This window comes from Nycticebus coucang, chromosome 12 (assembly GCF_027406575.1).
Source record: "Nycticebus coucang isolate mNycCou1 chromosome 12, mNycCou1.pri, whole genome shotgun sequence".
Classification (NCBI taxonomy): Eukaryota; Metazoa; Chordata; class Mammalia; order Primates; family Lorisidae; genus Nycticebus; species Nycticebus coucang.
Window position 1 is genome coordinate 13535880 of NC_069791.1, and position 68379 is coordinate 13604258.

Genomic DNA, 68379 nt, shown 5'->3' on the forward strand with positions numbered 1-68379 from the left:
CCTACATGTTTTCTGTCTGTCTCTGACACTGTTTTGCTTTCCCTCTGTCTTTCTGGTCTCAGGAAGACAGAAGGGATAGTTGTCCTCAGGTAACGGTAAGAGCAAGAGGAGTCCCAGGCAAGTCTGCCTCTCCAGACCTGCCAGATGAGAATAATAATAATAATCAAGGTAGTAAATGGTGTTAAGCACCATTCTGAGCACTCTACGTGTATCATCTCATTTAAAATCCATGACAACCCTATGAAATAGGAACTATTATCCTCTTAATATAGCAGGAAACAGAGGGAGGCACAGAGGTGGTGTCACTTGGGGGAAGCCACAGGGCTAGCAGTAGTGGGGACAGCATGTAGTGGCAGTCTGATCCCTGATCTCAGTATCTGCCCTGGAGTCCCTCCCTCCTGGATTCTCAGCCTCACTTCTCTGCTCTGCCAGAGCCATCTCTGTGATTCTGGGTGTTAGCTCCCAGACAGTCTGTGTGCTGTGAGTTTTCCCAGGTTGGCCCAGGGCCAGTTGGGACTGCAAAAGGTCTAGAAAAAGGCCTGAGAACCAGAAGTGATTTGAGTTCCCATTTTGGGAGAAAGATGGGGCGATCTGAGCTGCCTCTGCTTCTGTTGCAGGCATCCCCGCCGGTTTCCTCCAGCCCTGCTCTCGGGCCCTGTCTCAGAAGAACCCAGGCCACCTGCAGGGGGAGTCAGAGTGGGAGAAACCGGCTCCTGCTTTTGTCTGAAGGGAATGCCAGGAATGGGTCTGTGCCTTGGAAATTCCTGGAAAGTATCTGGGGCCAGGATTGGGCTCAACAGCACTGCCTGGTGAGCCACAGCTGGCTCCCACAGACTCCAGCATGCGTAGGCACACTTGTGTGTGTGTGTGTGTGTGTCTGTGAGATCAGGTGGTGCTCATGTTTCCTTTGGGAAAGAAACCAGGCACAGGGGATTTGTGAAAAGCCCTGAAAATCCATTGCAGTGGTCTAGGTGTATATTTATTGTCAGAGACCAGGGAAAAGCCTGCTTAAATCCCTATGTATGATATGATCCCACTTAATGGGAAATACATATTTATATAAAGAAATGATGCTTAGACTACGGTAGACTGTAGTGCTATACTAGACACATGAGTGATGTTGTGCCCCACCTACTGATGTTTCAGTCACATATATGGGCATATACAACAGGTTATCAATATAATGGAGTTGAAAAATTCCTGTCACTCAGAGATGTATTGAAATGCATCCCCGTGGTCTGTGGTGATGCTGGTGTAAACAAGCTTTTTGCATTGCCAGTTGTATAGCACAGTGTATAATACTTAATTGTGATAATTATAAACGATTGTCACTGGTTTCTATATTTACTAACTAGATTTTTTTTTTCAGACAGAGTCTTACTATCTCGCCCTTGGTAGAGTGCCATGGCATCACAGCTCACAGCAACCTCCAACTCTTGGGCTTAAGTGAGTCTCTTGCCTCCACCTCCCAAGTAGCTGGGACTATAGGCGCCTGTCACAACGCCTGGCTGTTTTTCGGTTATAGCTATCCCGTCCCTGTTGTTTGGTAGGCCAGGGCTGGGTTCGAACCCGCCAGCTCTGGTGTATGTGGCTGGTGCCCTAGCCAGTGAGCTATAGGCGCCCTAACTAGATATTTTTATTTTAGTGTACCCATGCTTATTAAAAAAAAGAGTTAACTGTAAAACAGCCTTGGGCAGGTCTTTCAGAAGATATTTCTGAAGAAAGCACTATTATCATAGGAGATGACAGCCATGCACCTTAGTGCTCTCAAGACCCTCCAGTGAGATAAGATGTGGAAGTGGGGGACGGTGATATTCACCATTCTGTCCCCACATAGGTCCAGGCTCATGTGTGTGTTTGTGTCTTAGTTTTTAATAAGAAAGTTTAAAAAGTAAAGAAAGGAAAGTTAAAAAGTGGGAAAATTATACATAGAGAACAAAGATAGAAGAATTATTTTGTATAGTGGTCCCATGTGTGTTTCGAGCTAAGTGTTATTATAAAAAAGCCATAAAGTTAATAAAAATAAAAAGCTTAAAATGTAAAAACGTCACAGTGAGCTGAAGTTAATTTACTATTGAAGAGAGAAAAACTTTTAAAATAAATGTAGTGCAGCGTAACAGTGTTTATAAAGTCTGTAGAAGTGCACAATGACGTCCCGGGTCTTCTCATTCACTAGCTAACCACTCACTGACTCGCCCAAGGCAATTCTTGTCCTCTAAGCGCTGTTCATGTCAGTGCCCTCTACAGCTGTGCCATATTTTATCTTTTAAACTGTATCTTTTCTGCGTTTAGGTATGAGATACACAAATGCTTCCCATGTGTGACAGTCACGTGCTGACAGGTGTGTAGCCTAGGAGCGAAGGCAGCCATGCTCTAGGTGTGCAGTGGGCTTGACCGTCTAGGTCTGCGTAAGTTCACTCTGTCATGCTGGTACAAGGATGACGTCTCCTAAGGACTCATTTCTCAGACTGTAGCCCTGCTGTTAAGCGATGTGTGACAGTGTGTGCATATATCCACATCCACACATGTACGTCATTGTAAAGCGCAAACTCCATGAAGGTGTGGATTTGCCCTGGGTAGAGTGCTGTGGCATCATCATAGATCACAGTAACCTTAAACTCTTGGGTTGAGCGATCCTCTTGCCTCAGCCTTCCGAATAGCTGGGATTATAGGTGTGCCCCTCTCTGCCTCACTAGTTTTTCTATTTTTAGTAGAGATGGGGTCTCCCTCTTGCTCAGGCTGGTCTCAAACTCTTGATTTCAAGCAATCCACTCACTTTGACTTCCTAGAGTCCTAGAGTTACAGGTGTGAGTCACCGTGCCTGGCTGAAGAGTTTAATTTTTAAAAATTTTGTTTTATTGGCTTGGTGACTGTAGCTCAATGGTTGGGGCGCCGGCCACATACACCAAGGCTGGTGGGTTCAAACAAGGCCCGGGCCTGCTAAACAACAGTGACGACAACAACAACAAAATAGCTGGGCGTTGTGGTGAGTGCCTGTATTCCCAGTTACTTGGGAGGCTGGGACTACAAGAGAAGCCCAAACGTTTGAGTTTACTGTGTGAGTTGTGATGCCACGGCACTCTACTGATGGCGATATAGTGAAACTCTGTCTCAAAAAAATTTTTTTTAATTTTATTATCTATTATTATTATTATTTTTATTATTATTGTTATTATGTTTTGAGACAGAGTCTCACTCTGTCACCCTGTGTAGAGTGCTATGGAATCATCACAGCTCACAGCAACCTCAGACTCTTGAACTCAAGTGGTCTTCCTGCCTCAGCCTCCCAAGTAGCTGGGACTAAAGGCACCTGCCACAATGCCCAGCTAGTTTTTCTATTTTTTTTTTTTTTTTTTTGGCCGGGGCTAGGTTTGAACCCACCACCTCCGGCATATGGGACTGGCGCCCTACTCCTTGAGCCACAGGCGCCGCCCTAGTTTTTCTATTTTTAGTAGAGATGGGGTTTCACTCTTGCCCAGGCTGGGCTTGAACTCCTGAGCTCAAGCAATCTACCCACCTCAGCCTCCCAGAGTGAGGATTACAGGATGAGTCACCAAGTCCAGCCATATTATATATTACTTAAAAAATTTTAATGAGTTGGTGTTATTTATGTAAAGAAAAGGAAGCACGACAAGGATTAGGATCTTCTTTTTCCTCCAAGACCTTACCTTTAAGAAGCCAGGGAGTGGGTGGGATCTGCCTGTTCTACTCCCTCCACTCCCCTACCCAACATCCTTCTGCCCCAGGTCCCCCCCATCCCCCCGCCCCTCCTCCCACAGGCTTCACCTGGTGCAGCTTCCTGGGCTCTAGTGCCCCCTTAGCAGGCAAAGTCACCTGGGCTGACTCAGAAGCTCAGAGAGGGCTGCAGGCTGCACAGGCACCCCTCTGCCCCGCTGCCATACCAGGCCAGCAAGCAGCTCTGGGGACAAGAGGAATTGGGATGATGTTGCAGCAAGAAGGAGTGAGGTTAGATCCAAGAGCTTCCTGACAGTAGAGGAGGCTGCTGCAGGTCAGCGAGGTCACAGGGCCGGTTTCCTCTACCTCCCTAGAGGGAATTATTTGTTACATCCAAAGCACCCAGCACAGTGCTGGGCACTGAGAAGCACCCAGTCATCTTGATGGATGGACCACAGCACTAAGGAGCTTGTTTGCAGCAGGGAGTGTTGAGGTCCCCTTCCCTGAGTCTCTATGCTAGTGTCAGAGTTTGGTCCAGGCTGTCCACGCTGCGGGACGGAGTGAGTCCCGGCATGCTGGGCTCTGGGCTCATCTTTGCTGTATGCCTTTGGCAGGTTGCTTTTCCTCCTTGGGCAGTTTCCTCTGCTGTTGAACAAGATGATCTGTCATTCTATAATGGGCAGGTGTTATTCCCACGTGGGATGCTTTCATTGTCAAGTTGCTCTAGTTATTTCCGGTCTAATTTCCCAAGGGAAGGCCTGAGGTCTGATGTGGTTCTGTTGCTGCAGCATGTGCAGGGCTGGCCTCAGCAGCCCTAGGTCGGGCCCTGTCGCCTGGACTGTGCCCAGCATGGTGCCAGCTGCGTTCTGTCCTTGTCACTCTCGTGGCTCAGGAAAGGGGGCTGTCTGGAGGAGGGAGCCATGGCTTTTCCCTTTGAGAAGTGGAAGGGCTACAGGGCAGAGCAAAGGGCAGTTGGTTTAGAGATCAAATTAGTTATCAGGAGGATTTCCTCCCTTTCAGGGTAGATTGGGAGAGATTCTCATCCTTCCGTTGCCCTGACTTCACTTTCCATTCCTTCTCTCCTCTGGGCAAGCCTCCTAGACCAAAGCTGTATTTTCTGTCCCCCAATCCTGACATCTAACACTACTCCTGGATCTGGTCTTATTTTCTTGGGTTTGGAACAAACTTTCGAGGTGCCACATCGCCCTGACTACCTGGGATACATTCTCATGTGCAGGTGGAGAACCTTTGACTTTACCTCACAATTCATTAGTGTGTTGTAACTTGCAGTTTTGAAAATACTGTTCTCTCAGATTGAAATACCTTGGGAACAGGGGCAGACTCTCACCCTGAGACCGCATATTCAGGCCAAGGCTCCCCAGCTAGCCATGGGAGGGAGGCTGGGAAAAAAGGCTGAGTGGGAGGGAGCTGGTCCATATGACCCCCGCCCCAGCTCCCCGTCCAGGAGTTCCTGCTGGACTTTTGACCATACATTCCAGGGTGTAGGAACTTTCCCCTAGAAGTTGCCTTTTACCCTCTGGGGCGTGGGGAGGCTGTCCTTAGTAATGTGCCTTATAATATTTGCCACACCAAGAGCCGTTGCTAGCAGCAGGGCGCCCAACTGGTTGAACCTGCTTGGGTCAGAGTGGCAGCAGCCAGGTGCTGAGTCTGGGACAGGCAAGTCTGGACTGTCAACTCTAGTTTTCTGGTCTGAACCAGAACTTTCAGGGGCATGCAGACTCCATCCAGCCCTTTTCCTCTCTCAAACACCAGCAATTTTTTCCTTTCTGGAGTGTCTGTGAAAGCCAGGGAGCCTGAATGATTGTGGGTGGCTCAGCCTGCCTTTGATATTGGAGTGGTTCCATCTCCACTTCCCAGACTGCACCCTTCTTCCTTTATGGCTGGGGAGGCCCTAGACCCTGAAAGATGACTTCCATTTTTCCTGAAGTTGCCAAGGACAGGAATTCTGCCTGCTACTCTTTAGTTTTTTCCCAGCTCAGCAGGCGGGAGGTCCTAGGGGAGGGGACAGTCTCCTGTCCACCTTCCTCAGCCCTGGCCAGTGGTGCTGTGTGTATCTCCTTCCAGCTCTGCATTCACTGATGTCAGCTCAGCAGCTTGAAATCAGTCATGGCGGGAGTATTTACACCATGGGAAATGGCAAGCACTGGAAAACAGAGATTTGTCTGCCTCCCCAAGAGAGACCCTCCCCACCCTGAAGCAGAGTTCTGTGTGTTTGCAGCCTAGTTTCCCCAGCAGAGTGGGGGCAGACATCTTTTCCCTTGGGCTCCCCCTAGCTCCCAGCACTTGGGGAAGCTTCTGGACCTTTTTGTTAAATAAGAAAACATGTACGCATCCCCATTGCAAAAAGGCATTTTAGAGGATATGCAGTGTTCCCGAGAAGACTGCTGGGATGGTTCATGTTTAGAAGATCTGGCTTCTCGTCTTAACTTGGCCTCTTTCTGTTGTTGAGATCCGGGGGAATTGCTTTTATTTCCGTGTGTATAGAGTGAATAAAAATAATGCCCACTCTCAGATTGTGGTGAGGATGAAAGAAGAGGAAGGATCTACAAAGGCCTACAATGGCGATTGACACTCAGAGGATTCCCAAAAGAATTTTTTTTTTTTTTTTTGTTGAGGCAGAGTATGACTTTGTCACCCTGGGTAGAGTGCCGTGATGTCATAGCTCATAGCAACCTCAAGCTCTTGAGCTCAAGTGATCCTCCTTTTGCAGCCTCCCGAGTAGGTAGGACTACAGGTACCTGCCACAATGCCTAGCTAGTTTTTCTATTTTTAGTAGAGACGGAGTTTTGGTCTTGCTCAGGCTAATCTTGAATTCCTGAGCTCAAGTGATCCACCTGCCTAGGCCTCGCAGAGTGCTAGGATTACAGGTGTGAGCCAACATGCCCCTCCCTAAAGGAAGTTTTAAAAGTGCTTTGTCAAACATGATTGTAAATGGGTTATTGTTCCAAAGTTTGGAATCATCCCTCATTCCCATTCTCAACTTGAAACTTGGAGACATACATTTATAATCTGAATTCCCAGGCAACGTTTTGCCAATTCCTCCTCTCCAAGCCCTCTGTGAAGGGCTGCAGAAGCAGCATCCTGGCTCACCTGTGGGGAACCCCTTGCCTGTTGCAATAAGCCCCTTGTCGGGGTGAATGCCACCTTTCTACATTGCCAGTTCAGAGAGGAGAGTGGGGCTACCTGCCTCCAGTACAGCAGGCAGTAGGGTCCTAGGGCAGAGAATGTGGGAGTGAACTCTGCCTGGCCTGGAGGAGAGGAAGGGGAGACCATTTAATCTGCTCCCTCCTCTGTCCTGGCTGACAGGCCAAGGGGGATGTAGCAGCTATATCCATCCTGGTCCTCACTGGCTTTGGGGGGAACGTCAAGCCTCCCTGTTTCAGTGCAGCAAATGGCGGTGTCAGCCTTGGCCTATACTTGCTAGAGGATGCTGTGTAAGCTACGGGATGGCTCAGAGGACAAATATTTTACATTTTAATAGTTATGTTTTATTTGATATAAATTAGATAGAATTAGCACACAAAAGCCACAATTTCAAGAATGTTATTGCTTAGGATCAGGATAAGAAAAAAGTGAACTGATTTAGATTGTTTAAAGAAAAATCATAAATACATGGAATTTCCACATGCATGAAATGACATGTGATGTGACGGTAAAGGTTGAAGGTGAATGGCTCAGGTTTGGGGTAATCAGGATATTCTGGGTTAGAATTTGGCATATATCTCTCAACTGCAAAAGTCAAAGACTGAAGGAAGGCTCCATGGTGCCTGGGTCCGGGGAGGTGGGGGGAGACTGAGCAAAGGCAGGGACCTTTTCTGGTCAGTCCACCTCAAATGACAGTAGCCTTTCATTGGCCTGTGAAAGCCAGGGAGCCTGAATGATTGTGGGGGGCCCAGCCTGGCTTTGACACTGGAGTGGCTCCATCCCCACTTCTCAGCCTGCACCCTGCTCCCTTTATGCCTGGGGAGGCCCTAGGCATGGAAGATGACTTCCATTTTTCTGAAGTTTCCATGAATAGGAAAGCCACCTGCTACTACTCTAAGGCCCCCCACAGCATCTTGTATACACCTCTATGTTGGTGCCTCCAGCACTTTATTTCACTTACTGACTTCACATAGGTGGGTTCCTGCCCCTTCCTCCCTCCCTCACCAGACTGTAAGTTCCTCTAAGACAGGGACTTCTATTAATCTTCATTTAACCTGGGGTTATCATGGTGCCTGGCAAGTGGTAGGTGCTTAAATAAAGTAGAGTGAATGTTGACAGAGGATTTCAGTTTGGGATCTGCTGTGTGACCTGAGGTAAATTGATTCCCCTTCTCCAGGCTTCAGTTGACTAAGGTGTCTATCAATACCGTCACTCCTGGCTCTCTGAGAGGAGCACAGTGTGGTGGTGAAGGGCAGAGAATCTGGAGGCCCACTCCCTGTGCCCAAATCCTGGCTCTGCCACTTAACAGCTGTGTGGATTTGGGCGTATCATTTGTTCTTTCTGTGCCTCCTTTCCATACAGTTTCCCTTAAGATGGTGATAATAATAGTACCTACTTCAGGGGTTTTTTAGGATAACTGCCTTAAAGTTAGCATATAGATGCTTAATACATGCAAAGTTTGAAGAACGTGTCTGTCACGTAAGTTCCATTTATTGTTCGATCTTTGGATAAAATAGCTCACTGACAATATTGATAGTTACTGCAGATAAGACGGAGGCTCTTTAGGATTCAATGAGACATTTGACAAATTTTCTCATGTCCTTCTAAGCAAGATGGGGAAAATGGAGTCTGGGTAAAAGTACAGCTGGGTAGATTCTGGAGCAGAGGGTGGGTTTCTGGAGGTGTGCCCACGGGCCCTGGCCTCACTCTCCTCCAAGTCCACGCGCTGGATCAGAATGAAAAGAGGAATCCTCCACCATCACACCAACATGCCGACTTGCAGTCGGGACAGACCCTCTCAGGTCAACCTGCTCTTGATTTTCTGTGTTCGTGCATGTGTCTTCCATGGAGACTAGAGATTCTACCAGTGTGGGGGGGAGCCTTGTCCACCTCACAGCTCCTATATCACTTAGCTCAGTGGCTCAGGGCTTAGCCAGTGTAGAATCTCCATCTCACACATACACACACACACACACACAAAGTGATAAAACCATATTTCTCAAATGCCTGGCTGCTCCCAGCTAGGGTGGGCAGGTGGCGGATGACTAATGTTTCAGAGAAGAGAACTGAAACACAGGTGTCTACAGAGGTCAAAAGATGACAGGGAATCAACAAGACGAGACTAAATGGGGATTCATTCATTCAACAAATATTTACACAGGCTATGGAGGTGAGCAAAGGAGGCAAAATCCCTGTTCTCACAGAGCTCACACGCAGTGCAGGAAGACTGACAAAAGGAGCAAGCCAAGTGCACAGCGTGTTAGGAAGTGCTAAGTAGAAAGGAATGAAGCAAAGTCAGGATTAGAAGTGGCAGAGGAGGGATGGCCTCAGTGTTGCAGTTTCGATTTAGCGCAGCCAGGGAAGGTGAGTTTTGAATAGAGGACCGAAGGAGATGAGGGAGCAGCCATGTGGGTATCTGGGCAGGAACATTCCAGAAACAGGACACAGCAAATGCAAATCCCTCAGTGGGGAGCATTCCTGGGATGTTTGAGAATAAACTCGTGGATAAACTAGGTTGACTTCTTTTGAGCCCTGTATTTCCCTCTCCTTATCATAATTATAATAAAAGACTTGGCTCAGCGCCCATAGCACAGTGGTTACGGCGCCAGCCACATACATTGAGGCTGGCAGGTTTGAACCCGGCCTGGGCCAGCTAAACAACAATGACAACTGCAACAACAAAATAGCCGGGCATTTGTGGTGGCTGTAGTCCCAGCTACTCTGGAGGCTGAGGCAAGAGAATCACTTAAAACCAAGAGTTTGAGGTTGCTGTGAGCTATGATGCCATGGCACTCTACCCAGGGACACATAATGAGACTAAACAAAAAGACTTGCCAAATTACCTTTTTCATGTCTGCTTCCCCCCAGAGTCTAAGATCTCATAGTGCAGTGACTGGAGAACTACGGCCTCAAGGCCACACATGGCCCTCCAGATCCCCCAGTGTGGCCTCTTGCCCAAATCCAAACTTTACAGAGCAAATTCCTTTATTATAAAGAGACTCAGTCAAAAGGCCACGCTCAAGGATCTAGGGCCGCAGGTTCCCCACTCCTGTGAGGCTCCACATCATAGTAGGTGCCCACCCGTATTTTGTTGAATAAATGTATAAATGTGAGTAAATGACATCTGAGTAAAAAAACATCAACTGCGCAAGCAATAACAGGCTTGAGAGCAGTTAGAGAGAAACAGGCTGGGAGTTGTCACTGTGGCCTTGGAAGAGCCATGAGAAATGGCGCTGGCTGAAGCTTTCTTGGAGACAGGGTCCAGGGTAGGGCTGCATCATGAGGAGTGGTTCAGGAGGGCTAACCTGGAGCAAGGGAAACTGAGGAAAGGCAGAGCCCATGAGAGCCTTTGCTTTGCTGGATTTAATGTTGTACTTTTTTTTTTTTTTTTGAGGCAGAGTCTCGCTGTGTCCAGTGCGTGAAGTCATAGCTCACAGCACACTCAAACTCTTGGGCTCAAACCCTCCCAAATAGCTGGGACTACAGGTGCCTGCCACAATGCCAGGATGTTTTTTTCTTTCTTTCTTTCTTTTTTTTTTAACTAGAAATGGGGCTCTCACTCTTGCTTAGGCTGGTTTTGAACTAGTGAGCTGAGACGATCCACTCGCCTGGGCTTTCCAGAGTGCTAAGATTACAGGCATGAGCCACTATGCCTAGCCTCATATTTTTTACTATATATATATATTTTTTTTTTGAGACAGAACTTCAAGCTGTTGCCCTGCGTAGTGTGCTGTGGCATCACAGCTCACAGCAACGTCCAACTTCTGGGGTCAAGCGATTCTCCTGGCTCCGCCTCCCAAGTAGCTGGGACTACAAGCGCCTGCCACAACGCCCGGCTATTTTTCGGTTGCAGCCGTCATTGTTGTTACATGGGCCCGGGCTGGATTCGAACCTGCTAACTCAGGTGTATGTGGCTGGCGCCTTAGCTGCTTGAGCCATAGGTGCTGAGCCATTTTTTACTATTTTTAAAAGGGGAAACATCTATTACAGCAGCATTCACAAGTTTGGGCATTTAAGAGATCTCTGGGTATAACTGCCATGAATAAAAATTCATCTCTTTAAACAATCCTTTTTTTTGAGACAAGGTGTCACTCTAAAACCCTGGGTTGAGTGCTGTGGCATCAAGCTCACAGCAACTTCAAACTCTTTGGCTCAAGAGATCCTCTTGGTTCAGCCTTCTGAGTAGCTAAGGCTATGGGCACCCTCCATCATACCTGGCTTATTATTTTCTATTTTTAGTAGAGATGGGGTCTCGCTTTTGCTCCGGCTGGTTTTGAACTCCTGAGCTCAAGAGATTCACCTGTCTCAGCCTCCCAGAGTGCTAGGATTACCAGCATGAGCCATCAGACCTGGCCACACATACTTATTGATACCTAGTGTACACTGGATGGAGGAGACAGACCACATGGGGTTATAATCGAGTGTTTGGTGGTGCTGTCTTAGAAAGCTCGAAGGGTGGGCGTGTGTGGGAGGGAGGAGGTCACTTTGGGCTGCTCCATGGGGCAGTGGTCTGAGCTGGGTGGGGGTGGTGGCCAGGCCTGAATAGCTGTGTGGGTGGCCTTGGACAAGTCCCTTGGATCATGGAGTGACAGAATAAGCATATTTGGAGGTCTTCTGGTGCAATCTTTTGGGTTACCCAAGAGTACACAGTCTCCATGCCCCACCTCACACCCTTTGGGGCCTCAGAGACCTCAAATGTACAACCAAGACATTGGACCAGGTGACCCTGAAGTTTGCTTGGGACTCTCATATTCTATAATATTACAAATATGGGGAAATCCTATGGAGGTGGATTTGGCCCCATCCCAGTGTGTCCTCCACCCTTAATACTGAGAGGGAGGGTTGGTAGAGTTCCGTCCATGGAGACCCTTCTGAAGCACATTCGTGGGTCCAGAAGGAAAACCTCCCACACGAAACCTTGCCTCTGCAAAGTGGTCCCCAGGGGTGAGAGTTGAGAGGTGTCTGTAGTGGGATTTGCCTCGTTTCCCAGTTCCTCATTCTAGACTCTGGGGCTGCTCCACGCTGCCCCGCATCTCCTTGGAACACCTAACTCCCCTCCTCAACCTTTTCTCTCCTCTCTTCCTCACCTGGTCCCTCACTCCTTGAACTCTTTTGTTCTCCCCGCTGAAGGCTCTGCCTCTTCTTCCTCTTGAGGTCACCTGTCGTTCAGTTTCATTCATGGGTGCTGCCCGATGAGGCCAGGGGAAGGAGGAAGGGCATGTAGTCCTCTGGAGGTCACACTGGCTGTTGGCTGGCCTTAGGGTGGAGTGTCTGCAGGATGCTAACACTGACTTCCTCATAGCACGTCTCTGGAGTTTCTTTATGTCGAGCCCCTGTTCGGCCTTGTTTTGAGTTGCATTGTCAAAGGCCCCAGTGTCCTTACATCTTAATGCACTAAGTTCTAGAAAAGGGGTGGGGGGCAGGGAGGAATAGTGCCTCTGTAAAGAAGAAATTTTAGATATTCCTAAAAATTAGGGCTGTCCAACTCTGTTGGCTGGCATGGAGGAGGCTAAGTGGAGGCTGTGGGATGTCTTTCTACCAGGAATCCTGCCTGGGGTGGGAGGTTGTACAAAAACACTGGTCGGATCCTGGGGTGCTCCTCCACTTGCTAGGCTTTTGGGTCAGGGGCAGAGCCTGTCCCGTGGAGAATCCCAGAATGGGAGAATCTCCCACTTCTGTTCTGAGACCCCCCAGGAGTGTTTTTCTTACAACATATTTTATTTCTGTATTTAATCAGGGTCCTGATTTGTAACCTGACAGATGCAGAGCTTGATGGCAGGTGAGTGGGCCTGGCCTGTGAACAGTGGAAGAAGCAGGGCGCAGGCTGGGCTGGAAGCTCTCTGCTCCACGCGTCCTGGAGGGAGATCGCTGGTTTCAGTGGGGTGGTGCCTCGTGGCTGATTGCTGGGTTGGGCAAGAGGAGGGACTTGATACCCTGTTTTTCTGTTTCATTTCCAAATCCTGGAGTGTCTTTTAGGCAACGATGGCAGTAACACTCCCATTTTCCTCCAGGCTTTGGAGTGCTGCAATACGCCTTCCTATCTAACTCTGAGATAGGTTCTCCCCCAAGAAGCTTCATTCGCCTCTGCCTGGCATCCCAGGGTCCTCTGATGCCTCATGTGAATCTGCTCCAGCTTCCTTTTCTCTCGAATGTCCTTCCCTATCACCTTCTCCAGGAAGCCTTCCTTGAAAGGCCCTCACTGACTTGGCTCAGGCCATTGCTCCCTGTCCCCAGCACTGCTTCCTCCGTCTGCTTCCTTGTCTTCAGAACATGTCCCTCTCTCCACCAGCCCGGTTGCTCCCAGGGCAGGGTCTGGGTCTCCTTCCTTGGGCTCTGCACGTGCCAGATGCCTGTTCCCCAAGTGTGTCAGAGTAAGTCAGCTGGAGCCAAGTGACAAACACAGTCAGGTCAAGAGCATCTTGCTCTCCAAGACCCAGCCCAGGTATGGGAGGGGATAAAATCTCGTGCCGGGGCCCCAGGGCAGGAACTCACACACCTGGATACTTCGTCTGTCTGCCTGTGTGGCTGGCTGCCTCTGCCATGTCTCTCTCCCCATGCCGGGCCCACAGGGGCTTCAGTGCTCGCTCAGCCTGTTCTGCTCGCTCAGGGGGCCGCAGCAGGGGCAGCTTCAGCAGCAGGAGCCTCAGTTCCCTTGGGGGGTGCCCAAGAGGCTCTCGTGGGAGGGCCTGGGGGTCAGGGGAAAGGATAGGGGTGCGGTTTGGGGAGGGGAGTGGCAGGCCTGGATTTTCCCTGTGCCCTCCGGGGGGCATCCAAGAAGTGACCATCAACCCGAATCTGCTGACCCCACTGAAGATTGAGATTGACCCCCAGTTCCAGGTGGTGCGGACGCAGGAGACCCAAGAGATCAGAGTTCTCAACAACCAGTTTGCCTCCTTCATTGACAAGGTGAGGGTCAACTCAGCCTGGCCCCTGTCTCCGTGGCTTCCTCAGAGGAGATGCTCTTGATGGGCTTGGGAATGGGGAAGTCTGGCCTTCTTTTCTAGTCACTTCTGCAGCAAAGAAATCCCTCCTGTGGTCCAACTGGAGCCTCCCTGGCTATGCTGAGGTCCTGTTGTTCCATGGTTGGGCTCAGGGGCAGAGAACAGCTGGCTAGCAGTGGGTGGACCCTTCCCTGTTAGTCTGTGCAGTCATTTTGATGACCCTTGCCTCATGGAAAGGCATGAGGTTCCCCCTGCCCAGGTCAGGTCAGGAGGTGGGGGTCAGCTGGGGTTCACTCAAGAGTCGCTGAGGTTTTGCTTTCCAGGGGCTGTGACTAGGAAGTTCCAGAGGAGCCTTGGGGACCCTCTGTTTATGCCACAGGTCCGGTTCCTGGAGCAGCAGAACAAGATCCTGGAGACAAAATGGCACCTGCTACAGCAGCAGGGAGTGAGTGGCAGCCCCCAGGACCTGCAGCCTGCCTTTGAGGCCTACATGGCCCAGCTCAGGAAGCAGCTGGAGCAGCTCCAGGGGGAACGAAGGGCCTTGGATGCTGAACTGAAGACTTTCCAGGACCAGGAGGATGAGTATAAGGCCAAGTAGGCAAACCCAGGGAATGGGCTGAGTCTGGGAGGCCACAGACCATGTCTACCAGCCAGGGGTCCACACTCTGAGCACCCACATTAGCCTCCACCCTGCCCTCTGCATCCCCATTCCCCTGCCCACCTGCTACAGGTAAAGCAGGTGCTTCCTTCCTCCTCCCCCAGGCTGGAGGACCCTGGAGAAAGGGCAGAGAGACCTGTCTTGTGGGTGGTGGCTCATTTCCTACAGGCCCCAGCCACAAGGGTACAGGTCTCTGGCCAGGGCCAGGAAGGGCTTATTGAAACAATGTCTCAGTGGTTTTTTTTTCTGGAGAAGTTCCTGTTCAGCAGGCTGTGGGCTAAAGTGACTCAGATGTTCTATGGTCTCAGGGGTAGAAGGGACCATCTGCAGGCCCAAGGCATGATTCACAGCTGGTTGCGGTTCTGGGTTCCTCACCTAGGTTACTTCGGTGTCTTGGGTTGGGGAAACTGAGCTAGGAGTAGCTGTGTAGCTATGGCAGGGCATGTCACCTCTCTCAGGCTTACTTTCCACATGTCATCTATCCTCTGACCTTCTAGGGATATGGGAGGATCAGATGTGAGGCAGATGAAGGAAGGCCCTGGAAGGAGCCCAGGACTGGGGCCAGGAGACCTGGGCTTTAGGTCTGCTGTGGCAGGCTAACTGTCTGTGGGAGCTTGGCTAAGTCTTGTAATCTCCCTGATAAAATCCACACTGCCCACCCCATTGGTGGTTGTGAGTAAAGGCTGAGAAAAGGTATTTGAGTGTGCCTCGTATGCCATGGAGTCTTGTGGCTATTGTCATCACAGGGATATGGGCAGAAAGAGTGGCACAGGGACACAGCTAGGATGTGGCAAAAACTTCTTGGCAGGAAAGGAGAGAAGGGGACTGGTCCTTTGTCCCGTGTGGGAGCATCTAAAGGCTAGGAGGGTCCTTTCCAGTGGCTGTGCGTGGAGGCCGGGCCCAGGCTCTGACCCCGGCACCTCAGACTGCATCCTTGTCTACTAATTTGGCAGGTATGAGGAGGAGGCCCGCAAGCACGCCATGGTGGACAATGACTTTGTGGTCCTCAAGAAGGTAAGGATGGGGGTCATGTGCCCCCCTGAGTGTCGAGTGCCCCCTGTGCATGGAGCCTCTTCCTGGGCCAGGAGGGTGGGGGGCATGATTGAGAGCATACTACCACTCTAGGCAGTGGTCCCCAGGGAAATGGGACATCTACCCAGACACAGTGCCCCATGATGAGACCTGCCTGCTTGATGTGCTCTTGTGTCACTGTAGGACAGGGTGGGGAGGGAGCGGAAGAAGTAGAACTGGTTGGGTTTAATCTCGAAGGCGGTGTGGGTCAGTGTCAGGGGAAGGAGAGAGCAGGCCAGGGTGGGGCTGGAGGAGAGGGAAGGGGGTCTCCGGAGACAGTGATGGGTAGTGTGTGAACAGGACTCCGGAGCCAAGTAGGGCCCACAGAAAGGAAGTTGGAGACACATGGTTTCTGTCTCCCTGTCCCTAGGATGTGGATGGGGTTTTCCTGAGCAAGATGGAGTTGGAAGGCAAGCTGGCGGCTCTCGGGGAGTACACCTGCTTCTTGAAGCATCTGTATGAAGAAGTGAGGATCTGCCCAGGCCAGGCGGGAGCAAAGGGGTGGGGGCAGGGTGGTCATGATCCCTGTGGCCAGGCGGGACATGTGCAGGATGGCTTCCGCCTGTTAGGCTGACTCAGACTCAGGTTATTCAGTCATTCAACAATCAGTTACTCTGATGAACTTACTGTGCTAGCGACGGGTACATCTGTGCAGAACCAGACAGAAAGCACACAGCTTGCTTCTCATTGGGGGACAGGCAAGAAATGGCCTCAGCAAACAAGGAAATTATGGAGTGTGCTAGAAGGTGAGAACTGCTATGGACGAAAGGAAAAAGAGAACAGGGAGAGGAGGTGTGGAAATGGGCAGGTGGCAATTTCCAACAGAGTGGTCAGGGCAGGCCTTATTAGGAGATTAGATTTGAGAAAAGAATTGAAGGAAGTGAGGAGACTCAGCAGGCAGATGCGTTTCTGGGATCCCGGGCAGTGGCTGCACCCACAGCCAGGGGTGCACAGTCTTAGAGGAGACCCAGGGGCCAGCGCGGATGCAGCCACAGAGTGAGAGGGAGAGCAGTGGGATGGGAGCCCTGAGGAGTGATGCGGCCCAAGGATTTGGGGCCTCGCAGGCTGTTTCCTTTGATGTCTAAGCTGTAAAGTCATTAGAGACTACTCCGATGGCGCTCATTTTCAGACGAGGAGATTAAGTCCACAGAGGCTCAATGCCACCTGGCATGAATGAGGGCGGCCATCTGATGAAATGGGGGCAGAAATGTAGAATTCCTGCCAGCCTGGAATTCTACAAGTGGGAGGGAGCCGGGGGGCCGGTGAATACTGAGTTGGTCTTCCCTGCAGGAGCTGGGCCAGCTCCAGACCCAGGTCAGCGACACGTCTGTGGTGCTATCCATGGATAACAACCGCTGCCTGGACTTCAGTGACATCATCGCTGAGGTCCGAGCCCGGTACGAGCAGATTGCCCAGACCAGCAAGGCTGAGGCGGAGGCGCTGTATCAGACCAAGGTGCTGGGGCTGGTGGGCGGCACCATGCTGGGAGGGGCTGGGTCCCCATGCCCACGTCCCACAGAGATCCCATTGGGACAGTTTTAATAACCTCCCTGAAGGTCTGAGCAGGGTAGGAAGGACCACTTTCCCTCTCCAGGAGGGAAGCAATAGAGGGAAACTGAGAGGCAAGCTTGAACTTCTGCAATCATATCCCACCATGTCCTGGTTGCAAGCATTCAAACCACATTCCAAATGAGGACGCAAGGAGGCATCTCCACACTCCGGGGAGGTGGTGTTTCCCAGGGTCTTGGGGCCAAAGGTGGCAGTCCTCTTGACTAATGGTGTCACCTCTGTTCTCCCCTCAGTACCAGGAGCTTCAGGTGTCTGCACAGCTTCATGGGGACAACATGAAGGAAACCAAAATCCAGATCTCCCAGATGCACCAGGAGATTCAGAGACTGCAGAGTCAGATTGGGAGCCTCAAGAAGGAGGTAGGTTCCCAGGTCCTCCCAAGCCCTCCTCCTGTTGCTTTGTACCTTCAACTCTCCCTGGTTCCCAGCTTCTCTCTCCGGTCAGGGCTCCAGTGACCTTGATAACTGGCTGGAGCTTTGGATAATTTGGGGTGGAATGTCCAGCCCCATCTGAGATGAATTCAGCCTTCCTCCTGTGAATTCCAGCCTGCCTGGGGCTTTCCTGGGACAGTCTTTAAACTTAGTTCAGCTGATTCTGAAGCACTTGGTCTCCAGAGCCCAGGGACACCACTTAGGAGCATCTGCTGGGGACCCAGGCCTGAGAATCCTAGCTCCTCACACACGGAATGTGCTCTTCCTGTGGGAACCCTCCTCCTTCTCCTGCACAGACATGATGAACTGGGCTCTCCTATGCAGGCCCCAGGGGCTGCATGCCACCTGCTGAGGTTTGGGGTTAAGGTCCCAGCCCTATCACACAGCACCTTTCTGAGCCTCAGTTCTTCATCTTTGGAGCAGAGATAATGTTCTCATCCACGGGTGCTTATGTGGGAATTGAGTAATGAGCGCCTTTGGGGACTTCCTCCTTTCTGGATCAACTGTAGGGCTGATTAGACAGGGGATGCCACCCTTCCCCAAGGAGTTTCCTACTGGACTGGAGACCTAAGTAAGGAGGTGATATTTTCAAACCAAAAGCTGAGACATGTGGTTTGATACATTCCGACAATAGATAAAATATTTGAAGTGAGACTGTTCTTAAGAAAAAGGGCAGGAGGAGCTTTAAGGATCCTGCGAGACACTCCGCAAAGTGTAGAGGGTTGTGGGGGGAGGAAATAGGGAATGATTTCCCAGGAGGTGGCAAAGGAGGAGAGTTAGTGTCCCTAGAGCTGCCGTAACAAATTGCTGCAAAGTGGGAGGCTTGAAACAGCGGAAATTTATTCTCTTCTGGTCCTGGAGACTTGAAGTCTGAAATCAAGGTGCGGGCAGAGTCATGCTCCTCTGAAGGTGCTGGGGGGAATCCTGGCTTCTGGTGGCCCAGGAGGTCCTTGGCCTTCCTTGTCTCATTGCTGCATCTCTCTGATCTCTGTCTCCATCTCACACGGTTTCTTGTCTCTGCGTCCTCTGCTGATAGGGACACCAGTTACTGGATTTAGGGCTCACCCTACAGGATGATAGTATCATGAGATCTTTAACTAATTACATCTGTAGAGAGCCGACTTCCAGATAAGGTCACATTCTGAGGTTCTGGGTGGACATGAAGGTTGTAGTGACATCATTTAACCCACTATAGGAGGCGAGGAAGCAGTATCTTCTCTTAGAATGAGAGGACACAGGGAGGGGGCTTGAGGCCATGGATAATTTTGGGCTTATGAGATTGAGCCACCCAGCCATCAGGGGTGCTTTGGGAGGCTGTCTTGGGCTTACAGCCACTTTCCCCCCATTTCCGCCCCCCTCCCAGAATGCCAACCTGCAGGCCGCCATCACTGATGCTGAGCAACGCGGGGAGCTGGCCCTTCAGGATGCTAAGGCCAAGCTGGATGGGCTGGACGCTGCTCTGAGAATGGCCAAGCAGGACTTGGCACGGCTGCTGCGGGACTACCAGGAGCTGATGAGCATGAAGCTTTCCCTGGACGTGGAGATCGCCACTTACCGCAGGCTGCTGGAGGGCGAGGAGTGCAGGTGGGGGCGGGTCAGAGGGAGCTGGGAATAGGGACTGGGCATGGGGGGTGGGGGGATAAAATGCCAATACAGCCGTCTCCCTGTCAGCAGTTCTGAGAGATTTCCTGACGATATGAGGTGCTAAGAGCAGGGATTTTAAGTTGTGGGACGGACTGTGGATTTTATTGGTAAGGGTAGGTGACCTGCTCTGTGAGGCTTCAAAGCACACAGGATGTATTCTTGGCAGCCTTTCTTAGCCTATCCTACTCTTGTTCTTTCTCCCCTAGGATGTCTGGGGAGTGCACCAGCCAGGTCACTATCTGTGAGTATCAGGGGACTCTGGAGGGGGAGCCCCATCGGGTGCTGCGGACCCTGCTGTGACCCTGGCCTGTGTCTTGGCAGCTGTGGCGGGAGGCAGCACCGTCGTGTCTGGAGGAGTTGGTGGAAGCCTGGGGGTCCCTAATGGACTCCCAGGTGAGAAAGGCAGCTTTGGGTCCTGCTGCTCCAGCATGGTGACCGGCGGCTCTAATGTCAACCTGGGCTCCAAGCAGGGCCCTGCTTGGGGATCCTGCTCTGTGTCTGGCTCCAGCGCTAGCTTCAGCTCCAGCTGCCACACCATCCTGAAGAAAACAGTGGAGTCAAGTCTAAAGACATCTGTCATGTACTGAGTGACCTAGCAGCCATCTCCTTCCTGATTCCATTCAGCATCCAGCTCTGCATGGCCAACTCTGCATCCACTGCCCACAGTCCAGGGAAGCCCACTCAAGGATTCCACAAATATCAATAAAGCCCCACTCAGGGATTCTGCAAATGTCAATGAAGGCCTCTGCCTGCTCAGTGTACTCAGGGCCCGCTCTGCCCAATCCAGACCTGCTTTGCGTACTCAGGGCCTGCTCTACCCACTCAGGGCCCGCTCTGCATACTCAGGGCCCGCTCTGCCCACTCAGGGCCCGCTCTACCCACTCAGAGCCTGCTCTGCTCACTCCGGACCTGCTCTGCGTTCTCAGGGCCTGCTCTGCTCACTCCGGACCTTCTCTGCGTTCTCAGGGCCTGCTCTGCTCACTCCGGACCTGCTCTGCGTTCTCAGGGCCTGCTCTACCCACTCAGGGCCCGCTATGCATACTCAGGGCCCGCTCTGCCCACTCAGGGCCCGCTCTGCATACTCAGGGCCCGCTCTGCCCACTCTAGACCTGCTCTGCGTACTCAGGGCCTGCTCTGCCCACTCTAGACCTGCTCTGTGTACTCAGGGCCTGCTCTGCCCACTCAGGGCCTGCTCTGCGTACTCAGGGCCTGCTCTACCCACTCAGGGCCCGCTATGCATACTCAGGGCCCGCTCTGCCCACTCAGGGCCCGCTCTGTGTACTCAGGGCCTGCTCTGCGTACTCAGAGCCTGCTCTACCCACTCAGGGCCCGCTATGCATACTCAGGGCCCGCTCTGCCCACTCAGGGCCCGCTCTACCCACTCAGGGCCCGCTCTGCTCACTCCGGACCTGCTCTGTGTACTCAGGGCCCGCTCTGCCCACTCCAGACCTGCTCTGCGTACTCAGGGCCTGCTCTACCCACTCAGGGCCCGCTATGCATACTCAGGGCCCGCTCTGCCCACTCAGGGCCTGCTCTGCGTACTCAGGGCCTGCTCTACCCACTCAGGGCCCGCTATGCATACTCAGGGCCTGCTCTGCCCACTCAGGGCCTGCTCTGCGTACTCAGGGCCTGCTCTACCCACTCAGGGCCCGCTATGCATACTCAGGGCCCGCTCTGCCCACTCAGGGCCCGCTCTGTGTACTCAGGGCCTGCTCTGCGTACTCAGAGCCTGCTCTACCCACTCAGGGCCCGCTATGCATACTCAGGGCCCGCTCTGCCCACTCAGGGCCCGCTCTACCCACTCAGGGCCCGCTCTGCTCACTCCGGACCTGCTCTGTGTACTCAGGGCCCGCTCTGCCCACTCCAGACCTGCTCTGCGTACTCAGGGCCTGCTCTACCCACTCAGGGCCCGCTATGCATACTCAGGGCCCGCTCTGCCCACTCAGGGCCCGCTCTGCGTACTCAGGGCCTGCTCTGCGTACTCAGGGCCTGCTCTGCCCACTCAGGGCCTGCTGACTCCGGACCTGCTCTGCATACTCAGGGCCTGCTCTGCGTACTCAGGGCCTGCTCTGCCCACTCAGGGCCTGCTCTGCCCACTCCGGACCTGCTCTGCGTACTCAGGGCCTGCTCTGCCCACTCCGGACCTGCTCTGCATACTCAGGGCCTGCTCTGCGTATTCAGGGCCTGCTCTGCCCACTCAGGGCCTGCTCTGCCCACTCCGGACCTGCTCTGCGTACTCAGGGCCTGCTCTGCCCACTCCGGACCTGCTCTGCATACTCAGGGCCTGCTCTGCCCACTCAGGGCCTGCTCTGCGTACTCAGGGCCTGCTCTGCCTACTCCGGACCTGCTCTGCGTACTCAGGGTCTGCTCTGCCTACTCAGGGCCTGCTCTGCGCACTTATCTCATTTGTTCACTGACGCCCACCCTAAGTCCAGGTGCCACTGCCTAGCCCTCTAGCCAGCCTCATTTACTCTCTCTCCAGAAACTTCTAGTCGGATTTGGCAGACTATATCCTCCTTCCCAACACTGTCATGTAGGGGTCAGGGAGGAGGCCTGGGCCCTATGACCAGAGCCTGGAGGCTGGAACTGAGAACCCTTCCCATCTTCCTGCCCCTCTCTGGGCCTATTTCTTCAGCTGTCCTGTGAAGCGAAGCAGCACCCAGCTGGCACCCTGGGGCGGGTCTTTCCTCTTCTCTCCAGCCCCTATTCCCTCCCTCTTCCCATACATTTTATTCCGTGTGAACCATACTTGAGGCACTGTTGAGACTGGGGCTGCTCTGGTGAGTCTGGGTACAGCATCTCTCCCACCCTACTTCTGGTGTCTCCAGCGTACTCCCCACCTGTGAGGGCTGGATTTTCCTTCTTAGAGCCCATGGTGAGGCTGAAGGGTAGAGATGAAGATTGCCTACAGCAGCATGCAGCCTCTCTGCCACTGCTTCTAGCAATTCAGCTCTGCCCCTGGCTTGCACACTTCACCCAGAAAAGCAAAAGCTGTGCCGCTCCTCAGAAGGCAATATGTGGAGTACCTGTGGTTGTCCAAGCGTGTCCTGTGGGCGTCTCACTCCACATCCCAGTCATCTCATTGAGGGGTTCTTTTGAACCCTCCAGTGTGTTCCTTGGGATGCCCTCTATCTCCCACAACTACGCTGATGTCTTGGCCGCTCTTATAGCTTGTTTCCTTGTCAGTTGCCTGTTATAAGAGGTTCTAGTCCCAACCTGGGCAGCTGCCTTCATCCCAACTCTGCACCACATTTTTCTCTCCCTGGAAACCTTCCCTCTTCCTCATGTTGAAACCTCTTGGACCTTCCCCATCCTTGGTGTAGTCTGGCTCTCCCTCTTGCTTCCCAGGCTCTGTTTCTGGCTGCTTTGCTTTCCATTAGCCTGAGACCTCTGGGCAGATCTTTCTCCTGCACCCAGGAGGGGAATGCACAGCTCAGCTTGTGCCTGGGGCTCTGATGGGGGCTTGGGGCTGAAATTCTCTCCTACCCCTCAGCACTCATCCCATCCTCAGGACAGTCTGAACACAAGGCTGGAAACTTCTTCCTCCCTTTCAGGAAGCCAGGAGTGTGGGAGTCAAGGCAGGTGCCAGGAAGTGTTGGGCAGGTCATCATTCCCACTCACCCCACCAGACGTGTGGGCTCTTGTGGTTGTTCCCTCCCCTCTCCCTTTCCAGACCCAGGTGGGGACGTGGCTCAGCTATGAGCTCTGTGGCTGGCGTGGCAGGTTACGCTATTCCTTTCCCTGCTTAGGGTCAGGGCAGCCCTTTTCTTAGATCCAGGGTCTCCCCATCAAAATTATGCAAGAAGAAGGCTCTTCAGCCTTGTGTGAAGGAAATACTAGCGGCTTGAGAGGCTTGAGTCCCACCTCTGTCATTTTCCAGTGGTGTAACTTTGACCAAGTGACTGAATCTCTCTGGGCTTTGGTTTCCTTCTCTGTAAAAAGAGGTTAATAAAAATACTTACCTCATAGGACTGTGTGATGATCGTGTCATTCAGGATCCAGAAGGAAACTAAATTCACCCAAGGTAGCCAATTACATGGACTTTATTTTTATTTCGTTTTATTTTTTTGAGACATAGTCTCACTATGTTACCCTTGGTAGAGTGCTGTAGTGTCACAGCTCACAGCAGCCTCATTCTCTGGGGCTTAAGCAATTCTTTTGCCTCAGCCTCTTGAGTAGCTGGGACTACAGGCACCCGCCACAAGGCCTGGCTATTTTTTTTTTTTTTTGTAGTTGTCATTGTTGTTTAGCAGGCCCAGGCTGGATTTGAACCTGCCAGCCCCAGTGTATGTGACTGGTGCCCTAACCACTGGGTGCCAAGCCTACATGAACTTTAAAAGATAGCATAGTTTCCACCCAGAAAATAGCCTTTCTTCAGTGCTCAGTGCTCAGGAACTCAGCCCCTTCCATGGAGGCCGTGGGGCAGTGCGCAGGCCTAAATCAGGGTGGGGGTGTTGAGGCCTCGAAGGCTTCACAAGCGCTTCCTAACTGCCCCACTGTGAGCAGCACCACTCATGCAGTAACGCAGTTTCCCATGCAGGTTGGAAAGCATGTAATGTTGAAGACACTGGCTTTGGAAATGTCCCTGATGGCTGTGGCCTTTACTGTGTTCTGAACGATGGACTTCTCTGTGGCTTTGTCCTCGGGCAGTCTCAGGTGCAGTTTGTGCAGTGAATGGGCTGCCTATGGTTTTGGCCCTTTTTTGGCACCACCATCGTTCCTTCCTTTCTTTGTCATCCTGGAAGTGAAAGCATAAGAGAATTAAATTGATTTTTTTTTTCTTTTTTGCAGTTTTTGGCCAGGGCTGGGTTTGAACCCGCCATCTCCCGCATATGGGTCTGGCGCCCTACTCCTTTGAGCCACAGGTGCTGCCCCTAAATTGATTTAATATTAAGGAGTTTGAGGAACATGGCTTCCTAGTAAAAAGAGCATTTTGTACCTGTAATCCTTGCACTCTGGGAGGCCAGAGGTGGGAAGATCACTTGAGGTCAGGAGTTCAGACCCCCTGAGCAAGAGTGAGATAAGACCCAGTTTCTACCAAAACAAACAAACAAACAAACAAAAAAGCAAAACAACTTAACCTGGCCTCATGGTGGGCACCTGTGGTCCCAGCTACTCAGGAGGCTGAGGCAGGAGGATCACTTGAGCCCAGGAATTGGAGGTTGCTGTGAGCTAAAGTATATTGCACTCTACCTGGGGCCACAGAGCCAGACCCTGTCTCAAAACAAAAAAACAACAGCCACCAAAAAACCCCTTGTATTTTGAATTAAAGGCCCCTAGAGACTAACACACTAAGAGAGATTTTCCCTCTTTATACACAAGACCAGACAGACCCACCAGGGAGAGCAATTGTCTCCTCAAACCTCTCCTACTTTCTGCCCGATACTCTTGATCCTTAATTCTCCCCATATACACGCTGAAGTTCCCTTATCTGCCTGAAGTCCAGACCTACCAAAGAAGAAAACAATTACTTCTAGTTCCTTCCCTGAGTTTTCATTAACTGAACCCATATCACAGAAAGGAAGGCTAAAGTCTGTCAATAAACTTGGACAGACTTTTGTTACAAATCATTGTCTGCTCTTCAGTCCCAACAGACTTTGTCCCAGACCACTGTATGTTCTTTAAATCCATTGAATTCTCCTAAAAATCATTTACTATTTCTCTAAAATAATTTACCCTTCCCCATTTCCTGTTCCCTTAAGAAGTGGGATATATAAGCCTTTGTGCCCTTTCGGGATATTGGCAATCACTCTGGTTCTCCTGTGCACATGGTAGTAATAAATTTACGTGCTTTCTCTCCTTTTAATCTGCCTTTTTGTGTGTTGAATTTTTAGTAAACCTTCTGAGGGAAAAGGGGAAGCTTCCCCTTCCTCCCTAAAAATGAAAGGATTAGGTACAAAGGTGTGGGTGAGATGAGGAGACTAGGGCTGGAGAGGCCAGAGACAGGGCACCGGAGCTAGGGTACCCAGCCCTCTTTGTTTATCCAGGATCTGGGGGACTTTGGTGCTGAAACCACCAGGCAATCCTGGGAAAACCAGGATGAGCTGATCACCTTGGGAACAGAGAAGTGGGGTGGCCAGATAATAGAATTGCTGGCACTGTAAAGGAGTCACCTGGAAGAAGCTGTTATCACTGCTGGGGAGGGGCAAGTTGTAGCCGCTGCCTAGAGAGTGGCCGGAGTGGTCTGGAGTAGTGGCACAGATGTCCCACCTCCTCCCTCCTCTCTGACCTCCTGTGGTGTCTCCCTTGGGTCAACCCAACTGGAAGGCAGAGAGCAAGGGAGCAGGGTGAGGGTCAGAGGAGGAGGGGAAGGGAGTGGGGAGGCCACTTCCATGGAGACTTATCATGCAGTGGCACAGAAAGTGCTTAGACTACTGCCAGCCATGGGCACATGCTCACTCCCAGCTGACGGCCATAATGATCATCATTAGCTTAGAAAGCCTGGCCCTCCCTGGGAAATCTGGCACCTGTGTCTTTCCTTTGCCCAGACCCAGCCGGGTCTGTGTTTGGTGCTCAGTTGATGTTATCAGAGGTCTTGCCCCCTCTGCCAGCAGCAGCCGCCATCCATCCCCTCGGCCCTTCAGTCCTCCAGCAGGGATCACTCTGGCCGGGTGGGGCACTGGGATAAAGAGCTGCAGGAGCAGCTCTCCCTCTGTGGGCGACTGGGGGAGAATGCGGCTCTTCCTGGGGCTGTGGAAAGAAGGCCTTGTATGAGAGTAGAGTGGAGATGAGGGGGGAGGAGGCAGAGTGGCCTTCCACTCTCCGTCTGTGCCAGCATGGCGCCACCCCACCAGGGTGGGAGGGAGGCTGTCTTCAAGCAGCAACTGTGAACTCCATGAGATTGGGTCCTGGGCTACCCGTGCCCGGTCACCAGCACCCAGCACAAAGCCTGGCACAGACAGCGTGCTCAGTGGATGTGAGAGAGGCTGGTGTGAACGAATGGCAGTCTCTGGGGTGGGGTGGAATTTGTGTCTGTTGACTGACGCCCACTCCCACCACCCCTCTGTGCTGTGACTCAGAAGGCTGACATCACTCCCTTGCCCCCAGTCGCATCCCCGAGGCTGGCCCACTCAACTTTCTTCTCTTGTGCTGCCTGGGGAGAGATAGGGAGGCTGAGAAAGTGATCACAGCCTGGGGAAAGGAGACAGAGGTCAGTGGGAAGTGATGGCTCAGTCCAGCCATCACACGCCATTGCTTTTCTATAGCACTTCCATGGCAGTGCTGAAATGATGCTCAGAAGGGTTCCGAGTTCTCAGTGGGGATACGTCTTTTCAGTCCAACTCCTCCCAATTTTTGTGTCTTAACTCCAAGCACAGCGGAAAATCACCTCTTGGGTTTTGAGGGTTGAGTTCTGTGAGTACTCTCATCCCCATTCCCGTGGGAGCTGGGCTCAACTTCTTCAAGCAGTTGGAGCCATTTACAGTCTTCTGGGGGCCCAGGGAAAGATCTGGCAGCCTCCTCTAGCTCTGCAGTGGGAGCTCTCCTGCTCCTCCCCCAGCTATGGCAGTGCCATGCCCTCTCTGTGAGGGTCCCAGGGAGACCAGCCGGCTGGGTGTGCAGAGTGCAGGAAATATGGTCCTTGCTCCTTCCCTTGGGCGAGTCTCTGTCCTCTCTGGCCCCTTTTCTTGCTGAGAGATAAAGAGGAAGGTCAGAGGAGGGTCAGTTTCTAAAGTGACCTCCACAATGCCCCCAGCCATCTGATGTCTCCATGTCTTCGCATGGGGATGTGTTTGGTCCCAGCAGCCTGAGGTTTGTAGGAAGTGGGGGGGACTATGTGAAGTGATTAGAGGAGCCCCTCCCCCTCTAAATCAAACATCTGGCTCCTGGTGGACAGGGAGATGGGAATGATGGGCTGCCGCTTAGCTTCTTTGGGCTTTTGTCGAACACCTGCTTCTTGGATCTGGGCCTATCTCCAGCCAGGATGGGTGTGTCCTCCACCCACCTCCGGCCCCCTCCAAAGTGGCTGGGACCTTGCAGGAGGCTTCGCCATGAGGCAGAGGGTCAGGGGTCTCAGGTGATGGTTGAAACCCCCAGGCCTCTCTTCAGCCTCCAGAAGAGCGTGCTTTCCCCCAGGCTCCAGGGCTCTTCACCAGAAGCCCAGGTCTGTTGTACCTCCTCCTCAAGTGCCTGGGTCCTAAGGTTGGCAGCGACCCCCCTCTGTCCTTAAATCCACTTTGCCTTACATAGGGACTGTCTGCTAGCGTGGGACAAACTAATTCTACTCTACCCTGTTGCCTGCGACCCCCACTCGGGGCCTGTGAGGAGCAGTGAGGCCGTGGGCTGGAGAGTGGGATGGGAGCAGGCCTGGGCACTCTCTCCAACAGCCCATTGCCCAACGCTCCTTCCCTTCCCACTTGCACAGCCTGGGGCCCTGGGCCTGGGCTTACAACAGGGACCTGGGACAAACCCCACAGAACAGAGCCCCATTGACAGGGCCACCAGGGCTGTGTGGGAAGAGACCAAGTCAGCCCCTGGGTGGTGGGGGTGAACGTGGGAGCCTGTATTATCCTGTTCCAAGAGAGCCCGAGGGGGGAGAAGGCGGCATCTCAGAGGTAGGCTCAGCCCCAGCTCTGGAGCACAGGTGATAACGGGGAGTGGCTCCTCCTCCTGCTGGGGGAGAGGGCGCTCCCCAGCCCATAGGGCCCCTCCTCTCTTCCTGGGGCGATGGGGCAGGAGTGTCTGTGGGACCTCGAGCCAGGCCAGTTGCAAAAAGATAAAAAGCCCATCGGTGGCTCAGCAGCTCACTGTGTACCCTCCAGCTCTCAGCCTGCTCTCCGGCCCTCTGTCAGCCATGATGTCCTCCAGGTCTCGGCAAACATACTCCTCCAAAGGGGGCTTCAGCTCCAACTCTGCCAGTGGAGGGGGTGGGTCCCGGGCCCACACCAGCTTCAGCTCGGTGACAGTGTCCCGTAGCAGTGGTGGTGGTGGTGGCACCCGCTATGGCCCCAGCAGTGGTGGCTTTGGCAGCCGGAGCCTCTATAACTTGGGGGGCAACAAGAGCATCTCAGTAAGTGTGGCTGGAGGGGCCTCCTCTGGGAGGGCTCCTGGAAGCTTTGGCCTTGGCAGCAGGGCATTTTCGGGCCTGGGGGCCAGCAGGCAGACATTTGGGCCTGTCTGTCCTCCTGGTGGGATCCAGGAGGTCACCATCAACCAGAGCCTGCTGACCCCCCTCAATGTGGAGATTGACCCAGAGATCCAGCGAGTGCGCACTCAGGAGCGGGAGCAGATCAAGACCCTCAACAATAAGTTTGCTGCCTTCATTGACAAGGTAGGCTGAGGGGGCCTTGGAGTAGAAGCCAGGCTGTTCTAGCCCATGTTCTCTGGGGCAGCGCCTTGATGGAGAGACTTGGAGCTCTCCCGGCCTGGGCCTGGGGTCTGGGAGGTGGGTGGTGGCAATGGTCTCTTGGGTCTTTACTGTGACCATGCAGGTGACTCTCTAGCCTACTCATGAGGCCTGTTGGCCAACCACCCTGACTGTGTTGAAGCCTTTCCTACGGCCATCATTAATATGACTCATAGCAGCCTTAGCTCACAATTGAAAAATGGACTGTCCTAATTGTTCCCCTTAGCAGGGTGGCCTCATTGCCTTCTGCCAATTTGCAGGAGTGGAAACTGGGGTTCAAGAGTCAAACGAGTTGTCCAAGGCTGAGGGCATGGGGACCAGTCCGTCCCATTCTTTTAGGTTTGGGGGAGGCCTAAGGGCATGAAGTGATCAGAACACAGTTGGGAGAGACCTAGGGGAAGTCTCTCTGTTACTTCCCCTTTTCCTTCTCCCTGTTTGAGCCAAGAATTGCTGTTTGGGATAGGTAATGAGGAGAGTAGTCACCAGGTCAGCAAGCCTGGGGGTGTGGGTTTTGACCTTCTGTGGGTCAGAGTGTCCTGCCTCTGGGTAGATGAGGGCAGTGCTCATGCTGCTCCCTGGCATTTCCTGGTCCGTTTTGCTGGTCTTGTCCATCTTGGCCCTGAGCCAAGGCATATGGGAAATCTCTGGTGGACGACCTGACATTGGTTCAGTGATTTGTGCTTTTCTAAAGGACATTCACATTCTCTTTCTCATGTGGTCTCCTAAGGAGTCAGGGTAGATGATATTGTGCCCATTTTTGAGGTGAGAAAACTGAGGTCTAGAGAAGTCAAGTGACTTGCCCAGGATCATGCAGGTAGTTGGAGGCAGAGGTGGGACTGGGCCCAGGTCCCCAGACCTTCATGGTCCTTGACACCAATAGGTATTGCTGCTTGTGGCTGGTGCACCTCTGTGTGCTGCTCCCAGGCTGTGTGGCCCCAGGGGCTGTGGAGGTGAGACCTGGAGAGGCTGGATGGCAGAGGGAGAAGCCAGCTGCCTCGCCTACCTCCTCACCCTCTCCCCTAGTGACTTTTGGTTTTTCTGTGGGACTGTCCCAGAGGTCAAACAAACTGCAACTTTTCTCAGGTTCCCAGAGTCACGGCCTGAGAGCTGGAGATCTGAGAGGTTGTCTTGGAATCCTGGAGGGGGCAAACACCCCCCAAGGGGCCTCTTACACCTCACTGTGAGCTTCCTTTTGAGTCTACAGAGTAGGAGCTAGGCATCAGTATTTTTAAATAACTTTTTTTTGGAAAAAAATGCCAAATTTACGGAAAAGTCATGAGAATAGTATGGTATACTTCTGTATACTCTTTCACCTGGAAAGGTTTTTTGACATTTTAAGCATTTTGCCACATTTGCGGTTTTCTTTCTCTGAGGGAGTGTATGTGCACCTGCATTTCAAGTTGATAGTGATGCAGAATTAGGGTTCAGAAACACTGGTCCAGCCCAGTTTACTCAGGACAGGTGAGAAGGGAGCCCCAGAGAAAAGTGATTTGACCAAGGTCACCATTTAGTAAAGGACTGTGCTGGGACTTTTATGTTTATTAACTCTAGAGAGTCCTTCCTATTAGATTGGACTGTCATTTCCAGCAAAGATCATTCCCTTTAGGGCTGCCTGCCCTCAGCAAGATGTGGGCGCTGCTGCACAACCCTGTGACACCCTGGAGTGGCCGGTCTGTCTTGGTCCCTCATGTGGCCGGGAGAGACGTCAGCCCACCTTTTTTTCTCTGGCTCAGGTGCGGTTCCTGGAGCAGCAGAACAAGGTTCTGGAGACCAAATGGGCGCTGCTGCAGGAGCAAGGCCAGAACTCGGGAGTCACTAGGAACAACCAGGAGCCCCTCTTTGAGGCCTACCTGGGCAACCTGCGGAGGCAGCTGGACAGTATCCAGAGTGAGCGGGGGAGGCTGGATGTGGAGCTGAGGAACATTCAGGATCTCGTTGAGGACTATAAGAACAAGTGAGGAGAGCGGGACAGGCTGGGGCTGTGTGGGGATGGGGAGGGGCAGTGTGGGGCGTCTCCCTGGAGAAGGCCACCCTAGACAGAGCTAGTGCCCTCGGGAGCTCAAGACCTGGTGCCAGCTGGAGAATTGCCACTTTTGTTTATGTATGGTTTGTCATTTTAAAGTCTTGATTATAAAGTAGAGAGCTTTAATAATGATCAACCAGATAAAGCTGGTCTTGCTTTATCTCTACCCTCCTCACTTCCCTTCTTCCCTGTGGTCTTGAAGCAAATCCTGACCACCCTGTCACTTCATTCACAAATATTTCACTAGCTGCACATGTACTCACGTAGTTCATGCATCTAAATCGACTCAATCAAATGTAAACAATGCCATACTCATACCTAAAATTTTAAAACAAAAGTTCCTCAATGTCATCAAATATTCAGCCAGTTTGGGCGGTGCCTGTGGCTCAAGGAGTAGGGCACCGGTCCCATATGCCAGAGGTGGTGGGTTCAAACCCAGCCCTGGCCAAAAACCAAAAAAAAAAAAAAAAAAAAAAAAATATTCAGCCAGTTTCAAATTTCCAATTGTTCCATAAATGTCATGAATTAAAAAAATACCGTTTGTTTAACTCCAAATCAGGTTCACATATTATGATTGGTTGATACATATATTTTCAACTCGAAGGCACAATTTTTTTTTATAACTTTCCTCATACTTGCCTGACACACTTTAGAAATGGATAATTTCTTTTTTTTTTTTTGAGACAGAGTCTCAAGCTGTTGCCCTGGGTAGAGTGCTGTGGTGTCACAGCTTACAGTGACCTCAAAATCTTGGGCTTAAGCAATTCTCTTGCCTCAGCCTCCCAAGTAGCTGGGACTACAGGCACCTACCACAATGCCCAGCTATTTTTTGGTTGTAGTTGTCATCGTTGTTTGGCAGACCCAGGCTGGATTCGAACCTGCCAGCTCTGGTGTATGTGGCTGGTGCCCTAGCTGTTGAGCTACAGGTGCGGAGCTGAAATGGGTAATTTCTAAACTTTAAAATCTCAGTAAAAGTGATTGGGGAGGAGTGGTCGCCTTAAGTGACAGCCTGCTATTGAAAGTGGATACAAAGGTTAGCCGTGTGGCCCATCTTCACTGGCTCCCCAAGTCTCTTAAGGGCTCAGATCCAAAGGCATGGTGGCTCTTGATTGCCACATTGCTGCACATAGTCCACGCTCTTTCCTCAAAAGCAGGGGAGGAGAGAGAATGTGTCAACAAAGGCAGTACCCCAAGTTTCCTCACAGGTCAGCTTCCCTAAAGGTGCTCTTAGCTGGTGGAAGACCCATCAGGGATTCCTTAATCCAAGTGTGTCCAAAACCTGAAAGGCAGAACTGGGCTGGGCCCAGCCTAAGTCTTCTGTGTATCACAGGTACGAGGATGAAATCAACAAGCGCACTGCTGCAGAGAACGAGTTCGTGGTGCTCAAGAAGGTGAGCAGGGTGGTAGGGAATGGGGGAGGAGTCCCTTGGCTGCCAAGGTGCTGGGCCAACTCGGAGAGCGGTGAGACCCCCTGGGGGTCAACTATCAGTCTCACTCCCCACCTCACCCTCAGGATGTGGATGGTGCATACATGTCCCGAATGGATCATCAAGGCAACTTGGACAACTTGCTCCAGGAGATTGAATTCCTACAGCAACTCTATCAGATGGTGAGTTGCCCAATGGACTGGGAAACTTGTCAGCATTTACATACAACATGGAGGATTCCCCATGGAGACTGGTCTGAATTCACCAGTGCAGCCTACTTGGTAGAAGATGGAACCCTGACCCATCTTCTTTTGATGCTTTTGATGAGCAGGGCCTTGGCCAAGTCTCTTACATAATCTTCTCAACAACTTCACAGTGCAGGTACTATCAAGGATACTGGGCCTCGGAGCAACTTGCCAGGGTCACATGACTAGTAAGAGGCATTGCCAGAATTCAAACTTGGTTCTGTTACATTGTCCTCTTCCTGCTGGTATATAATGGAGAAGGAAGTCCCTCTTTTCTGCCCAGAAAAGAGGGACTGAGATCCTAGGTTGGAGCAAGAGGTGGGGTGTGAGTAGTGGGCAGATCAAAGCATCCAGGAGGGGGTCCCAGGAGACAAAGGGGCTTTGAAGACTAAGGTGAGAAGGTTGAACTTAACACAAACTGACCACAGAATCACAGACTATCAGGATCAGCAGTGCCTCAGGTCAATCTATCCAGTGTGAGAATCCCTTCTATGATATCCCTGGCAGATGTCCAAGTAGCCTCCACTTGAATACTTCTCATGCCAGGAGCTTGCTACCCCTCAGGGCCGGCATTGCCCTTGTTGAACAACTTTGTTAGAAAACTGACTTGAACTGGCCCTGACTTTGCCTCCTGGCCGCACATATCTAACTGTCTTCCATGTGACATAGGTCTTGCATATGACAGCCCTTTAGAGGTCATGATGATTAGGGGATGAAAATCTGTGTCACACCAGAAAGTTCAGGAAACAGAGTTCTTAGTGAAGTATTCACAAAACAGAGGGGTGGAGAAGGAGGCTCCAGATGTGGGCTTCCATTCATGCAACCGAATGGTGCATTCTAGTTTATTACTTTCAGAAGCCACCTTGCAATGCTGGCTTCTTAGAAAACCCCTGGAGTTTTTCAAGAGAAATGTGCATCCATTCTCCTCCAACTTGCTGTGTTTGGGTAGTTGAATTTTTGAAGCTGAATGCAAGATTATTACATTTCTTTCCTGTGAAATGCTACTGTGGTTTCATACCATCATTGTAAGCCATGTAGACATTTTGAAAACTTGATTCTCCTAACCAGTGAACTAGGGAGGCCCAACTTTAGGTTCTCTGCAGACGTGATAACCTTGTAGCTCAGATATTTGGTAACATTTCAGTGTAAATCACTGATACACATGTCAGGACCAAAAACAGTTCTGTGGGTCTTCAGTGGCAATTTTCCACTGGGATATCCCTCCATTAATCAACAATTTGTGGTTATAGTGTCTTAGCTATTTTAAAATCTTCTTACCCATACCATCATCTGGACCACATTTTTCTGTCTCATTTTAAAAACACGCTATGAAAGGCTTGGTCAAACAACATCCAGGGCAGGCCTTTAGCCGTTTGGTAACATTATCACAGAAGAAAATGACATCCTTTGGTTTGACTTTTCCTTGATGGCTTCATGCCTCCCGCACACAGTTTATAATTCATTCTGTATGTTTGTAGAAGGTTGACATCAAGTTTGATTCGGAGAATTCTAAGTCTCTCTCCTTTCAAAATCAGGAGACTTTCTGAGTTTGGGGTTCTGGAACTTCTCCTCTCAAGGACCACTAGTTGCTCCCCTGCAGCCTCTGAGGGTTGCTCCTTTGGTCTGCACCCCTGAGATCTCCAGCAAGGCTGAGGCCTCTCCTGGCCTCAGCGTCTGTCTTGGACTCCCATTTTCTTCCAAGCATTTTTCCTGCCCTTTCCAGGTGACAACTCTTCCCCTGGATGGCCTCTCCTGGGTCTTCTGTAGGGACTAGCCCAAGGCCACCTGCCTGTTCTTGCTCAGGGGTCATCTGACAGCCTCTGTCCTCTGGCTTGAGGGCATCTCACCTGCATTGTCCTCCTTCAACATCTCTTCATGGTCTATTTAGGTGGCGCCTGCCGGGAAGTGTGCTGGGCCACTGTGTTGAGTTTTTAGATGCTTCCTCTGTTCCTTCTTTAGTGGGATCACTGAGGGTCGTTGACAGTCGAGAGCTTCTTGTCCCTTCTTGGGTTCTGTTCTCTCTCCTCCTCTTCTCTGAATATTTAGGAATGAGTTTTTGTACAATTGGGGCGCCTGGCGGCAATACCCAGCACTCCTTCTCTTTGCTATGCCCTGTTCATTGAACACATATTTACCAAGTCCCTTTTATGAAACAATAAAGACAGAGTCTCTGTTCTTGGAGAGCTGGGTTATCAAGTGATGAGAGCCATTTTGGGGACAAGCACAATCTGCAGTGGGAAGGCTGTGGCTGACCCTCCTGGGAGGGCTGGGGGAGCCTTCAGAGGAGGTGACATTTGAGTTGGATCTTGAGGGAAGGGCAGGATTTCCAAAGGAGCAGCAGGAAGGGCCCACCAGCCAGGGATCCCCAGCTGTGTAGCGCCCCAGAGGCATGACAGAGCACAGTGCGTTTGGGGACCAGTTAGTTTTTGGTGGGCCGGACACCGACTATGTGGGAGAGTTAGGTGAACAGGTGGAAAGGGAGGGACAGGGTGTTCCACCTGGATGATGCCTTTTCCCAATCTGCACAAAAGCATCCTGTGGGCCTGCCTGTCCCACAGGGTGTTCTGAGGACTAAAGGGGCTGAGTGACTGTGCTGTCACGGAGCTGGCACCACTGCTAGCACAGGCCTTTAATTTCTAAGAAGCCTACAAACCCACAAAATAAAGGAAGCCTGTAAAAATGGGAGTCTGGGGAGCCCCATTTCACAGGGAGACTGAGGCCTTTCCTTGCAGTTGTGACTTTGCTCTAGGCACAGGCCTCCTGATACCTCCATGGCGTCCTCACCTTCTATCCCCTGCTACCTCCTGGGGTCTAGGGCAGGGGCACAGTGGCAGAGGTCTCTGTTTCTTCAGGAGCTGAGCCAAGTGCAGACCCACGTGTCTGACACCAATGTGGTCCTCTCCATGGACAACAACCGCAGTCTGGACCTGGACAGCATCATTGCTGAGGTCAAGGCTCAATATGAGCTGATTGCTCAGAGGAGCCGGGCTGAGGCTGAAGCCTGGTACCAAACCCAGGTAAGAAGAATATTGGCTCAGAGGTGGGGCTGGAATTGGACACTGACCTTCCTCCATTGCGAGAGACCTAGATTGTGGGGACCCTTGGAGCCCCGGGCAGTGGATACACTCAGCCTACCTAGGGGCTTCCAGCTGTGAGGTGGGCTCTGGGCCAGTGGTTACCCATGTGGCTGGGGTTGTCTGAAAGCTCATTGCCACTTCTTTGGCCTCCAGTATGAGGAGCTGCAGGTGACAGCTGGGAAGCATGGGGACAACTTGCGAGACACCAAGAATGAGATTGCTGAGCTCACGCGTACCATTCAGAGGCTGCAGGGTGAGGTGGATGCAGCCAAGAAGCAGGTGGGCTTCTTCCTGGGGTCCTGGGGGTCAGGCCTGGGTGTTGGCAGATCCAGAGGGCCTTCTCATTGTCATCCTGGGGGGCAAGACTTGCTTTTCTCCTGGTGGATAGGATGGATTCACTCAAATACTAGACAATCAAGATCAACAGGCTCAAAAAAAAAAAAAAAAGATCAACAGGCTCTTTTGACAGGGGAGGGAAGCACTTGTTCAAGGTCATATAGCATGTAAATAATGCAGCAGATGGGATGGCCTCCTTCGAGGACAGCATTCCTTCTCCAGGAAGATGGGGGTTCAAAGGTCCAGGTCATAGATGCTAACTCCATTTAGGGTATGCCTAAAAAGTGTGGATTCTTCTCCAGATTAGAATGAAGAATTTGGTCAATAGTGAGGTTGTATTACTTATTTTTTCTCTTCTGAATTATTGGGCTGAGCTGCAGCAGGAGGCATTGAGGTTAGACTTCAGTAAGAACTTTCCTAGTGGTGCTGTATCATCTGGCTTTTATAATAGCGTCTCTGCTCTCAGATGAAGGGGCCAGGGGTGTAGGGATGGTGATGCTTGGGTGGAAGGCAGAGAGATGCCTCTGGAGGGTATCTCTAACACTTCCTACCTCCTGGGCAGTGTCAGCAGCTGCAGACGGCCATTGCAGAAGCAGAGCAGCGTGGGGAGCTGGCGCTCAAGGATGCTAAGAAGAAGCTTGGGGATCTGGATGTGGCTTTGCACCAGGCCAAGGAGGACCTGGCCCGGTTGCTGCGTGACTACCAGGACCTTATGAATGTCAAGCTGTCCCTGGATGTGGAGATCGCCACCTACCGCAAGCTGCTGGAGAGCGAGGAGAGCAGGTGGTGGTCCCTCCTGCCCCAGTGAGGGGTCTTCCCAGGCTTACCCTGTGGGAGAGTCCGAGTGATCTGCTCTGGGGCATGGTAGGGGAGTGAGGGGAACCAGGAAGTGGCTTCCTAACTCATCCCACCGGAGAATCTCCCACTCTGTCTGCTGCCTCTGCCACTCCTGGCCTTGGTTGGCACCACCCTCATTAATCTTAAAGAATAAAGCTTCCTCTTCCACTCTCAGATTTCACCACCAGAGGAAGCTTTGGACAAAAAAAGTCCATCATCTCTGTCCTTGGGGAAGGCGCAAAAAAGAGCAAGTGGGCAGATGCTGGGCAGCTCTGTTGGGTCCTGGGCCTGCTGCAGCTGCTGACAGGGTGGGGCAGGGAAGACAGGGGTGGCACGGCCCCAGCAGCTCCACCTCCTCTGTAGGCTTTAGGACCTGGGCACAGCCAAATGCACTGATGTCACCTGTCTCTGGGTCTTGTCATCTGGGCCCAGCAGAGTGGCCCAATGTAAAGTCAGAGGGTGGGAGAGGGTTCACTTGGGCTCCTGGGACATTGACCCTCTCCCGGCCTTTCTGTTTCCCGCAGGATGTCTGGAGAGTGTCCCAGTGCAGTCAGCATCTGTGAGTACTTGCTGCCTAGTCCCTGCTCACCCCTGGCCTGGCTCCAGGACTCTGCTGTGTTGGTGCAGCCTGTCCTTGGCCCAAAGCATGCTCCCTTCATTTGAGCCCCTGGAGATAGGTTCAGAGGGCTCCAGACATGATCATTCTCTGCAGGCCTTTACCTATTTCCCAAGGCTCTGCTGCCAGATTTTGTTGGGACCTTTCACTAATTTCAGGGTGACTCCAGTGCCTCCTGGCATGGCTGTCCAGACTAATGCAGACCCTTTTTGCCTTGCAGCCGTGACAGGCAACTCCACCACTGTGTGCGGAGGCGGTACGGCTGGCTTCAGGGGTGGCGTCTCCTTGGGCGGGAGTGGAGGGGCCAGCAAGGGTGGATTCAGCACAAGCCTAGGCTACAGCAATGTCAAGGGAGGGCCGGTCTCTGGAGGCACCTCCATCCTGCGGAAGACCACCACTGTCAAGACGTCCAGCCGGAGATACTAGCTGGGGGCCCTTGCAATCCTCTCCCTGCCTCTCTCACCCACCTCTGCTCCCCTCCTCACCTACCTTCCTAGGGGGCCATAAATCCAGCATATTCCATACCAGGCTATTTGCATATCATTTGCATTGTGATATTTTAGGGGCTAAAATTGACTCAGGTTTTCTCCTTGGTTCAAGTCACCAGCTTGAGTGATGTGCTTGGGTGATTTGGGGGTGACCTTTTGACTCTTGAGAGGAGGCTGGATTTCCCAGGGCATTATGGCTTCTCTCACTTCTCTGCCTGTCTGCTCTGAGTTCTGGGCAGGTTGGGGAGGAGGGAGAGGAGTTAGGAGTGGTCCCCAAAGACCCTTCAACTTCTCTAGTTCCCCCAGCAGACCTAACCCCTCCCTGAATCTACCCACATCCCCCTCCCCTGCCTGTGCCTGCGATGTGTCTCAATAAACAACTACAGCCAGCAGTCTGTGGCAGCATGCTGTCCTGCCTGGGAACTGAAATTGTGTCAGTTGATTAATGCCCCAAAGGTTGGGGCGGCAACAACCACACAGTCTGTCCTAGTCACCACACCAGCTTACGAATGTTAGCTCACTACCATCCCCACTCTAGGGCTGGTGCAGAGTTCCCAGGAAGAGATGGAGGCTCAGAGGCAATATGGAAGCTACCCAAGGTGGGGCCTAGCTCCCAGTGACTGCCTATTACCCAGCCTGCCCTGTGGGGCAGGCAGGATGACTTGTTGAGTGGGAAGAGCTCAGGCTCCAGAGCTAGGCAGACTTTTAAATCCCAGTTCTGCTGCTTACTAGCTGTGTGACCTTGGTTAAGTTATTTAAGCTCTCTGAGGCCCAGTTTCCTCCTCCCTAAAAGCAGGGTTGTGATAAGAACATTTGTAAAGCATCTGGCGTATGGGGGCCTCACAAGAATTGGCCCCTGTGCTTCCCTTCCTCTGCGTCTGGATTCCCAGCTCATCCTCTTGGTATCAGGTGATTTTTCTCTCAGGCCCCACACTCATCATTAATAAAAATCCACATTTAATTGGATATTGCGGTTTACAGATACACTACTTGGCCTATGACCTTCACAGCAGGGGGTTCAAAGAGGGGAAGAACTTGCCTAAAAGCCACAATAAGCTAATGGCAGAGTTAAAAATAATAGTTTTATTGGAATTATATTCAGGGCTTAAAAATGGAACAATAGAGACTGTTTTAATCGTCATACAATAAAACCGAGAGATTAAATCACAGTCTTGGAGGAGCCACTAACAATAACATGTTGCTCAGAAATACTTGTTGAAGGATGGGACTACCCTGACCCAGGGGTTTCCACACTCAGCTCCTGGAGCCTGAAGACCCCAGGGGCTGCTTTCAGGGGTCAGCAGGTGCAAAGGCTCATGGCCTCCTCCTCAGCCATGATCATAAAGACACATATACCTTTAAACTAGAACTTTCTTCCTGTTTGGTTTGATGTCTCCTTGTCTATTTTATACATGGGACTGTGCAAGTGATTTTGTTTGCAAGATGGTTTTGCTGTCAGAACGTACTGGGAAGCCCTTGCTTGCGCATGCCCAGGCCAGGACCCCAGGAGAGCCTTCTCTCTGGCCTGGGAAAGAGGAAACCCTAGGTACAGACCCCATGCCTGGTTTCCAGGAGGTCCGCTACTCCCATTGCCTTCCCTGGCCTCTTCCTGAAATTCTCACGTCCCTTTTCTGCAGAATCTCTGATGCTCATGCTGGTTCTGGCTCTCCAAGAGTGACTCAGGCCCTGTGGGGCAGTCAAGGTTGGATCACCCAATTTGGTGAGGGCACCAACCTGGCCGGGGAGGGCAGGAGTGCTTTCCCACACCATGCAGTAGGTTTGGGGCTGGTGAGTGATAGAAGCCCTCAGGATCCTATAATCCCAGGGCTGAATGCAAGGGCTTATCTCCCTCACCCAGAAAGCCCTAAGCCAACAGCCCAGCTCCACACCCCTGTTAGCTGCTCATCCCTCTGTGACAAGTTTGGGAACAGGTGCCAAATAAAGAAGGGTCACAGAGAGCAACAACAAAAGCTATGTGTATGGGGGTTGTGGAGTGGGGGTGGGGAACCAGCTTTTAGCTGTTGCTGCAAATAGAGGCATCTTGTCTCATCGTGTACCTCTGGCCCAGGTAGGAAGGGGACATCTTATCCCATTTTCAGGGAAAGAAGCACCTCTCTCTCCTTCTCTCACACTAGGGCAGTGGTTCTCAACCTTCCTAATGCCGCAATGTATTTTCATTGTTACAACAGGGTCGCGACCCACACGTTGAGAACCGCTGCGCTAGGGTGTAAAAGCAGTCTCCATGAGAAGTTCTTCCTTATGTCTATCTTCAGTTTCTCACGGTGCAGTTTGAGAATTTTTGTGAGCTTCTGGCAGTTATGATTTAATAATAAAGACGCAGATATACTTTTAAAATAGAACTTTCTTCCTGTTTGGTTTGGGTTTTTAATTACAAATCATGGGATTTGTAATTAAATTAATTTGGATTTAGTTAATTGGAGGACATGAAATTGGCCCCTAAGGACAGTGTCATACCTTGTTGGGTATTTTAAGGATAGGGCCACACAAATCAAGCAGCCAGTCATATGACAGTGGTAAGGGCAGAGAGGAGCTAGCCATGTCTCAGAGCATGAAGCACATAGCACACTGGCTGAGACCCCATTCTGTTCTGGGGGACTGTAAGCTACTGTATAAGTTGCTCTTTTTTTTTTTTCCTGCAGATTCTGTGTGGGACACAGTCACTCACATAAAACATTGTAGTAGATGTTAAGGTCACATGCTTTGAAGTCAGACAGCGAGGACTGGCTTCCCACATCTGCCACTTCCTAGCTGTGTGATCTCAGGCAAGTTATATAACCTCTCTGGGCCTCAGGTCTGCAGCTCCAAAGTGGGCATAGCGATACTTCTTTGGCAGTTTTATTAGGAATGGAACTGTCATTCAGAAAATCACCTAGTGCTCAGCACAGAATGGCAGCTCCTAGAGACAGTCCCTTCTACCTTCCCTCATCTTACTTTTTGTCTCAGGGATGGCATCTGCTTCAAGTCACTGTCATGAGCCGCACCTGAATCATGATTGATTGTGTGTCATTTATTTTTTCCCTGAAAACCCCCTCTGCCTATTTTTGTTTCAGGCACTAGATGCAATTCTGGCTCCGATGCATCTGCATCATTTTCTCTTAGTATTAGCGTTACAGCCACGGAGTAGGAGACTCAGTGGACGTTCTTCTTACTTGCGAGCCATCTTGGGGCTTCATCTCTGCTGATGCACCTCACCCCCCCAACCCCTTGGTTAGCCCATGAAAATCTCCATAAAACCCTTAGGGGCCAGCAGAAAATGAAGCAGTAAGTGGCAGGTGCAGAGACCCAGGTGAGGCCAGGGGGTGACCCCTCACTCAGGGTGAGACCCTGGCTGCCCTTCCACCTCCTCTTTGGGTGGGAAACTGGACGTCGAACCTCAGCTCTCCAAGGTGGTGGCTCATAGGTCTGTAGTCCCTGGAGACCTGGAGCAAGGTCCCCTTTCCTTCCCAGCCTTGCTCACTCCCAGGGGCCAGAGTGGCACAGGTAGGTTCAGAGCAGTCCCCTTAGGTTCGTTCAGGCGCCCAGCTCAGGACTGGTTGTGGGATAAATCAGACAGGCTGACTCCATGCTGGGCAGAATGGGGTGAGTGAAGTCTAGTGCCGAGACTCTGGGGCCAGACTGCTGCGGGTTTAATTCCTGGCTCCACCATAAGCTGTGGGTGACACTGGTTGGGTTGCTGCGTTGCCTCTCCGAGCCCAGGCCATCCTCTGCAAGCAAGGCTCAGATGCCGATTGCATAGAGTCTTTGAGAAGATTAGTTGACCAAGTGTGACAGCATCTGGCACAGAGCTGGGGATCAGGGGAAAGTGGCTGAAGGGACAAGTGAGAGTCCAACCACTTCCCTGTGGGAGATGGTCCTGGTCCAAAATGCTCACCATGGGCAGACTGACGCATCATTTGAGTATTCTCCGGTGGATACTTGACAAGTCCTGGGCCCCTGGTTCTTATGACCACAGCCCCTCCACCCTCTTTCCACTTGCTTAGGGGGCAGAGACAGATCAGAGGTATGAGTAAAAGGGGTTAGAGGGAAAGGGAGAAGGGAGGAGGTGGGGAGAGAAAAGGAACTGGCTGAGTCTGGCCAGCTCTGGCCTTTCCTGCAGCCCCATTCCTGGGGTGGGTCTGCTGACCACTCTTTCCTCAGCACTGGCCTCTGCCCTGCCCCTCTGTATGGAGGGAGCCATTTACTTTTGCTCTGACTGCCTTCATTCAGTCTGTGGGAACCATCTAATGCTGTGACTGCTTCTCCTCAGATCTGTGGCCATTTCCTCCACGAGGGATCAAGGAGTGGGGTGAGAATTCAGATCCATGGAATTTCTCCTTGACAGAGGCAATGGAAAAACCTGGGAAGGAAGAGAATGAATGCCTTAGCCTCGCAATGTGCCAGGCATTGTGGGCATAACATCTACTACCTGTGAGGCATGTGTCCCATTTTTCTCTCTTATAGATGATAAGATGGGTTCAGAGAGGTTACGTGATTTGCTCAAGGCTGCACAGTGAGTTAGTGGAAACAGGTGGGATTTGAACACAGATCTGCTGCACTCAGTGGGGGAAAACTTAAGTTAGGGCTTAAAACCAGGATTTTGCATTTCAAAACATAGTTCTGAGAAGGGGCCCGTAGACTTCACAATTCTTTCAAAAGGATCACCAGTGCCGAAAAGTTATAAACTTGTGCCCTGAATGCTGGGGCCATTATGGAAAAGCAGAATGTTCTCTGTTCAGTGGAGCCAAGCAAACAGCCCAGAAGCAAATAGTGTGGCAGCTGGGGCTGCTGGAGATGCTTGTCTATAATCCTGCAAGCACAGAACAGATGTGGGCCTGAGCGGCCACATAGGAAGTGTGGAAGCCAGGATTTTCTTAGGGGAGGTTTTTTGCCTCCTTTTTCACCTCTGTCCACTCAGTACCTAGGCCACACCTGGCAGGTTCTCAGTTGTGCCCTTGAACCCAGAACTTCTGGTCCAAATTCTGTGGGGTGACAGAGTGGGCAATGAGGTGTCTTGTTTGGCACAGGGAGCTGCACTGAGGCTGGTGACAGGGAGGGGCAGTGGGTGGGGGCCTGGAAAGCTGGGCCGAGGCAGGGGCCTCTGATCCAGGAGGCCCTGGGGCGCTAGTTCAGGTTCTTCTGGAGGGGAGTGTGATGGGATCCCTAACCTGTGCCCTCCGAATGACTTCTGTAGGTGTGTTTGGTGACATGCTCAGCAGGTGTGAGAAGGATGGGACTGTGCCAAGGGCCAAGCCCAGGGATGTTTTAGATTTTTCCTTTTATGCCCCTGCAACCAAGCCCTGCTGCTCCAGCACATATAAGAGACCCAGGCTGAGGGCTCCAGCATTCACTGGCCTGGCCCCTCTCGCTTCTCTCTGATCGCTCCCAGTTCACTCTCCTCTCTGCAGCCATGATTTCCAGACAGCAGGGTGTCCGAGGCGGGTCCCGAGGCTTCAGTTGTGGCTCTGCAGTTGTAGGTGGGGGCAGGAGGGTTGCCTTCAGCTCAGCCTCCGTGTCTGGGGGTGCAGGCCGCTGCTCTTCCGGGGGCTTTGGCAGCAGGAGCCTCCACAACCTTGGAGGGAACAAGAGCATTTCCATGAGTGTGGCCGGATCCCGACAAGGTGCCTGCTTTGGGGGTGCTGGAGGCTTCGGTGCTGGAGGCTTCGGCACTGGTTTCAGTGCTGGCAGCTTTGGTGGTGGATTTGGGAGCTCCTTTGGTGGCCGAGGTGGTTCTGGCTTCCCCGCCTGTCCTGCTGGGGGCATCCAGCAGGTCACCATCAACCAGAGCCTGCTGACCCCACTCCATGTGGAAATTGACCCTGAGATCCAGAAAGTCCGCACTGAGGAACGTGAGCAGATCAAGACCCTTAACAACAAGTTCGCCTCCTTCATTGACAAGGTGAGCTGTGTCCTTGGCCAGAGCGGGTGTGGTAGAACGAGGGTTCCTGGGTCTTGGCATCTCAGACCGGAGCCTGCCAAAGGCTTTGGGAAAACCACTGAACATCTCTGGGCCTCAATTTTCCAGCTGTTGAAGGGAACCACTACTCTGAGGCCTTTTCTTTTGTCCCTTGGCTTAGGGGAAGATAGGAAACTCAAGGCACTTAAATGTCTGGAGTCCCCTAGACAAGCTGAGTGACACTGGGCATATCATTTGGCTTTTCCAGCCTTAGTCACCCCAGCTATAAAGTGGGTTCATCATTTCCTTGCTTTTTCTCAGATTTTGATTTTGGAAATAATGCAGTCAACTTTGTGAATAATTTAACTCTTGGCACTTCTGTCCTCCAAGCAGAAGAAAACCAAGCTGACTGTGCAAATGAAAAGCCAACTCCAATGGCAGATTCCAGGTCTCTCTAGGACCTTGGGCGATTTATTTTTCTTTACCCTGAATCTGAGAAAAACTGCTCATTTCTGGGTTTCTTCAAAGAGAGGAAGAGATGGGTCTCTCTTTTGTTTTTGTTGCCCAACTTTATTTATCATGCAAGGTCCAGAGTTTCAAGTCTTTTAAGCTCAATTACAGTCAAGTATGATTGATGATAAGGAGCAGTTTGGCCTCAGAGACATGAGTCATCCAGAGATTAATGACTGGACAGGTGGGCGCAGCACTTGGGTCCAGGCTGCCCCAGCTCACCAGGCAGCAAAATCTTGGCTTCCTAGACGTGTGGGGCAAGATTGAACAACCTTGGAGTAGATGGAGGGGGCATAGTTGCTCTTCCTGCTGCTTTGAACAAACCCATAGTAGCTTAAGGAGGCTTTATTGCACCTATAGGACATACAGACATGACAGCAGGAAGAGGGGCTCTTTGGTGCCTCCTTCTCTCATCTTGCCTCATTTCACTTTTTCGGTTCAAAATGTCATTGTTTTGAAAATGACTTCCTTTATTTTCAGTTCTGCAGCACGTGAAGTGGCAATGTCATGCTAGGCTGCTACCTTGGCTTATGTGCCAAGACCTTGCACAGAGGGAATGTTTAGAAAAGAACCTTGCAGAATGGAGTCTACCTGAGATTCAGACTATGTACAAGCTTTTGGTCATAGATAGAATACTCAGCTGTGCAGAGCTTCACAGGGACACCCCAGGTCCATTGATAAGTAAGATTATTTTAAAAGTCTTTGGTGAATTTATCTTTCTTTTGCCCGTGTCAGGACCACTTTGAACGCAATAGCCTTCAGACTGGAGTATCTCCTAATTTTATTATCTTTTATTATTATGTGGAAGTTCAATGTTATTCTTTAGTAACTCATGCCTGGGCCTTTAGATTCCTATGGTCGGGTAGTTACTTTTGCTGCACCGTCAGGTCCTGGCTGTGCTCTGTCTCCACAACACACATAGCTCACACCGATCCTAGTGAATAATGCCCTGGAGTTACAACTTGGTGGCTGAACTTGGGTGGCTCTTAGGTTGCCTGGCTGGCTTGGTTGACTGGGTTGGTGTTGGACTTGGCTGGTCCACCTGCCAAAGCTTCAGGCCCTCATTAGTTGGCTGGTGCCTTTTCCAATACAGGTGCGGTTCTTAGAGCAACAGAACAAGGTCCTGGAGACCAAATGGAACCTCCTCCAGCAGCAGACGACCACCACGTCCAGCAAAAACCTTGAGCCCCTCTTTGAGACCTACCTCAGTGCGCTAAGGCATCAGCTGGATACCTTTGTCAATGACAAAGGGCGCCTGCAGTCTGAACTGAAGACCATGCAGGACAGTGTAGAGGACTTCAAGACTAAGTACGTGGGGAGGAGGGAAGGGACGCCATCCAACAAATCTACATAATCATGTCCCAGGCTCTCCAGACTCCTCCCCAGCGGTTTAGGATCCCAGGCTCTGAAGAGCTCCTAAGGGGACCAGGAAGGTCCTTTAGTATGTTTTCTATATTCACATAGTCGTTTTTTAAAGGGTGAGGTCTAGTAACCATGAGTTGCCCCAAACAGAAAATTAGTGATAGATTCAGGGATCTGGGTTTGCTGTATACTAACAAGATCAGAAACCAAACCAATAAAACAAATGAAAAGTGGTATAGTGTGTTCAGAAGAAGACAGTTTGTAGAAGAAGACAGTTTGTAGAGAAGATGAGCTGGTTTGAATACTGATTCCTCGCTTACTAGTTATGAGACCCTGGGTAAGTTGCTCAACCTCTCTGGGGCTTCGGTTTTCTTCATCTTCAAAATGGGCATTATATTCCTACCTATGGGTTGTGAGAATTAAATGAAATCAAATGAGACAGAGAAAGCATGTAGTCTAGTGTAGCATGTATGGTGAACATGCAACGCATAGCAGCTCTTATGCTCAATAGGGGATGAGACTGATAAATACCAGTCCCCCAATTCATCTACACAACACATAGAAAGAACTGGAGTGTTGGCAGGTTCCTGAGTATTTAATCTGCCAAAATGGGCAAAGAACAGCCTTTCCAAGGACATAAAATCAACTAAATCAGTGGTTCTCAACCTTCCTAATGCCACGGCCCTTTAATACAGTTCCTGTGGGTCGTGATCCACAGGTTGAGAACCGGTGAATTAGATCATTGCTAGGTCTTCTCCTCACATCTCATCTCTTGAAAACAGTCATTTTAAAGCTTGGGTTTCATGTCTCTGGATAAACCAGGACCTGGTCTGGTACTTTGCATATGGTAATTACTTACTAGAGGCAGGTCGAATGAGTATCTCTGCGAACAAAGGAAATGCAGCCAACTACCTGGATATTTCCAAATCTTTGCAAAGGTTTGAAAACTAGCAGCAGAGATTGGAGAAACTTTGGCTCACAGTGGGCTTTTGCTTCTGCTTTCCTGTTCCTATCTCTAGGTATGAAGAGGAAATCAACAAACGCACAGCAGCTGAGAATGACTTTGTGGTTCTCAAGAAGGTATGAGACGAAGGATGACGGTGGGGGTTGCCTTCAGGGGGCCCCTGAAGTCCTGGGTTTGGTCCATCTCAGCCTCCTCCCCACCTCAGCTGGTGCTATCTATATCTATGCTGTCAAAAAAGTGGGTAACTGAACCACTTAATTCTAAGGAATTAAGGTTGGAGGAAAGCTTATTTGGATAATTAATTTCTATGTTTTCAGGTAGCTTTAGGGGCAGAATATATCAAATATTTAACAACTGGCCCCCTACCACCTTGGTTGGTGCTATATAGTCTTTCCTAAATGGTGCTGAGAACACCTTTGGGGGTCACTTACCCCCCCCCATTCCCACTGTAATTCCTGCCCCTTGTCACTCACCTTTCTTCCTCTTTTGTAGGACGTGGACGCTGCCTACATGAACAAGGTGGAGTTGGAAGCCAAGGTGGACACCCTAACTGATGAGATCAACTTCCTGAGGGTCCTGTATGAGGCGGTGAGGGCTCCATCCACCTCTCCATTCTGGGAAAGAGAATGCCCCATCCATAAGGCTGCTGGTTGAGATTCAGAGTTCTTTGAAGGACTCCAGGCAATAGGTTCTCAGCAAGGCCATCGATAGAAGGGTTTGAAGAGAGAAACTTAAGTGGTAGGTTTGTAAAACCAGAGGTTATTTTGGAAGAGGTGATTAGATCTAAAGATTGCATGGGATAGAATTCATTACTAGGTAGCATATTCTGGTGAAATGGGTCCATTCTATTCCCTTCCATACAACTTACTGAGCACCCACTACATCACACGTAGAGTGGCTTATGACTGGGGACAAGTGAAGACTAGAAGCATTGTTTTCCTGTCCTGAGAGGTCATCAACCACTTGATTTCTGCCTGGAAACTTACCCCTCTCTCCCTTTCCTACACATTGGCAATGCCATCCCTGTTTCCATCTGAGCCCTATCATGGCCATTTCCATGAAAACAGCAGTTGCCTGGTGTCAGAGGTCAGTGAAGACTCTTCTGGGAGGCTGACGTGAGATACTTGCCTTGTAGGAGCTGTCCCAGATGCAGACCCATGTCAGCGACACATCTGTGGTCCTCTCTATGGATAACAACCGCAGCCTGGACCTGGACAGCATCATCGCTGAGGTCCGTGCCCAGTACGAGGAGATCGCCCAGAAAAGCAAGGCTGAGGCCGAGGCGCTGTACCAGACCAAGGTGAGGGGTGCGGATTTCTCAGGGGATGCAAGTGGCTCTGGGGGGTCTGCTCTTCTTGTCTGTGAACAGGTGATCATCAGCTCGAGCCCAAGAGCAGCTGGAGGCCAACAAATTCTCCCAGGCGTTGCTGATCCTGCTCCGATTTGGGAGTCCTTGACACTTTGTGTTGTCCATGGCACTTGTGGATATTCTGAATTCACTTGAGAATGGACCCTATTCGTGGTTCCCTGTGTCTCCTTGGGTATTAGGTCCAGCAGCTCCAGAACTCAGTGGATCAACATGGTGACAACCTGAAGAACACAAAGACTGAAATGGCAGAGCTTAACAGAATGATCCAGAGGCTGCGGGCTGAGATTGAGAATGTCAAGAAGCAGGTAGGTGTCCTCCTTCCAGCTGAGGTGAAGGTGGATGTCTCCATAGTGAACACGTGGATAAAGCATCAGGCCTGAAGACCCTGAGGTTACCTGTAGGGCCACACTCATATCTTTTCAGCAGATCTTTTCCTTGGCTCTAATTCACTGATTTGGTCACCTTCGTCTAATCCAGTGGTTCTCAACCTTCCCAATGCCGTGACCCTTTATTTCTTTCTTTCTTAATTATTATTATTATTATTATTTCAGTTTTTGGCTGGGGCTGGGTTTGAACCCGCCACCTCTGACTTATGGGGCTGGCGCCCTACCCCTTTGAGCCACAGGCGCTGCCCTATTATTTATTATTTTTATTTATTTTTTGAGACAGAGCCTCAAGCGGTCATCCTGGGTAGAGAGTTATGTGCTATCATAGCTCATAGCAACCTCCAACTCCTGGGCTCAAGCGATTCTCTTGCCTCAGCCTCCCAAGTAGCTGGGACACAGGCGTCCGCCACAACACCTGACTATTTTTTGGTTGTAGTTGTCATTGCTGTTTGGCAGACTCAGGCTGGATATGACCCCGCCAGCTCTGGTGTATGTGGCTGGCGCCTTAGCTGCTTGAGCTACAGGTGCTGAGCCCCGTGATCCTTTAATATAGTTCCTCATGTTGTGGTGACCTCCAACCATAAAATTATTTTTGTTGCTACTTCATAACTGTAATTTTGCTACTGTTATGAATCGTAATGTAAATATCCGATATGCAGGATGTATTTAGGCGACCCCTGTGAACGGGTCATTAGACCCCCAAAGGGGTAGCGACCCACAGGTTGAGAACTGCTGGGCTAATCAATCTGGTGGGGGCACTGGCGGGCTCTGGCTGCAGTGAATGAAATGCAGAAGAGTCAGAGAAGGTGGGGAGAAGAACAGACAGAATCCTGACATCTTAACCCAGGGAAAGCTGGCCCAAGAAGCCTTGAAAGCAGGGCCCTGATGACTGCCTGTCCAATGCCCTGTCCACAGTGCCAGACTCTGCAGGCGTCCGTGGCTGACGCTGAGCAGCGTGGTGACAACGCCCTCAAGGATGCCTACAGCAAGCGCACAGAGCTGGAGACCGCCCTGCACCAGGCCAAGGAGGAGCTGGCACGGATGCTGCGGGAGTACCAGGAGCTCATGAGCGTGAAGCTGGCCCTGGACATCGAGATCGCCACCTACAGGAAGCTGCTGGAGGGCGAGGAGTGCAGGTGGGTGGAGGAAAGGGGCAAGAGGTCCAGGGCCATGAGTTTGCATCTTGGCTGGGCTGCCTGCTTCAGTGCTATACCGGTGCCTTGAGCACCAGGGCAGTGTAGATGACAGGTTCCTACTCAGCCCTTCAAATCTGGAGGCTCAGGATGGGCTAGGTGCTGGCGACCTGCTTGTTGAGTGAAGCATAGCTCTGGACTCATGGCTCACTGCTCTTTCTCTCCCCACTAGAATGTCTGGAGAATACCAGAGTGCTGTGAGTATCTGTAAGTACCTTCTGTCCCTGCCATGGCTGTTCATTGACCCCGGTCTGGGCTGAGGCCCCTGGTTGTTGGCCTTGTTGAAATAACTGTCTTTTGCCTCTTTCCTGCAGCCATGGTTGGCGGTGGCACCAGTGCTGGCAGTGTCGGCAGAGGATTAGGAAGCTCCTCTGGGTTTGGCCTGGGTAGTGGCTTTGGCTCTGGCTCTGGAAGTGGCTTTGGGTTTGGTGGTGGTGTCTCCAGCAGTTCTGGAAGCAAGATTGTCTCTACCACCACCCTGACCAAGAGATCCTTACGGTAGAGAAGATGAGGTTCCTGCAGACCCCTGCGCCCAGCCAGGCCCAGCCCTGGTGTCTCTGTGCTCCCTTTGCTTGGCTCCACTCCCCAAGCCCCTGAAGCTTGTCTTACCACTGTCACCTCCCCTCTCCTCTGAGCTCTCTCTGCGTCAGGGGGATCCTCTGTGCTGGGATGGAGACTCTACCTTTTTGGAGTTTGGTAGTTTTTTCTTAATTTGGCCCTGGTGACCCATCTGGAATGGGATCGATGTCAGCCGACCTGTCACCTCCCATGGACAGAGGAGAAAATGGCCAAGAGCTTCACCTCCAGAATTATTAGAGTCACATCTGTCCCCTCCCAGTCCAGTGCCATTTCCTACTAGACCCTGGATGTTCATCTGTGCCAGGCCAAACTCATTCTCCATTGCCTTGCGTCAAGACCCACTCAGGGCCCCCACTCTGCTCTTCCCACAGCCGCTATCCATCTTCAGGTGAATCTTTAATAAAACGCTTTTGTCATTCATTCTGAGCAATTGTCTTTGTTCCCTAGGGGAGAATTCTCTAATATTCCGTGTAATCAGATAATTTTGGTGCAAGTGGAAGCTGGGGTCTGAAGGATCTGTCTGTGCAGACAGAGCTCATCCACTAATTTCTCAGGTTGCCCAGGTTATTGAGGGAGACGCACCGTGCATAGAGGCTGAGGCTGCCTAGAGGGCAGGGGGGCAGACACAAGAAATGACCAATTATACACCCATGGTAGGGCCTGTCTGGGCAGCACCATCTCAATGCTGACCCTGGAGTCAAGGTGCCCAAGTCTGCAGGCGTGGGGCATGTGACGTGTGTGGGGACAGTCCACGGGTCCCCATTCACTATAGAGCAAGATGTTACGGAGGCTGTGAGAACGTTTCTGCTTAGCATCTAGCAAGGCCTCCCTATTTCCATACACAGGGCTAAATCTCACTGGACCAACAAGGCTTTTGGGTACCTTTTCAAGGTTCAAGGAGGCTACAGTGGATGGGCGGAGGAGTGCCGGCTCTTATCCTCCTGAAGCTTCCATGAGCTGTCCTCCTCCCTACTTGCTCAGTCAGGGGTCATGTCTGTGCTATCCCTGAGAGGCAGGAGGATGGCAGAGTGAGGCGGGTCCTCTGAGCACCAGAGGGAGAAGTTGCCTAACTTCAGAGCAGGGGGAGGACAGTCAGAGGCGGGGTCTGAATAGAGCCTCTGGGGACATGCTTTTCTTTACCAATCAGGAGATCCCTGAAGCAGCACAATCACCCCTTTCCCAGAGGATTTCATGGCTCCCCATCTCAGTCTGACTTGAGGGCCTCCTACTGCAGATGCAGAATCTGCTTCTTCTGTTTGCCACACAGTTGATGCTCCCCACCCTCGAGCAGACTCTTGTTTTCTCTAGTGCAGGGCCCTTGGGCCTACCGTGTGGACAGAAGGATACGTGGTTTGCCAGTCGCTGCCCACAAGGCCCTTGCACAGATCCCAGGCAGGCTCGGGGCTGCCCCACCTCTGAGAAAGAAGGCACAGAGCCACAGAGGGTTGAGCTCAGGGGCCTGTGCTCTCTGGGCAGGGGCCTTGTGCTGTGAGCAGCCGCTCCCTGGGTTGGCTCTGTCCTTCACAAGTCTGGCCCTAATCTCCCCATTGTCTCAGGGCTGCTTGAGCCCCGTGTGTCAGAACAGGAAGTTAGGAGGCTTCACTTCTTCCCACCACTGTGCTCCTCCCCTGGGGAAATGCTGACTTGGCTTTTTTATTTTTGAGGTTTTTGGGGTGGTGAGGAGGAGTTAGAGAGTTGGAAACAGGGGTGGAGCTTCTTAAACTCACCCCCAGGAGGTCGCAGGCTGTGCTGGCCATGTTGAGAGCGACTGAAGCAGGTCCCAGCACCCTGGGAGAGGAGGGTGGGCACAGCCTGAGCTTCTCAGTTGAACTCAGTGAACATGCAGCAAAGCCAGGCCTCTGCATGCAGGTGTCTTCGGATAAATGTGTTTGTATTTGTGGGAAAATGACTGTATGAGTGTGTTTGTCTTTGTTATTTACATAAAAAGACTTTTGTTTTACCTAAAAGAAGAGAAACACTCATGTTGGCCTCTATTTCTGGAACAGTCCAGGGGCATGGAAACTGGTTTTTCTTTCTTTTTTTTTTTTTTTAAAGAATTGTTTTCTTTCTTTTTTTTTTTTTGTAGAGACAGAGTCTCACTTTATGGCCCTCGGTAGAGTGCCGTGGCCTCACACAGCTCACAGCAACCTCCAACTCCTGGGCTTAAGTGATTCTCTTGCCTCAGCCTCCCAAATAGCTGGGACTACAGGTGCCCGCCACAACGTCCAGCTATTTTTTGGTTGCAGTTCAGCCGGGGCCGGGTTTGAACCCGCCACCCTCGGTATATGGGGCCAGCGCCTTACCGACTGAGCCACAGGTACTGCCCGGAACCTGGTTTTTCTTAATCCACAGGTTTGAAGCTGGCTGGCCACAGGGGATTATTTGGGGGAAATGCCCTGCTGAGATAATGGGCGCCATCCTCTCCCAGATCCTTTGAGTTGGACTCTGGCCAGCTCCTTGTGCTCAGGGGAATTAGAGAGCCACAGGCTGCTGTTACCCGCCCCGCTGGAGACCCTGGGCTTCCCTTTTTCTGTTATGTGCTTCCCCTCTGAGTATAGCAAATTCACTTCTCACAGCTGAAAGGCCCACCTGTGGCCTGGTGAATCTTTAGTTCAGTTTATTTGGTTCACCCGCCCTGACCTCCACCCCTGAAACTCTTGGCTTCCAGCCTTTGCTGCAGCCCTACCACAGTCTGGCACAGGCTCCTCTCAGCCTAAGCAACTCCTCCAGATAATTCTTACCAACCATTCTGAAGTCTCCCTCTCTTATTGCCAGTAAAATCAGAAGGATATAGCAAAGAAAGTTTTACTTAATGTCGCACTGTGGAATTATGGTTTAGCTCACTGTTGGGACCCAGGCTTTGGGTTCTAAGCCTGGAGGGCCCCAGAGTGAGGCTTGCTAACTCCCATGTCTCGGGTGGATGTTCAGAGTTTAGTGAGACAGCTGTCTGGGGAAGTGATTGAGGGAGCTGTGTCCTCTTTTGAGGTCCCTCAGGACATGGTAAAAGTGGGCTAACCCAGGGACAAAGAGAAAAGAGCAGGTTGAAGGGAGAGGACATTTTAGCACCTGCTCTAGTTTTTTTTTTTTTTTGGCCATATTGCAGGTAGGAGCTGAACAGTCTCTTTGTTCCATGAAGACAAGGCCGGGAATACAGAGCTGTGGCCATGAAGGATCTTGTTGATGGTGGGAGCCCCAGGACTCAGGCTCATTGTTGCCCATGGTTTTCTGGTTGACTTTAGGTCAAAGTAAGATTGTTCAGCATCTGCAGTTTTTTTACTTTGAGTGTTATGTATTTTTTTTTTTTTTTGAGATAAGGTCTTGCTCTGTCATCTAGGCTAAATTGCAGTGGCATCATCATAGCTCACTGCAGCCTCAAACTCCTGGGCTCAAGTGATCCTCTTGTTTTAGCCTCCTGAGTAGCTGGAACTATAGGCAATACTACCACGCCCTGCTAATTTTTCTATTTTTTTATGGAGATGGGGTCCCACTCTTGCTCAGGTTGGTCTCAAGCTCCTGACTCAAGCAATCCACCTGCTTTGGCCTCGCAGAATGTTAGAATGACAGGCATGAGCCACCGTACCTGGCTAAGTGTTGTGTATTGGATCCTCAAAAATTTAGGAAAAGGTAGATGAGAAGCTAGATAGGGGTTTTGGAGAAAGGGTTTGGATTATTTGCCATTCACCCATCCACATATCTATGGGTCACCTATTCATCCGCCCATTTTACCCATCTATCTATCCACATATCCATACATCCACCCCACATCCATCCACTATCCACCCATCAACTTATTCCTCCATCTATTCATTCATTCATCATCGACCCACCCACTCATGTATTCATATACAATAGACCACTGAACTAGAAATTCTTTAAGGGAGGGACCATGACTTTATTCATCTCAATATTCCAGGGCCACTGTGCTTGCTATAGTGCAGCTATTTAACAAATGTTGACTGACTGAATGAAAAGATATTTACTGAGTGTTTAGCCTGTGCTAGGCAATGGGGACCTATTATTTAAATAAGAGTTAGACTCTGCTTTCAAGGCATTTTCAATAGACATGATAATGCCCTTGGGAGTTATAAGGACAGGCTATGGCAGTTCAGAGGAGGGTGAAATTATTTCTCGTCTCGGGTGAGGGGGTTGGCAATCATAGGAGGCAGGAGGTGGCATTTAAGCAAGCTCTTGAAGGACAGGTAGATGCTAAAGGAAGTCTTTCTTCCAGAAGTCTCCTCAGAGTGGCTCTAAGCCTTTGGCTCTCCCTGATGTTCTGTCTCCCTTAGGCCGCCTCAGGCTGGAGTTTGAGGACACTCTCTGTGCGGTGTCCTGTGAGGCTGCAGCATTTACCCGTCAGCCCAGAATGTCCCAGACCTCCTTCTGGGATTTCTCCACCTCTGAAAGCAGTGAGGGGAGTTGCTCCAGCCTGACATACATTGTTGAGCACCTAGGCAGGGCCACAGGGATATAAATCTTATTGCAGTGTGGTCCTTGCCCTTGACGAGGGTGATTTAATGTGAATATGATGCTGAGTATGGGGAGTGCAGACATGTTCAATACAGACTTCCACACTTGCAGGAGAGTGTTAAGAGCTGTGGTATATGTAAGCGCCAAAGCTCTGGAAGCACAGGGGAGAAGCATTTCCTTTTGCTAGGGATTCAAGGAAGGCTGCCTGGAGGAGGTGACACCTCTGATGCCAGCAGGTCAAAGGGGCATGGACTTGGAATTGGGGTGAGGGGTGTAGAGAAGAAGAGTGTTCTAGGCAGCAGGAATCCTAGAGTGAAGGCAGGGAAGTATGGCTCAGTACAGTATGTGCGTGAGCCCTAACCAGCTTGGCCTCCCTAAGCCGAGGGCAAGGAGTGGTGGGAGAGGGCTCTGGAGATCCTCCTGTCTCAGCCTCACAGGTGGGTCAGAACTGGCTCTGGAGGATTGTGGTTTGACCCATTGCCCAGTCTGTTTGGTCTGGGCTTTGTGTTCTAAGACTTTTAGACAAGCTCAGAATAAGGCGTGTCTGAGAGAACAAGCTCAGAGAGAGATGAGGAGGGAACTCTCGGGCCACATGCTTGGGTGGCTTTGAGGCTTGTGGTGTGCTTTGGACTCCTGTCTGGGAACCACCACACAGGTGCCTCACTCCCCTTCCATGCAGTTGTGATGCTCAGCCTTGTCACCACGCTGCTGCTCTTCCCTCTGGTTTCCTCAGAGGGCGTATTTCCAGGGACTAAGGGGTCCCTGTCATTTCTCTCTCTTCTGGCGGAATTGTCTCTCATCCCCACAGCGGTTCATTCCTTTGATATTTGTTGAGTGCCTTCCATATGCCAGGGGCTATGAATTGCTATTTCTAAGTCTCCTTAAATTACTTACAGTGTCCCATGGTCACCTTCTTTCCTCCTATGATTATACCCTTTGCTTTATGTCCAATGGGATTCCCTCAAGTTTTTCACTGGAGGGAGATCCATGCTGTTTAAATTATTGCATGGAGAAATAAATGTAAATTTCTTCTTCCCCAGGTTAAACAATTACTGAATGGGGAGATTTCTCCACCTCCCCTTTATCTTTTGTTTCAAACGAACTATTTAATAACTTTCTAGGATATTTTGGGGATTCTCCTGGTGAGGACAAGGATGTGATTTCTGCTTTGTACAAGTCTCTGGTTTGAGGAGGCACGACCCACAAACATGATTCAGCACACACACAAATGGACAGTTCTTACCATGCAGAGGAATCTTACATGAATACAGGCTTACTCAGGGCAAATCCTACCCCCCCCCCACCCAGTTTTATTAAGTGCTTTGTGGTTGCTGTTTCTTTGGTTTATTCTTTTTTAATTTTTTCTTTTGAGACAGAGTCTTGCCCAGGTTAGAGAGCAGCGGCATGGTCATAGCTCACAGTAAACTCAGACTCCTGGACTCAAGTGATTCTCCTGCCTCAGCCTCCCAGTAGCTGGGATTACAGGTGTGTGCCACCACGTCCTGATAATTTTTCTATTTTTTTATACAGATGAGAGTTTCTCTCTTGCTCAGGCTAGTCTTGAACTCCTGACCTCAAGTGATTCCCCAACCCAATTCCTGCCTCTACCTCCCACAGTGCTAGGATTACAGGCATGAGCAGCTTATTTTGAAGGCAGAAAAGTGTGTTATTAAAAGTAGATGGTGAGGAAGGTGGAGTGGGTCCCACCCTGTTCCCCCTTGGCCTCTACAGTCTCTGTGCTACAGAGCAGCCAGACGGATCCTTTAAAAAGTCAGCTCAAGTCTCATCTTGGCTTAAACCCTTTAATGTTTGCCCTCTTCCAGTAAAAGCCAGCCTGTTTAGTGGCCATGCGATCTGTCTCCAAACACCACAGACCTGTCTCAGTTACCTCTCTCCCTCTGCTTCAGCCCTAGTGCCCCTTGCTGTTCCTTGAATATTTCCCCCTTTCCTGCCTTAGGGCCTTTGCACCTGCCTGGGACACCTTCCCCGTCGGCCTGCCTTACTCCCTGACTGCACTCAGAGATGCTCCGAGGCCCACTTGGAGGGCTCCCTACGGAACAGCGCCCTGCCAGGCCTACCTCGCTTTTCCTGCATCACTGCTCTCAGCGTCTTCACTGCCTGATACACTATGCGTTTATTTCTTTATTGTCTGTCTCTGTTCCCTACTGGCGTGTACGCTTTACAAGAGCTTCCTTTATTGTCCACTATTGCATTCTTGGTGCCTAAGACAGTGCTTGGTAAACAGTAAAGTCTCAGGCTCAGCGCCTGTGGCTCAAGCGGCTAAGGTGCCAGCCACATACACCTGAGCTGGCAGGTTCGAATCCAGCCCGGGCCAGCCAAACAACAACGACAAGTATAACCAAAAAAAAAAAAAATAGCCTGACGTTGTGGCGGGTGCCTGTTAGTCCCAGCTACTTGGGAGGCAGAGGCAAGAGAATCGCTTGAGCCCAGGAGTTTGAGGTTGCTGTGAGCTGTGAAGCCATGGCACTCTACCCAGGGCGACAGCTTGAGGCTCTGTCTCAAAAAAAAAAAAAAAAAATAAAAAAACAAAAAACAACCCTCCCTCCCCCTCCCAAACCCAATAAGGTCTCAGCAAGTACTCACCACATGAATAGATAGAGGCAGGGAAAATTGACCAGGGGCACTTGGTTTGTTGCAGAAACAGTTAATTCGTTGCTTTAACCTGAATTTTTTTCCAGAGCGACAGGACATGCCCTATTCTCATGTTAGGACAGAAGCCCATCCCAAAGTGACACAAAATGACAAGTACAAAATAATAACCAGTGTTTTCCAAGGGTTAGCTATATCTGGACACCCTTCTTAGGGTTTACCATATATTATTTAATTCAATTCTCACAAAAACAATGGATGATCAGTCTGTCCTTAGTTCCATTTTACAGACAAGAAAACAGGTTTGGAGGGATTTAATAACTTGCCTGTGTTTGATTGTACAGTATGTAAGAAGGAAGCTGGGAATCAAACCCAGCACTGCCCAGTCTGTCAGCCGAAGTTTGTGACCAGAGGCTGAGGGCCCCTTTGAGGGTTGCTATTGGGTCAGTACCGCAAGGTTCTGAGGAGTTACACATACGCCAGGGTCTGTAGACTGAATGAACAGCATATCTTTACATGCACGTATATGTGATTATAAAATGCATTTTTACTTAAAAGTATTGCTTGGGCGGTGCTTGTGGCTCGGTGGGTAGGACACTGGCCCCATATACCCAGGGTGGTGGGTTCAGACCCGGCCCTGGCCAAACTGCAACAAAAAAAATAGTCAGGCGTTGTGGTGGGCGCCTGTAGTCCCAGCTACTCGGGAGGCTGAGGCAAGAGAATCGCCTAAGCCCAAGAGCTGGAGGTTGCTGTGAGCTGTGATGCCACAGGACTCTACCGAGGGTAACAAAAAAACAATAATAACAACAAAAAAGTATTGCTGAATTCATAGTAAAAATGTGTGTTCTGAAAGGATACTAAAAGTGGAAATTTTGACATGTCTGAAGGTCGTATAATTTTTTTTGTGTTCAAAGGGGTCTTCTGACCCAGAGAGGTGTGGGCGCCATGCAGTGATGGACAGGTGAGTGAGGCCACTGCCAGCCCCAACCTCACTGACCCCATGAGGAGAAGTCAGGCCCCCACTGGACGGAGCAGAGACTTTAAAGTTAGATCCATAAGGACCTTCCTTGGTCAGGGTGGTGCCTTGCTGGCCTGGGCAAGTTGGGAGATTTGATGAATTATCTTTTTTTTTTTTGTAGAGACAGAGTCTCACTTTATGGCCCTCGGTAGAGTGCCGTGGCCTCACACAGCTCACAGCAACCTCCAACTCCTGGGCTTAAGCGATTCTCCTGCCTCAGCCTCCTGAGTAGCTGGGACTACAGGCGCCCGCCACAACGCCCGGCTATTTTTTGGTTGCAGTTTGGCCAGGGCTGAGTTTGAACCCGTCACCCTCCGTATATGGGGCCGGTGCCCTACTGACTGAGCCACAGGCGCCACCTTGATGAATTATCTTGCATGGGCATCCTGAAGAGTAGGAGAGGCCAGGTGGCGTCTGCCCTGAGGAGGGGAGGGGGCTGGAGAGCGTCCTGGCTGCAGCACCCTGCGAGGTGATGATTTTACACATTGCAATCTAGTGACTCACTCTTTTCTCCAGGGAGGAAGTACTTAGGATATTGAGTTAATAACTTCAGATAATCCAGGTATTGTGGGTGAGCACAAGCCAACTCTGTTTTCTCAAAATATTTATCAGGTCTTCCAGATTCAGAGGGCTGGGCCCAGTCATTAAGAATCACAGCCCAGCTATGGCTACACTGCCCTGGGGCTGATCCATCCTCCCTGCCTTCACTCTCTTCACTCGTGACTCCCGTCAAAATTGGTAGCCTGGCCCTGTAATGTATGCCCCAGTCTTTGTTTTGTTCCCCGTCCCCTCTAGTACCAAGTCACGTCTTCTTTGCTACCCTGACCCCCAGGATAAGTGTACATTATGCCCTTTTCCCCACTCTTTACCATCTGTTGGAGAGGTCTCAGAGCTAGGACTAGCTGATGACAGCGGTGGTTGTGACTTTGCTTCTCAAGTTAATTCTTTCAAAGGAACAACCAGCACGGTCCAGAATCAGTGGGCTCTGACAATGGCTGGGATCGGATCTCCCATGCTGGAGGCACTAAGGTACCTGGTTCACCATGGGCTTAAGCATTCCTACAGTGCCATTGCCCTGGACTTGAGCCTCCACATCTGGCCATGCAGCAGCCTCACTTCCGTCTGGCATCAGGCAGGCCCTCCATGCTGCCTTCTTAAATATTAAAAGAAAAAATACAGCCTAATTCTTGTGATGGGTTTCATTCATCCTGCTATGTTCCTGTGCAATCCAGAGGGGCTGAGATCATTGATCATCTCTAACAGATAATGATGTTGAAACACAGAGAATTTCAAAAGCCTTGGTCATGGCTAGTTGCGGGGAGGATCTGGTCCAGCCCTGGGTTTGGGACAGAAGAGGAGAGGGGTCTGTGCGGCCACCCTCGGGGTCTGGGTTGACTTCACATCCTGTTCAGCCTTAGACAGCAGCTATTGGAAGACCAGGGATGTAAGTCAGAAATGCTGGAGAGGGGATCCTAACGATGGAAAGGGCAACTTCAACTTGATTCTGTGATTCTACATTTTTTTCTATTGGGGAGGAAGTGATGCTTATTTTGTATGTACATTTTTCTAAATCTAAACACCAAATTTGAGAAGTCTGTATACTCTTTGTTTTAAAATAATCTCAAATTAGCTTGGGGTCTACACCACATGTAATAGGAGTTGAACAGCTTCAACCAGTTTTGTCTGATTGTAATCTAGTATAAGGGCTTTGTTAATTCATTAATAATTGATTGATTGACATTCATTTAACCAACCAACCAACCTTTTGAACACCTATTATTGGCAGAGCACTGTGTTCTTTGTCCAAGGGATCCAGGACACCAATGAGACTGTGAGCTCCTGGGAAGTTTGAGACTTTATCCTGGGGAAGGGGCCGAGATGTTGCATAGCCTGGGGGTAACATATGGAAGAGAGAAGGACAAAATGGGAGAACCAAGCCATGGAAGAATTTCACTTCCTTTCCTCTTTGGCCACCCTCACACCCAACGAGTGTTGGAGAAGTTTCTGTTCCTTCCTCCTTTTCCCCAACTCTGAGGAGCCTCCTACCAAGGCCACATGGGCTATACCCTTGACTGGGTCTAATGTGCAGCAGAAAGAACAGAAAAGACCTGCCCTCATTTGGCAGGCACCAGAGTTATATGGATGATTTCCTCTTGGACAAAACAAGCGCAGTGCTTGAGTGTCTGAAAAACACCAGGCTGACAGGTTCTCAGGCTTTTGGGGTCAGACAAGTAGACATGTTCAGCGGTGCCAGACCGGGCCTCCTGGGCTGGGGAAAGGCTCTCGGGAGCACACCCCTCACCAAAGAATGGTCCCATACGGGTCCCTATGGCTGGGCCATAGGGCAAGGCCCCTGGCCCATGACTGGGTCTCCAGGGCCTTGCACAGTGCCTGGCATATGGTGGGTAATGTGTAAATATATGGTGAATTTGATGTTGAGTTGATGTTTGAGTTTCTTGTTCCCTGAGACTTGGTCTAACACCAGGTAAATGTCAAAATGTGGTGAGCAAGAAAGGAAACCACAGAGAAGCCATGAGATGGGTAATTGTGTATAGTTTCTCTGGGAAGCTTTCAGAACAAATACATATTTGGCATGTTGGATTTTGCCAATGTCTGATCAACATGTATAGGTGTTAACTTTACTTTTTCTCAGAAGGTGGTCGTATACCAAAAAGCCACTGGCTCCTGAACTAAAAGCTTGGCATAGAGTGAGACCCCAGAGGGCAGATGTGTGACAGTTCTAGACTTCGTTTCCAGAAATGGGGAAGGAGGGACCACCACTTCATCCCCAAGGCTGGCCCAGGGCTGCGTCTTTTCCAGAGTGAGGCACAGCTCTGGCAGGGCCTGGGGGCAGCTGATAGGCAGAGAGATGGCTGCTGGGCACCTAGGGCAGGCCAGCAAGCCTCCAAGGTCTGTCAGACAGAGCTAGGAGGTGGCCATGCCTAAGCATGGGGCAACGTCAGGCACTACCCCACCAGGTGAGCTGCCACCCTAGCTCTTTTACCATTTCAGATTATTTTCAAGGTGTGTTTGATAGCCTGGAACTAATGTATTGCCTTAGAGGCAAACCCAACCCATGAATATTTGGGATTAATTAGCTCTCCTTCGTTAGAGCCCAACAACCTCCTCAAGTGTATATAAAGGGATTCATTTTGCAGTCTTCAGTTCCCATCCCTCTGCCTCTGGCTCTCAGTGGCCCACCTTGTCTCATGCTTTTCTCTTCACCAAGCTCCTCCCCATGAACAGACAAGCCAGCAAGACATCTGGTGGTGGGAGCCAGGGCTTCTCCGGCTGCTCTGCCGTGGTCTCCGGCAGCAGCAGGATGAGCTGTGTGGCTCGCTCCGGGGGAGCCGGTGGAGGGGCCTGTGGGCTCCGCAGTGGAGCGGGTGGCTTTGGCAGTCGCAGCCTCTACAACCTGGGAGGCAACAAGAGCATCTCTATCAGTGTGGCAGGTGGTGGCTCCCGGGCTGGTGGCTTTGGTGGAGGGCGGAGCAGCTGTGGCTTTGGAGGTGGTTATGGAAGTGGCTTTGGGGGAAGTTATGGAGGTGGCCTTGGTGGTGGCAGAGGAGTGGGAAGTGGCTTTGGCAGAGCTGGTGGGTTTGGTGGAGCTGGTGGGCTTGGCGGAGCTGGTGGGTTTGGTGGAGCTAGTGGGTTTGGTGGGCTTGGTGGCCTTGGTGGGTTTGGTGGGCTTAGTGGGCCTGGTGGGCTTGGTGGGCCTGGCAGCTTCCCGGGGGGAATCCAGGAAGTGACTGTCAACCAGAGCCTCCTGCAGCCTCTGAACGTGGAGATTGACCCCCAGATTGGGCAAGTAAAGGCCCAGGAGCGGGAGCAGATCAAGACCCTCAACAACAAGTTTGCCTCCTTCATCGACAAGGTAATGAAGCTCTGATTGGGCTCCCATTCCTCAGCTGGGGACTTTGAATTTGACCTTTGGACACAGTGTTTTAATGTGTTCTGGATGGTTAGATGGCTGGGTGTCAGGCAGAGCTCTAGGGTGCTGAGAAGTTTATCCACATGGGTAAGTGAGAAGAATTGTGAAAAGAAAATGGTCCCCTGTCTGGACCCAAACACACCTGAACATTCATGTTTCCTACCAGTTGTCTTATTCAGGCTTGGGCTGGCAGAGCTGGCAGCCCAAGGCAAGGGTCATGGCCATTGGTAAGAATGGATCTTTCCAAACATGAGCTGTCCTCTGAGGCTTTCTGGGAGGCCCTTTTCCACATGTCGCTGTGCCATGCAAGTGAAGCTGAGGCTCTGGAGAAGGGATTAAGGAGGCATAAGTAGGACATTACTCCCAAGGAGCTGTGGAGAAGTGGGAAACTTACTTTGTACCCTCAGTCAACCTCATCAGGAAGAGAAGGGTGAGCTTCTGCAGACCAGGACAGCTGGCACAGGGCTGCCTCTCCTCCAGGCTCAAACGAGGTGTTGTCCTGCTGACTATGGCATGTCAGCTAGTGTCATTTCCCAGTGAGTCATAGTTTTTGAAGGGCAGGAGTGTCAGTGAAGTCTTAGGTGGAAATGATGCTCTTGAGGTTCATGTACGTTTTTTTTTTGTTTTTGAGACACAGTCTTACTCTGTAGCTCTGAGTAGAGTGCTATGGCATCAGCCTAGCTCAGCAACCTCATCAAACTCCTGGGCTCAAGCAATCTTCTTGTCTAAGTCCCCTGAGTAGCTGGGACTACAGATGCCCACCACAATGCCCAGCTAGTTTTCTTATTTTTAGTAGAGATGGGATCTCACTCTTGCTCAGGCTGGTCTCAAACTTGTGAGCTCAGACAATCCACTTGCTTGGGCCTCCCAGAGCGCTAGGATTCATGTACATTTTAGCAGAATGCACTGTAGTTTTTGATCTTGGAATAGAGTCATGCAGTTCTTGGGAGCAGGAAGGGGTCATCTTTATAATTCCCTTGCTTCCAGTTTCCTCTGCCCTTCTCGCCTTCCTTGATAACTTTCCAAACCGTGCTGCATCTTTAGTGTCCTGACTGGTCAATCATCTGGCCATAATCTCCCTAGTCATAGTACGAACCTCTCTTTGCCTCCTTTCTGGGCCTTTGTGCTGGAGGACCATGGGATACAGACACCCAGTCCTACCTGAGCTAAGGCCCTCCTCTCCTCTGCTATGAGTGCTGCCCGATGTCGCTTTCCCCTATGCATGGCAGGTGCGGTTCCTGGAGCAACAGAACAAAGTCCTAGAGACCAAGTGGAACCTGCTCCAACAGCAGGGCACAAATTCCATCACAGGCACCAACAATCTTGAGCCTCTCTTTGAGAACCACATCAACTACCTGCGGAGCTATGTGGACAACATCCTCAGGGAGAGAGGGCGTCTGGACTCAGAGCTGAGGAACATGCAGGAGGTGGTGGAGGACTTCAAGAAGAAGTGGGTGACAGGGCAGGAGTCGGGTGATGCTGTGGGCCATCCTGTCTCAGAGCCCCAGTCCTTTCTGCATTCCTCTTGACTGCTGGGCAGTGGTGTCACCTGGCCTGTTCCACTCTCCTTACCTTTGTGGAGGACAGCTTGGTCCATTAGTTTCCCTCTTGCCTTTCTTCTCCAAGCATAGCCCTTTACGAATAAAACAGTGGAGAAGGAGGGATGAGTTTGGAGCTGGGGAAGCCAGGTTGGGGAAGATCCTGGTTCTCGGATCAGAAAGATTCTGAGTCAACTCGTGGTACCACAACCAACCAGTAGCTTCACCAGCGACTCAAGGGTTTTCCAGGATGTAGAACTTTCAGCACTAAAACCAGGATGGTTTGCCTAGGCAAATTGGGTGGTTGGTTCCCCTAATAGGGAGGTAGTAAAGAGGCTGTGTTCATCTAAGGCAGTGGTTCTCAACCTTCCTAATGCTGCAACCCTTTAATACAGTTCCTCATGTTGTGGTGACCCTCAACCATAAAATTATTTTCGTTGCTACTTCATAACTGTAATTTTGCTACTGTTATGAATTGTAATGTAAATATCTGAAATGCAGGATGGTCTTAGGGGACCCTGTGAAAGGGTCGTTCGACCTCCAAAGGGGTCATGACCCACAGGTTGAGAACCACTGATCTAAGGGCAGCAGGATAGATGAAGGGAAGGAAGACATGAACTTTCAGGGTTTCTGGGAATAGTGGTATTTACAGCTACCTCAAAACCAAACTTGGCTACTTCTTTTCTACTCTGACAGATATGAGGATGAAATCAATAAATGGACAGCTGCTGAGAATGAATTTGTGACCCTGAAGAAGGTAAGGGCTGTGTGTGAGGTTTCTGGGCTAGTAGCTTCAGGTTTCTGGCTGGGTTGGGGGAATCTCCGTATTCCACTGCCACAGAGATGCCGAGTGCAGGCCTTTGGAGCAGTAAACAGAAGCCAGGTGTATCTAAATATGGAAGATCTCTAAAAGAGTCAGTTTACTGGTCTTTAGCTTTTGGGTGGGATTAAACTTAAACCATCCCAATGAAATCAAATTGCCCCTTCACCTGTAGACTAGTCCTAGACAAGTACCAGAACAGCACTGGTCCTCCCTGTCTCTCTCGGTGCAGTTTGTTGTTTGATCTTTCGAGGAATAAGGCCTCTGTGCTCCTGTCTTCTCAGGATGTGGATGCTGCATATATAAACAAGGTGGAGCTTCAGGCCAAGGTCGATGGCCTGATGGATGAGATCGACTTCTTGAGGACCCTTTATGATGCGGTGAGGATGTTACCTATAAAGAGGTGAGGTGGGGTGAGAGGTTTCCAGATTTGAGGCTGAGACATTTTGACATCTAGGCTCCAGAAGGCTGTCTAGGATGAGCCTAGACATGAGGCCCCTTGAAGGGATCCCGTAGGATGGGCTGCAGACCAAGAGTTCTCCGAGTGGCTGGACCAGGGTGGGGCAGATGTACACTAGAGCTAAGAGTCAGTGAGTGAAACCATTCATTGCGGGTCTTTCCAGGCCTCTATGTGCTTGCTGCAGATCCCTTGAAAGTGAATAGGCCCCCTCTGTGCCGGCAGGAGCTGTCCCAGCTACAGAGCCATGTCAGTGACACGTCTGTGGTGCTGTCCATGGACAACAACCGTTTCCTGGACCTGGACAGCATCATAGCTGACGTCCGTGCCCAGTACGAGGACATTGCCCAGAGGAGCAAGGCTGAGGCCGAGGCCCTGTACCAGACCAAGGTGGGTGCTGGACATCTTTCAGAGTAGCCGTGAGACATTTCGGAGGCTATGGCCTGTGGGATAGCTGGGTGACGTGTTCCCAGCAGTCACTGGGTGAGCTCCTCTTGGTTCTACCCTCTAGAGACATCTCTCTAACAGGTGTTCTGCTGCAGAAAGTCTTCCCCCCTGGGCAGAGGTGGTGGGACAGAATCTACCTTGCTCAAGGACTGCAGGGTGGGAAAATCTTCTACCACAACAAGCCAGATGTTCTCTTCCCTGATGCCTTGGAAATGTCTCTGCTGAAACACAATTCAGTATCATTTTAGCAAATGCTCACTGACTTTCTCCAAGTTTGGCGGGTGATGTTGGGGTTATATTAGTGAGTCAGGTGGAGCTGCAGCAGCACCACGTTCTCCCTTCTGTTTTCCAGTTGGGAGAGCTGCAGACCACGGCCGGCAGACACGGGGATGACCTGAGGAGCACCAAGAGCGAGATCATGGAGCTCAACAGGATGATGCAGAGGCTGCAGGCAGAGATTGAGAACATCAAGAAGCAGGTGGGAGGGCCACAGGTGCAGGTGCCTGGGCTAACTGGCGAGGGTGGGGGCTAGGACCTCAGGACTCCTAGCCTGGAATGGACTTCTGAAAGTTAACTCAGGCAGCATCAGCTTCCAGAGAGTTCAAACATCAAGCCAGTCTAGATGGCTGGCTAATCCATGAGGCAATATCTCTATGAATAGAGATGAGATGGTGGGGCTAAGGGAGGGGAGATGTTACGTGATTTTAAGATGAATTCATTGTAAGACGCAGAGGGCCTGGGATCCTCTTACTGGACTTATCCCTCTACTTTCTGCCCCAGAATGCCAACCTGCAGACGGCCATTGCGGAAGCTGAGCAGCATGGGGAGGTGGCTCTCAAAGACGCCAATGCCAAGCTTCAAGAGCTGCAGGCTGCCCTCCAGCAGGCCAAGGACGACCTGGCCCGGCTGCTGAAGGAGTACCAGGAACTGATGAACGTCAAGCTTGCCCTGGATGTGGAGATTGCCACCTACCGCAAGCTGCTGGAGGGCGAGGAGAGCAGGTGGGCCTCCAGTCCCATCTCCCCACACTCCCTGCCCCAAAGCACACGTCAAGGGCCAGATAAGTGACCAAGTAAATGAGGATGGAGGCCGCACCTGCTATATATAGGGAAGCCCCTGTCTTCCACAGGCCTTGCAGAGAACCAGTTGTCTCTACCAGCCCACTCCCTGCACTGGTAGCCAGAGCGCCTGCACCCCCAGTGCTTGTAGGGTCTCCTTGTTCTGGCCCATAGAGGGGTGGAGAAAGCTTACTGACCTGCCAGGCTTCTGAGTTCAGTTCTGGTTGCTATTCTTCACCTTGATCCCTGGACTTGTTGGACATGTGCTTTGTGATGGCGCCATCCTTCTTTTGGTTTCTCAAACAGGATGTCTGGAGAGTGCCCGAGTGCCATCAGCATCTGTAAGTAGCCAAAGTATCCGTGACAATGACAGTTAATTCTGAAATATTTGCATTAACACAGGGATATAGCAACCAATTAAAAAATATTCCTGTGGAAGTTGGAAGGGTATTCTGAGAGTGGAGGGGCAGCAGATGGGCTTCTGCAATTGTTCTGGGTTCAGAGCACTTTTAACAGGTCTGGCCTGCCAGTGGGGAGATATCCAATAGGGAGCCCTTAACGGGAGGAGGAATTCTGAGGCTGCAAAACCTCCCCGGGTGGGGGTCATCAAGAGTTGGCGGATGTAGGAGGAACCGCTGGGTACTTCACATAACTTCACACCGTGGGCTCGAGTAAGTCATGGAGGTCATCAGGTGCAAAGCATCCTTGACCCCCACGATCCTGGGACCAGGGGATCATCAGCTAATTATGGAGCAGTGACCTGGGTGCTGGAGCGCTGATCACTGTTCTGTCCTCTCTCCCTGCAGCCGTGGTCAGCAGCAACAGCGCCACTTCGGCCTCGGCAGGTGGTTACGGCGGTGGCCTCGGCGTGGGAGGCGGCGCGGGCGGCGGCTTTGGCCTGGGCGGCGGCGGCGGGTTCGGCGGCAGCGGGGGCAGCAGCATTGGGTTCGGTGGCGCCAGCGGGTTCGGCAGCAGCCTTGGCTTTGGCTCTGGCTCCGGGGGTCGCTGTGGAGTCAGCGGCGGAGGCTTCAACTCCGGCAGCACTCGGGCCGGCAGCGCCAAGTTCTCCCAGTCCTCCCAGCGCTGCTCCAGATAAAGAGCGCACGTCAGCCCAGCGCCTCCATCCCCATCAGCAACACCCCTAGTGCTACCCCCCGTCCCCGTCTCCCAGGGGCGCTGCTCTTTGTCTCTCGAAAGCTGGGGGCCTCTTTCTCTTCCATCCAGATCCTTGGCCAAGCCCCACCATGAGAGAATTTCCGGCTCTCTTCTTTCTGGCTGTCTGGCTGTGGCCTCAGCCACCCCCTTCTTCTGCCCTGAGGTCCCCTGGGGACGGTCACACGGTTCTGATGTTTGTAACACACAGTCTCCTCTGCCCCTTCAGCCTCCCCAGTAAAGCGCGTTGTGTCTCATACCAGGCCTCTGAGTGTTCTCTCTGGGCACCACCTCTTGCACGTGGGCTCTGTGATGTACAGAGCACCTAGACTATTGTTCCTCTGAGACCAAGGCAGTTTGTCCCCACTGTCCATTGTAAGGTCTGGCTGTAGCTCAGTAGAAGGCTGAGGGGCCACTCTAGGAAGCTGTGTGGCCTCTTGGTCCTTAGGGGGGAGCTTGGGCCATGCAGAAATCTATTTTCTCTCTGTCTTCTCTCATTTGGGGGACCTAAGAGGGTCTTGGGGACAGAGTTTCTCGGTGCTTGTCCCCACTCCAGATGACATCTTAAAATCTTTTCCCCATCCAAGTACAGCTGGGAAAGTGTGAGCTGAGATCCCAGGGCAGGACGGATTTCCTGAGAGCAGCCTGTTGTAAAGTCTGATCCATGAGACACTGCAATGAAGGGTTCATGTTCGTTAAATCTTCTCTCTTTGGAGCACATATTAGACTTTCTGAGAAGTTCCGTAGCAATGAAAACCTGTTAGCTCTCTTTAATCCAGCATTTCCCCCAGAGGGCCCCCTTCCTGGGAAACAGCTATTAACAGTCCTCACAAAACACCCTGCTCGTGAGCACAGTTTGCCTGCATGCTGGGCCTCCTGATGCACAAATGTTCAGACCCCCGGCCTCTGCCCTGTACAAGAAGCCATGATAAAGGGTTAATTTGCCATGGGGATACTGTCCAGAAGGTCACAGATGGAAAGGACTCAGGAGCAAGGAGTCCAAGTTCATGTGTAAATGAGAGACTGAAGCTCAGAGGGATGGAATGACTCATTTAGGGTCGTAGGGCATGTAAAGTCCT

At 51.2% G+C, this 68379-nt stretch overlaps 4 protein-coding genes across 4 annotated transcripts; all 4 read left to right on the forward strand.

Moving 5' to 3' along the window:
- Positions 1-13317: 13317 nt before the first annotated feature.
- Positions 13318-19890, forward strand: KRT78 (keratin 78). Its single transcript, XM_053557909.1, has 9 exons — positions 13318-13746; positions 14161-14375; positions 15393-15453; positions 15881-15976; positions 16801-16965; positions 17313-17438; positions 18874-19094; positions 19361-19395; positions 19476-19890. The coding sequence occupies exons 1-9, from the start codon at positions 13381-13383 to the stop codon at positions 19739-19741; spliced, it is 1551 nt and encodes a 516-aa protein (XP_053413884.1). The 5' UTR covers positions 13318-13380; the 3' UTR covers positions 19742-19890.
- Positions 19891-27919: 8029 nt separating this feature from the next.
- KRT79 (keratin 79) lies at positions 27920-37864 on the forward strand. The gene is made up of 9 exons (XM_053557910.1): positions 27920-28422; positions 30231-30451; positions 31851-31911; positions 32034-32129; positions 35045-35209; positions 35423-35548; positions 36168-36388; positions 36967-37001; positions 37279-37864. Exons 1-9 carry the CDS (start codon positions 27946-27948, stop codon positions 37482-37484), a joined length of 1608 nt encoding a protein of 535 aa, XP_053413885.1. The 5' UTR covers positions 27920-27945; the 3' UTR covers positions 37485-37864.
- A 5014-nt stretch (positions 37865-42878) lies between these two features.
- Positions 42879-50222, forward strand: KRT4 (keratin 4). The gene is made up of 9 exons (XM_053557911.1): positions 42879-43442; positions 45043-45257; positions 46331-46391; positions 46768-46863; positions 47411-47575; positions 47824-47949; positions 48946-49166; positions 49396-49430; positions 49538-50222. The coding sequence occupies exons 1-9, from the start codon at positions 42954-42956 to the stop codon at positions 49723-49725; spliced, it is 1596 nt and encodes a 531-aa protein (XP_053413886.1). The 5' UTR covers positions 42879-42953; the 3' UTR covers positions 49726-50222.
- Positions 50223-61062: 10840 nt separating this feature from the next.
- KRT3 (keratin 3) lies at positions 61063-67283 on the forward strand. The gene is made up of 9 exons (XM_053557912.1): positions 61063-61771; positions 63058-63278; positions 64063-64123; positions 64471-64566; positions 64869-65033; positions 65443-65568; positions 65871-66091; positions 66455-66489; positions 66955-67283. Exons 1-9 carry the CDS (start codon positions 61136-61138, stop codon positions 67242-67244), a joined length of 1851 nt encoding a protein of 616 aa, XP_053413887.1. The 5' UTR covers positions 61063-61135; the 3' UTR covers positions 67245-67283.
- The last annotated feature ends 1096 nt before the right edge of the window (positions 67284-68379 follow it).

Coding starts and splice junctions, on each gene's coding strand:
- KRT3 (XM_053557912.1), top strand. CDS start 61,136: ATGAACAGACAAGCCAGCAAGACATCTGGTGGTGGGAGCCAGGGCTTC. Junction 64,124..64,470: donor AATTTGTGACCCTGAAGAAG/GTAAGGGCTGTG, acceptor CTGTCTTCTCAG/GATGTGGATGCTGCATATAT. Junction 64,567..64,868: donor TGAGGACCCTTTATGATGCG/GTGAGGATGTTA, acceptor CTGTGCCGGCAG/GAGCTGTCCCAGCTACAGAG.
- KRT79 (XM_053557910.1), top strand. CDS start 27,946: ATGATGTCCTCCAGGTCTCGGCAAACATACTCCTCCAAAGGGGGCTTC. Junction 35,549..36,167: donor TGGATGCAGCCAAGAAGCAG/GTGGGCTTCTTC, acceptor CCTCCTGGGCAG/TGTCAGCAGCTGCAGACGGC. Junction 37,002..37,278: donor TCCCAGTGCAGTCAGCATCT/GTGAGTACTTGC, acceptor TTTGCCTTGCAG/CCGTGACAGGCAACTCCACC.
- KRT4 (XM_053557911.1), top strand. CDS start 42,954: ATGATTTCCAGACAGCAGGGTGTCCGAGGCGGGTCCCGAGGCTTCAGT. Junction 45,258..46,330: donor GTAGAGGACTTCAAGACTAA/GTACGTGGGGAG, acceptor TCCTATCTCTAG/GTATGAAGAGGAAATCAACA. Junction 49,431..49,537: donor CCAGAGTGCTGTGAGTATCT/GTAAGTACCTTC, acceptor TCTTTCCTGCAG/CCATGGTTGGCGGTGGCACC.
- KRT78 (XM_053557909.1), top strand. CDS start 13,381: ATGTCTCTCTCCCCATGCCGGGCCCACAGGGGCTTCAGTGCTCGCTCA. Junction 15,977..16,800: donor TGAAGCATCTGTATGAAGAA/GTGAGGATCTGC, acceptor TCTTCCCTGCAG/GAGCTGGGCCAGCTCCAGAC. Junction 17,439..18,873: donor TTGGGAGCCTCAAGAAGGAG/GTAGGTTCCCAG, acceptor CCCCCCTCCCAG/AATGCCAACCTGCAGGCCGC.